This window comes from Saccopteryx bilineata, chromosome 5, assembly GCF_036850765.1.
Source record: "Saccopteryx bilineata isolate mSacBil1 chromosome 5, mSacBil1_pri_phased_curated, whole genome shotgun sequence".
NCBI classification, from domain to species: Eukaryota; Metazoa; Chordata; class Mammalia; order Chiroptera; family Emballonuridae; genus Saccopteryx; species Saccopteryx bilineata.
The window spans coordinates 248,178,978-248,239,925 of record NC_089494.1 but is presented as its reverse complement, the minus strand read 5'-3'; the positions used below and the strand labels follow the sequence as shown (position 1 = coordinate 248,239,925).

Below are 60,948 nucleotides of genomic sequence, written 5' to 3'. Positions count from 1 at the left end.
CAAGGACGTAGAACTCCAAGTCCTTGGTGGGGCCAGGCAGTGGAGACGGAGTCGGGGCTCACTGGCCAGCAGTGAGGGCCTCACCTACAGGGTAAGGGGCAGCCTTCCCTGGGGAACAGGTGAGGTCACCTGCCAGCTACTTTTCTACACAATTTCATTGGCTCTTTCATCTCTGGGAGCTTGAAGGTGTCCCAGTCAGCGTGAGATAAGCCAGTGTTTGAGGGTCACACAGGTGCGCAGGATCTCACAGATGCCAACAGGTAGAACAGAAGGGCCCCGGGATCCCGGTGTTCTCACTCCGGGCAAGGACAAGCCGAAGCAAATAGTGAAAAAATAATAATAATAAATAAGACGGGTTCAAAAGCAAATGTTGACATTAAACTGAAGCCTCCTTTGAACTAACAGGAGAACATGTATCGTCAAACACAAGCCAGGCGCAGCTCAGCGGGGGAGTCCGTGGGGGATCAGCAGTATTGATTGTTCATTTATTTTTTTGAGATAATCAAGTTACAGGTTGATTATAAAATTGCATCTCAGCGGGCCTCCCATCAGCCTGTCTCGGCCAGCCTGGCTGTGACCCTAGAGCAAGCTGGCAGGTGCATGCACCCCAGCACACCTATCTACCTGTGTGGCCTCCCCAGGCCGCCGTGGGCGCGTGAGCCAGGGCCTGTGACAGAAAGAGACACGGCCACGTCTGAGCCTGGAGCCTGGCGCACAGGGAAGCAGGCCCCAGGAAATGAGATTCGACCCCCACTCCCTGCCCAGGCACTTCCTCTCTAAAATTTATATAAATGTCCCAGACTCTCAAAGTGCAAGGGTGTGGCAGAGGGCGCGGGGGCCCAGGGCAGGGAATGGGGACCAGACCTGAAAGGCCAGAGCAGGGCAGCCCTGGGGTAAGAGCTGGGAAGCGGAGGTCTCGGGTCCAGCCACTGAGATGGACCGGGGGCAAGGGCACTTCCATTTTTTTTAAGCATCTGGTATGTTACAAAGTAAAGAAATGGCCCCTAATTCCACCCCCCAAAGAAATTAGAGCATAGGTCTGGACAAAGTGCTCTGGGTGTTTTAAACAGCTGGATTTATAATGTCACCAAACAAGAAGCCCAAATGTTCAACTGATTAACGAGTAAACAAATTGTGGTCTATCTATTGATATATGTAATGGGTTGAATGGTGGCCCCAAAAGTACATCTTCAGATGTGAGAACCTGTGAAGGTGACCTTTCTTGGGAAAAGGGTCTCTGTAGATGTAATTAAGGATCTCAAGCTGAGATCATCTGGGACTTTCCAGGTGGGTTCACAATCTAACGACAAGTCTCCTTGTAAGAGATGCAGAGAGGGAGAAGACGAGAAGAAGGCCAACGCACGAGAGAGGCATGGATTGGAGTGATTCAGCCACAAGCCATATTCGGAAACACTCTGTAGGATAGATTTTCTCCTTTGGCTAGAATTTTTGCTATGCCTGGTGATTGCCAAGAAACTGTAACCATTTGCAAATTAAATGTATTAGATACACATGTAGCTAAATAATTGGAAAGGCAAAATTATAAACATCTTTCCAAAAAAACTTTTTTTACTATAAAACCATGTTTAATGTGGGATGTGGATGTTTTATGTGAGTGGGGGAGTGGCCCCCAAGAAAAACAAGGGCCCAGGGCCTGTGGAGTCTCACAGCCGTCCTGAGTGGGCCAGGGCCTGTGGAGTCTCACAGCCGTCCTGAGTGGGCCAGGGCCTGTGGAGTCTCACAGCCGTCCTGAGTGGGCCAGGGCCGGCAGCAAGTCCATTCTGAGTCTGCTCTGGTCTCACGGCTGCCTTGCTTTTGTGTCTGAAATCTTTCTTGACTCTGTCTGTTGCTGCCCTTCCCAAGCCATCACTCTTGTCCAAACCTCCGTCATCTCGTGCACGGACTTCTCCAGCAGCCTCTTAATGATTCTCTCCTTCTCCACTGTGGTTTTCCAAACCACCTTCTGGACTTTTCAAAATAGAAATGGGATCACATCTCCTTCTGTTAAACCCACTAGCTATTACTGGATTACCCATGTTCTGACCTGAAAAGTAACATTCCCAACAAACCAAATAAAATCCTTCAGGGTCAGGACCTGTTCATCTGTCCTGCGTCACCTCTCTCCCTCCTCCCCACCTCTGCACCGCCCTCCCCACCTCTGCACCGCCCACCTCACCTCTGCACGGCCCTCCGCACCTCTGCGCCACCCTCCCCACCTGTCAATCCCTCCTTAAGCACATTTGCACTGTCTCCTCTTCCTTCTGCTGAATGCCGTTCCCCTCAGCACACTTCACCTTGAACTCTTACTCTGTTCAGCTCAATCCAAATGTCACTTCTGAGAGCTGTTCCTGACAACCTCACCCCCACTGCCACCCTCCGCTACCAGCTCCCTGTCCTCCTGTGGTGATTATTTGGTTAATGTCTAATCATTCAAGAGACTCTCTGCTTCACAGGAGAGTGAGCGGGTGTCTTATGGCACAAAGGGGTGGGGGGAAGGGGAGAAGCTTTGTTCCTCTCTCTTCAAACCCCAGGCACCTGAAAGAGTGACTCGCACTTGGTAATGGCTCAGATAAGTGTCAGTGAAATGAGGGACAAGGGAATGAGTGAGAGTAGTGAAATGAGGGATAAGGGAATGAGTGAGAGTGAGGGATGAATGAGTGCGGTGTGGCTCGCTCACTCCTGGGGGCCCAGCTCAGACCCCAGCACAGAGCATCTTTACAGGAGAAGCAGCACCCACCAGAGTTGCCGATGTCAAGCTTGGGAAGTGCCCACCTGGCCCCCAGCAGACACCTGGCCAGGGGAGGACTAGCTCTGGGACAATGGCTTCCTCTGTCCCCATAGCCCTCAGGGTCTGGAGCACTCACCTGCGTTCTGCCGACAGGTGCCTGCTTAGATCTGTGCGTCTACAGCGTGGGGGACCTGGCAGCCCCCGTCCACTGTTCGCAAGTGGCACAGATGTTGTTTCTGAGGAAATCTTTCCCGGAAGAGCAAATGGGAGAAATATTATCAAGATCACCACTTAGTCACTTCACAAATAGTTACGGAACACCTAGGATGCGTAGGGTTCTGCTTGGCACTGGGTGTCAGCTGCAACATCACCTCCTCACTTGTCCCCCCTCTGGGCTTTGTCAGCAGTTTTTACAATTGCTGTACTCAAGTGTATGGACTTTATAGTTGGGTGCCTGGGTCTGCGTCCTGCTTCTACCCTTTTCTGGCTCCGAACCCTTGGGCGAGTTACTTACACTCTCTGTGCTTCTTCAACCGTGAAGTGGGGACTAAGGTTACAGCGAATCCGCAGGCTTGTCACTGGGACCGCCTGAATACATGTAACGTGCTTAAGATGGTACCCAGGAGACGTCAGCCCTCCATAAATGCTTGTCATTGTCGCTGTCACTCCAGCTCCCTGTCTCTGACGGTACAGACCATTTGTGTTTTCTCTGCAGCATCCCCTCCCCTCTCTCCTCAACAGTATAACAGATCTTTATAGGGGGGACTACCCTGCTTCTCTGCTCATCCTTGTGGTCAGTGTGGGAAAGCATTTCAGCCATTTGGGGTGGAGCACATGACCCAGATATAAGCCAATCAAAACACGGCATTTTCCTACCTACGGAGATTGGCTAAGGGTTGGTAATGCGAGGGAAGCTGGCCCAACCAGAGTGATTCCAGGAACCTGGCCACAGCCCAATTGGCTTTCTCCTCCCCATGCCGGTGAACGTGGGAGGCTGGGTGGGGGCTGAATGGCTGCCGCCCTCTTACCCAAGAGTGAAACACTCACCGGGAAAGCCTGAACCACGGAACGCGGGAGGCCTGGGTCCCGCAGGGGCCCGGCTCCATGGGGTGAGGAACCAGCTCAGGTCCCCAGGCCTTCCATTGCCAGCTCAAGACACTTTGTCCTGACTCAAACCAGCAATGTTCTTGTCCTGGCAACAGAAGATCCCAATAAACACATCACATAATGATGTGACTGACACCTATTTAGTGAGTGCCTGCTGCCTCCTAGGACTGTGCTAGGTGCTGGGGAGGCTAGTGTGTGAGCTGGACTGTGCCACTGACCTCGGAAACCTTGACTTCTAGGAAGGGACAGATGGAAGACCCAGGCACTGCCTCGGGACAGTTGGGGCTCTGTCTGTTTGCCCTGTACAACCCCAGAACCACACCCCTCGTGACCTGCGCTGCCATGTTCTCACCTGCTCAGGGCAGACAAGGATGCCAGGCTCCGGGGGCACTCCACGTCTGCATGGCAGTGACCTGTGGGCCTGCACAAAGCCGGGACTCCACAGAGGGGCGGGTCATTAGGACGCGTGAGTCTGATTTGAGAGGAACTGAAAATGATACTCTTAAGTTTCCCCGTAATCATTCAAGAGAGCACGCACGCAGGTCCCTGGGGACCCACACAGACACACTTTAGGTCCTTGCTTTTCTTCCGTGTCAGCTGGTACACCCTCTTAGGAAAGATTCTCTTCTGCCAGTCTTCCCAATCGGAAGAAAAAGGCACGCTTTATCCACAGATGTTTTAAGTTTCACACGGGCTTAACATTTCAATCTACACAGGTAAAGATAATGCTAAGTGTTGGCCAGTAGGTGGCAGCAAGTTTGAACTTGGCCTGGGAAATAGTTTGGTGTGACAGAGCATCTTTGTAAAATCCATTTACATCTCTGTGCTTTATGGCACTTATTAAGAAATAGAAATTGAACGCCCACTTTGTGCCCAGTGGGGCGTTCACCGCAGACGGGTCTCACCCTTCCCAAGGTATGTTTTAGCATAATTACTTTGGTTACCATCCCAATACAGACCGTCTCTAAGTGATGTTTAAAAGCAGGTGCATTGAGGTGCAAAACAAAGGTATTACAGGGTGCTATGCCAGGCATTCTTATTTCAGCCTGACACCCCCAAATGAGTACATTCACCAGGAATGAAAAGCAGGTTCCACACCTTACTCAAGTGAGTTCTGCACTGAGAAAACAAATTAGTTTCTGGAAGATTTAATTATGTCTTAGAAATGAGAGAAAAAAAAAAAAGCCTCAAAATTTTATGATACCTGGGCTTAGAGTTGCCTAATGAGTCATGAGCCCAGACAGACCCCGGAGCACATCTGATAGGCTAGGAAGGCTCTGTGCTCCCTTGGCCTCTGTCTTCAGGGTTTGTTTATGCGGTTGATGAATCAGAAATGAGGCTGCCTTCCACTGTCGGCCACAGTCCCACTCCATTACATGCCCTTGGGGACAGCAGGGGAGGCAGGAGGATTGCTGAGGAGAGAAGGCACCTCTCACAGGAGCTGTGACGCTCGCTGTTCAGCCAGCCAGCCGGGCTCAGGCTCCTGTTATGCATAATGGTGCTAGAACCTGCCAAGCTTATCTGACCGGTCCAGCACGGACAGCTAGTGGAGTGGTCCATTCACTGGGGGCTACACTAGGAATGGCAGGTGTCTGAGCCACGGCAGCCAGGGGATGGGTTAGCAGCGGTGTTCAGAGGCCCAGGCAGCAAGCACCAGAGGGAGTGGGTTGGGATCCATGCCTCTGGAACAGTCTAAAATAGCTGGCACCTTGGTCTAGAGCAGGGTCAACCTACCTCACTTTTCTCTTTGATGATAAGGATCACTGGGATGGGAGGGAATGCTTATTAAATAACCGGGCCCCTTGTACAGAAATTCTGATCCCATGGAGTGGAGTCAGCCTGAGTTTCTTTATTTCTAACAAGCTCCCATAGGATTTTTTTTTTTTTTTTTTTTCTTAGAGCTCAAGGAGCTCTTTTTTTTCTTTCTTTCTGAAGCTGGAAACAGGGAGAGACAGTCAGACAGACTCCCGCATGCGCCCGACCGGGATCCACTCGGCACGCCCACCAGGGGCGATGCTCTGCCCACCAGGGGGCGGTGCTCTGCCCATCCTGGGCGTCGCCATGTTGCGACCAGAGCCACTCTAGCGCCTGGGACAGAGGCCACAGAGCCATCCCCCAGCGCCCGGGCCATCTTTGCTCCAATGGAGCCTTGGCTGTGGGAGGGGAAGAGAGAGACAGAGAGGAAGGCGCGGCGGAGGGGTGGAGAAGCAAATGGGCGCTTCTCCTGTGTGCCCTGGCCGGGAATCGAACCCGGGTCCTCCGCACGCTAGGCCGACGCTCTACTGCTGAGCCAACCGGCCAGGGCTCTCCCATAGGATATTGATGGGCTAGTCCTTGGACCACACTTCGCGTAGCAAGGGCTTGCAGTTCCTTTAAATTCTAGATTCTACAATGGGTTCATGTCTCTGGAGCAACTCTGGTTTATATGTATTGTAGTAGGGAAAGAAAGTTAGACACCAACATTTCTGTAGGACCTATTCTATGGTGACTGTACTTTTTTACAAAAAGGAATCTCATTTAACTCTTTCAACACCCAACCCTGTGATTGTCTTATTATCCCCACTGTACAGGAAATGAACCTGAGAATCATGGAGGTTTGGTAACTTGCCCAAGGTTGCACAATTAACAGGTGCAAGTTTTGAGATTCAAACCAACATCAGACTGATTCAATGCATATTAATTAGCTAACTAATTCATTAACCCAAAAAAGAAATATTAAGTAGATCTAAGAACTGAGCACTGTATGAGGCATTAGGACATAAGGTGAGCAAAACATAGGAGGTGCTGGTCTTCATGGCACTTATAGTTTAGCAGGAAAAGTGACACTTCAGTGAGAAATAACACCACAGAGTAAAATCAGGTCGCAAAGCTGCCACTTTTGACTGTGTCCATCGCTGCCTCTCTCGTCCACACCTCCCATCTCTCCTGCTTAGAAGATTGCAATGATATTATTGTCACCTATCTGGGACACTTTTGCCCAGCTCTGTACATGACTGGCCCTTTCTTCTTATCAGCGGTCAGCTCCAATGGGACCTGCTCCAGAAGGGCAATATTCTGCCTATCAGATAAGAGTGCAGATTGTGGCACCAACACCTGGGCCTGGGTTCCAGCTCCTCCACCTATCAGCTGTGTGACACAGGGCAAGCTCCTTTACTTCTCTGTGACTTGGTGTCCTTATCTGCATAGGGCGATAGCAGGACCCTCCCTGTGGGATTGCTGCGAGGGTAAATGAGCTACTACGCACACGAAGTACTTCAAAGAGCGCCTCTCACAGGAGAGCAGCATGGGAGCTTGTGCTCTGTCATTCCCTGACCTCCCGCCAGCATTTTGATGTGCCCCCTTTTATTCACAGGTATCACAGCACCCTGTTTTATTGTCTTCAATGTTCTTCTTACCAAACTATTCACGTATTTACTTGTCTGTCTCTCGACTGGTAGAACCTGATCAGAGGACCTGGGCATTATCTGTACCCCATGTGTCCCCAGGTCCCAAAGCTGAGCCTGGCACACAGCAGGTTCTCAACAACTCTTTATCAAGGGAGTGAATGACTAGCCTGCAGCTATGGTTCTGTGGGAGAGCATGGCTGTGTTCTCTAGCCCAGGCCAGGGAGTCGGGAATGGCTGACTTCTGCAGAGAATGATGTTGACCTAACTATGGACCATACCCCAACATGAAAGCCACAGCCTCTGCTATTAAGAACAGATGATGGAAAGAAAAAGATGGGCTTTGTCAGCCTCTGATGACCTCTTCCTGGAGTAGGATGAGCCTTCCCGGAAAATCTTTAGAGGCTTTAAGTCCAGAAGTCAAAATTTGAACATCTAGTTATTGTAGGTTAAAGCCAATAGTCTGTCTTAGACAGTGTTGGTCTGTGTCCTACCTTTGACATTATATTTAAACATGGGTTTTTATATTTAATAAACAAAAGGGCCCTGAGAGATTCTCTGGAGCCTTCTGCTCACGTTAATCATCTTCTTGAACACACACTGCTATTTGGACTGGGGATCTGGCCAAACTTTAAGGGAGGGTTGGGGAGGAGGGGAAGTCCTTACACACCCAGCTAAAATCGCCAAGCCATTCTTCAACATTTTCAGAGCAAAAGGATAGAATGAAATAGATGCATGGCTTTTGCTGGCCCTTCTTCCACAGTCAGTCAGAAATTTGAATCTTCTTGAAAAATCAGTTCTATGTTGGATCTGCCTCACCCTAGGCTTCTAGGAATATGAAATCAAGAGACCCAAAAATGATGTCCCCAGTCTATAAATGCCTTTCTTACCCACTTTCTGATTCCTGAAATTCTAATAGCAACCCCTGCCTTTCTGCAAAGACACAAGTGACTTGAGAAAGCACATATATTTGGGAGGAAAAAGTCCAATTTTGAAATTCAGTCTAAGAGCTAAGAGGTTGACCTCAGACCTTTTAGGTTGAAAGATTTTTTTATTATTAATTTTAATGGGGTAACATTGATAAATCAGGGTACATATGTTCAGAGCAAACATCTCCAGGTTATTTTGACGTTTGATTATGTTGCATACCTATCACCCGAAGTCAAATTGTCTTCCATCATCTTCTATCTGGTTTTCTTTGTGCCCCTCCAAGTTGAAAGATTTTGATAGGAAGAAGGCAGAGGGTAAAGGGTGGGAAACACATTAGAGAGAGGTAATAGGAAGTAAGGAAAAGTGCAGAACATCAGTCAGCTATCACTACAGAAATGCTGCGTAACAAATAATCCCAAACTCATTGACATATATTAAACATTTATTTCCTGCTCAAATGTCTAATGGACAACGTGGGTTCACCTGCTCTATGCTAGGCTCTACTGGTCTTCGGTCTAAGTGGTGGGTAAGCTCCCCAATCTGCTCCTTGTGTCTCATTCTTTCTGAACCAGCTATAAACTGAGGAGTGAATGGAAACATTTAATGCCTCTTCAGACCTAGGTTCAAAACTTGCTCTATATCACGCCCACTCCCACACCCCTCTAAATTCTTTTGGCCAAAGAAGTCACACAGTCAATCCCAATATCTTAGGGGCAGGGGAGCGCATGCGTCCCATGGAGAGGTGCTGGTATCAAGAGGAAGGATGGTTGCTGAACAATAACTAATCTTCCACAGGCAGCCTGGGTATCAGAGGCCACCCTTACCAACCTCACAAGATGCCTCACATGGAACTAATCCCTCTCAGTTTTATTGGGTCCTCACAGAATGAGGCCCATGTATCTCCAATGGGGACCAGGGTTTTTACGGTATGTTAACTTCTCGTGCACCATAGTTTTACTCTGTGAAGGATTTCCTACCACTTGCCCTAAATTTCGGGGCTCTAGGCCCCACTCACTCTACTTCTTTGGGCCAATATTGATCAGATACCACTTCCCTCTCTGGATCTTTATATTCCTGCTTTGAATATTATGGGGCCAACACCACTTTCCCAAATAAAAACCCAGCCATTGGCCAGTATACCTGAACTTCTCACAATTTCCCTTGTAAAAACAAGGGGCAAGGGGGCCAGGAGCTAGAGTTTGAGACACACGGTAATGAGATTATCTTTCCTACAGGAAATTCAATATCAGTGGCTATTTTCATAGTTAATCAGTGTATTTTGTCATAGCAGAGCTAAAAATAAGAAATTGACAGATCAGAACTGACAAGGGCAGACCTAAACACATTTCCCTGTTTGCTCTGCAGCCCACATGCGCACAGCCTCTCACCTTTGGCTTTGATCTTGCAATCTGCAGGCAGCTGGGCACCCACCTAGGTAAACAAAAAAAATGGGGGTAGCAGGGGCTGCAGGACAGCAGGGTCTTTCTTCCTCTGATGGTGCCGGTTCCTGATTGCAGCCGGCAAGAGCCAAGAGCCTGCTGCCTGTCTCAGAGCCAGTGAATCAGCAGGCCCCATTCACCTTCGGAAGGAATCACGTAGGGAAACCTGCCTTGTGAGCCTGCCTGCGCTGGGGCTCGCTCTCTGACCGCCCCCTCTCCCGCGCAGCCGGGCCAGCTGCTGAATGCATCCCCTCGTGCACCCCCACTGCTGGGGATTGGCTGAGAAGGGAGGGTGAGGGCCACCTGTGATTGCCAGTCACTCATTAGGGTGGTGAAGCCCTGGCGATCCACTTTTAAAGGATGAGGGAGGGGTTAGGGAAATGATACAATTGTCCCGCAGGATTCATCTCCATCTGGGCTTTTGTTCATTAAAGCGACTTGGGGGTGGTGGTGGCATTGGGTACCCAGCTTGGGCAAACCCTGGGTGAAGGACCCTGGAGAATATCAAGGGCATTAGGCCTGTCCTCAGGTGCTTTGGATCCAAGGCTGGAGAGAGGAGCAGCACCTGGGCGAGGGCGAGGTTTACAAACACAAAGCAGTGTGGTCAAGCGGTGGAGGGCGCATGCGCCACCAAACCCAACGCCTGTGTACGGAGCCTCCAGTGTGCGCGCTTTCCTCTGGAGGAGCTTGCCAGAAGCAACAGTGATAGTTCCAACCGAGACTCTTGGGTGAACAATTTTGGCTGACACCTTTGAGAGCCTTTGATATGGTTCGTGCTTTTTTTAAAAAGATGACCTCCTTTGTTCTCGGCACTTTCCAATGAGGTGGACACAGAAGGGCTGGAGACAGGCACCATCCCGACAGCCCCCCGTTCGGAGTCAAGTCAAACAATCCCAGTAGTATTTGCTTCTTGTTGCTGAAAACAACCCAAATGTATTATCTTACAGTTCTGCAAGGCAGAACTCTGCAATGGGTCTCCCTGGGCTAAAATCAAGGTGTTAGGAGGACTGCATTCCTTCTGGAAATACTAGGGACAAACCCATTTCTTACCTTTTCCAGTTTCTTGGGGCCTCATGGCCTTTTCATCTTTGAGGACAGCAGTGTAGCGTCTTCAAATCTGTGTCTGCCCCTCCTGCCCTCCGTCTCCCACCCTTTCCCTCTCCCCTCTTCCCCTTCTCCATCTCTGTCTCTCTCTCTCTCTCTCTGCCTCCACCACCCCACCTCCTTCCCTGATTCTGACCCTCCTGTCTCCCTCTTCTAAGGACCATGATCACATTGGTCCACCTGGGTGACAGAGACATGCTCTCAGGTTCTGGGAATTAGGACACGGACATCTCTGTGGGCCATGCTTCCAGCTACCACTGTGTTTCTCTCCTGTGACATCTGCTACCTCGCCAAGGCTGCTCTGAGGGAAAACAGAGTTTGCCCAGGACCCGTGGCCCCTAGAGATACACACACAAGGACAGTGCCGGCAAATCAAGGCGCTGAGTTCCGGGGGCTGAGACTCCCCCCACTTCACAAACAAGAGTGCTGAGGCACAGACAGGTTGTCCAGTTGGCCAGGGGCGCCCAGCTGGCAAGGGGAAAGATCCAAAATGAAGCTGGGTGGTCTTGCTTATGGTTGCTACAGGACACCATGACCCCTTGCTGCTTCTTCCCGCAGGAGTGCGCCCCAGATTAGCTAGGACAGGCTAAATCAGCCAGCGCGGCTCTCCCTGGGAACGCCACAATTCCTTCATCCATTCCGTAACATTGATGGAAAAGTCTTTCCCTGCCCTGGACCACTTTGATCCTTGTTCAGTCCCAGCCTGTGACTCAGTTGCCCCCAGTGGTTCACAGGCAGGCAGCTGAGATAAGATCTGTTGCCCATAAATCCTTGTCTTGGGAAACAAGGAGACAAACCTTCTAAACTACGGAAAGTTCCAGAACAGGGATTCTGAAAGTGTATCCCATGAACCACCTGCGAAAACACCACCTGGGGCCTTTGTTAATAATGCATAGTCCTGCCTGACCTGTGGTGGCGCAGTGGATAAAGCGTCCACCTGGAAATGCTGAGGTTGCCGGTTCGAAACCCTGGGCTTACCTGGTCAAGGCACGTATGAGAGTTGATGCTTCCAGCTCCTCCCGTCTTCTCTCTCTCTGTCTCTTCTCTCTCTCTCTGTCTTTCTCTCTCTCTCCCTCTCCTCTCTAAAATGAATAAATAAAAAAAATAATGCATAGTCCTGTGCCCCATGCCAGACCCTGGGGATGAGGCCTAGGCACCTGAATTTGTTGTATTAAAGTCTTCCCACATTCTCCTGCAAACACGGGTTTGAGAACAAGATTTTGCTTCCTTTTACTTTACCAAGAGGTCCCTATTTTGGGCTGGGGGCGTTGCCTTCTTTAGTTATAAGAACCGACACTTTCAAAGGGCAGAGTGGGGTGGTTGGTATCTGGGAGCTTTGAATGGCAAAGTCCTTGTGTCCGTGTGAGCATGACCTGTGCGCATCCTTTCCTTCCACAGGCACGGGTGTGGCTCCTCCGTCACTGGAAGATGGCCTCCCGCGTGCTCACGCGCCCCGTGTACCAGTGCATGAGCTGTCCCCAGCACTTCTTCACCAGATTTATAGAACTTGCCAGTGGAATCCAGACCCAGGCACCTGCTTGATTTCCCACAGGGGACTCAGTTCCTTGTAGGGGACATTCTGTACTGACCTGTTTCTCTTCTGAAGGGGCCAATGGATACATGCTCCGTTCTCATGAGTGATGTGGCTCTGGGCAGGCCTGTCAGTCTCTCTGAGTCTTGACTATAAAGTGATGTTACTAGAACCCCCTGCAGGAGCTGCTGTGAGAGTGGGGAAGAGACGTGTACGTCTGAGAGCGCATTCAGCCGCAGAGACGGATTTAATGGCAGGTGCCCCGGGCACGTACTCTGGACCCCGACTTCTGAAGGGCCCTGCAAAACCCCAACTTTACACCTTTTTCTAATGACACCAAGTTTGGTTTTCTATGTGCAATTTTAACATTAATACTAATATTTATTTATTTAAAAATATGGTTAACAGTATTTTTATTTTACCTGTCTCTCTCTCTCTTTTTTAAGGGGCCCAATATTTTCTTCTGCCCTCAGGGTCACAACTGACTTTAATCCGCCTCTGTTCCTCTGTGAGCTGAGGACCAGGGGCTTGTGCCAGGCCCAAGGCTACTCCAGAGCTATGACCTTGGGAGGAAGGCCATTGCGCTCTTTCCCCCCAAACCCACTGGACCGTGGTTGCAAGCAGTATTTCCGGGGCGTGTTAGAGATGTCCCCACAGGGTCACCTGAGGAGCATACTCAGGAGAGACGAGCCTGACCGTGTGTTTACTTCAGCATCAGATCTCCATTCTTTCTGCTGGGACCGCTGTCTCCCTGCAGCCCTGCCCGTTCGTGCCTGAGTCTCAGCCCCCGGAACTCAGCGCCTTGATTTGCCGGCACTGTCCTTGTGTGTGTATCTCTAGGGGCCACGGGTCCTGGGCAAACTCTGGTTTTCCCTCAGAGCAGCCTTGGCAAGGTAGCAGATGTCACAGGAGAGAAACACAGTGGTAGCTGGAAGCATGGCCCACAGAGATGTCCGTGTCCTAATTCCCAGAACCTGAGAGCATGTCTCTGCCATCCAGGTGGACCAATGTGATCATGGTCCTTAGAAGAGGGAGACAGGAGGGTCAGAATCAGGGAAGGAGGTGGGGTGGTGGAGGCAGAGAGAGAGAGAGAGAGAGAGACAGAGATGGAGAAGGGGAAGAGGGGAGAGGGAAAGGGTGGGAGATGGAGGGCAGGAGGGGCAGACACAGATTTGAAGACGCTACACTGCTGTTCTCAAAGATGAAAAGGCCATGAGGCCCCAAGAAACTGGAAAAGGTAAGAAATGGGTTTGTCCCTAGTATTTCCAGAAGGAATGCAGTCCTCCTAACACCTTGATTTTAGCCCAGGGAGACCCATTGCAGAGTTCTGACTTGCAGAACTATAAGATAATACATTTGGGTTGTTTTCAGCAACAGGAAGCAAATACTTCTGGGATTGTTTGACTTGACTCCGAACGGGGGGCTGTCGGGATGGTGCCTGTCTCCAGCCCCTCTGTGCCGGCCTGAGACACATCACCCAGAAGCAGCCCTTTCCTTCTTCCTAACTGGGCTTAGCATCTGCCACGTGCCAGGCCCGCGTGTCCTGTGTGTGCTGCTCTTGATCATATCCGTTCTCTTACCTCTTGGTCCATTTCCTGGCCTTTCTTCTCCATTCCCTACACCTGCCCCACTCAGACCCTGGATGCAGTTGTCAGGTATAGCAAATAAAGTACAACAGTACACAGGGTATGTTCTGCAAAAACATTATTCATTTCTTATCTGATATACAAATTTGAATGGCCTCTTATATTTTATCTGGCACCCCTACACCTGGAAGACGCCCAGGAGAGCACCTGCAGAATTAGGCCCCGGCATCCGCTGGCCCCACTCCGGGGAATGCTTGAGCTGAACCCTCTTAGTTGCCAGGTGTTCTCACCTGCCTGTCTCATTTATCCGCTCCCTGACTGCTTGTTTTCTTAGTGCAGCTGCTGCTCTGGGCTGGAGGGATGACATTAGGGACAGAGAGGAAAGACAAAAGCAGTGGAGGGAGAGAGATGTAGGAACGAGGGGAGAACCTGGCTTGTGTTCTCAGGGTTCCTGCGAGCACCACGGAAGGGACATTTCTGAGGCTCTGTCTTCTCTGACCAGTGCGGGCTGGTTTTGGGTCTTAGGAATGACAGTGGTTCTCAGAGCCCTGTACTCTTCAAGAGGGGAGGAGTCAGCCAGGGCCGCATAACAAAACACCACAGACTAGGGGCTTACACAACCCATCTGTTTTTATGCAGTTCTGTAGGCTGCAGGTCCGGGACCAGGGCGCCGGCCGGGCTGGCTTCCTCCGAGGCCACCCTCTCACCACCTGTGCACACAGTCAACCCTCTGTGCTTGCACATCCCAGGTCCCCTCTGTGCGTCCAGTTTCCTCTTCTCCAAAGCATCCCTGTCATGTTGGATTAGGCCCCACCTGAATGGCCTCACTTTAATTTGATCACCTCTTTAAGAACCCATCTCCACCCTGGCCGGTTGGCAGTGGTAGAGCATGGCTTGGCGTGCAGGGGTCCCGGGTTCGATTCCCGGCCAGGGCACACAGGAGAGGCGCCCATCTGCCTCTCCACCCCTCCCCCTCTCCTTCCTCTCTGTCTCTCTCTTCCCCTCCCGCAGCAGAGGCTCCCTTGGAGCAGGGATGGCCCGGGCGCTGGGGATGGCTCCTTGGCCTCTGCCCCAGGCGCTAGAGTGGCTCTGGTCGTAGCAGAGCGGCGCCCCGGAGGGGCAGAGCGTCCCCCCTGGTGGGCAGAGCGTCGCCCCCTGGTGGGCGTGCCGGGTGGATCCCAGTCGGGCGCATGCGGGAGTCCGTCTGACTGTCTCTCCCCGTTCCCACCTTCAGAAAAATAAATAAATAAATAAATAAATAAATAAATAAATAAAATAAAAAGAACCCATCTCCACATACAGTCACATTCTGTGGGACTAGGGGTTAGAATTCCCACATAGGAACTTCAGGGAGGCACAATTTGTAACACGAGACATGTTGGACCTACTGTCTCAGGGTCTCCTCGCCCTGGGTGCTGTGGTTTCTGGAGAAGTTTCATATATTCCTCCCCAGACCTCAGGGCCCCCTCCCCGCCATGCGATAAATGTGAGCTGTGTTAACTAAGCTGTATAAACTGAGGCCCCAGCTGCACAGAAGGGAAAGGCACTCTGGTTGTTGCTGATAGACTGAGCTGACGTCATCCGTCCGTGGGCGGGGCCTCGTAGAGGCTTCCACCAGGGCCCAGGGGTCCAGATGGTGGGAGTAGGGGATCGACCTCCGCTTAGAGGTGGCCCTTCCTCCCAGGGGAGATTTGGAACGTAGGCAATCACAGGCCTTTTGTGCCGGGGAAGAGTCCGACTGGGGCCTTGATTTTTTTCAGTTGGAAAGATTGGAAAACTCCAGCCATTGCAGATCGTTTTTGGATTCCTGCCGTGACTGCTTGGACAGGCCAGTGTGGAGAAGGCTGATTCTTAGGATGGGGCAAGGAGCTGCTCTGGTTGTAGGAGAGACAACCCCCCCCCACACACACTCCGGGCTGGGCCAGCTGGCAGGAACCCCCCGGGAGAGTCTGCTAGGATGCGCCTGAATGATGCATGAGGCGCTTGTAATTGAGAGCCTAATGGAAAGTGATCCGCTTGCTCCTCAGAACCAAGGGCACAGCACGTCTGGAAACGAAGGTTCTGGACTTGGGAGGCCGAGCCTAATTGAAGTTATTGGTGGGTTGTGATGGAAAACAGGCCGCAGCGGCAGGCCCGGGATCACAGCTGATTGGTGCCAGGACGGAGTGAAGCGGTTTCTAAGCGTGTTCTGCAGAGCCCCAGGGACTCCACAGAGATACCAAGGAATTGTCTCAAAGCCACATTCCTTCAACCCCAACAACTGTGCTGTCCACTCTCTCCTGTCCTGGGCTTTCACACAGAATTGCACAGCAGGGGTGGGCAAGGGAGGGGGAGATGGAAAAGGAGGTTTCTCTGCGTTAACATGTGAAAACCACTTAATCTAGTCCAGATACTTGATTTTATAAGTGATAGATTCATTTATCAAACATGCTTTGAAAACCATGTATGATCTCTGTGCTAGATTTTTAGGATTGTCTGATATTGAAGGCAAAAAAACTGACCCAGAAACCCCTGAGTGGGCTTCTTATATTTCATTGGTGTCTTGGTCAATTTGAGCTGCTAGGTGGGTTAAACAATAAATATTTATTTCTCACAGTTCTGGAGGCTGAGAAGTCCAGGATCAAGGCACCAGCAGATCTGGTGTCTGGTCAGAACTGCTTCCTGGTTCATCATAATTGGCTGTCTTCTCATTGCTGCCTCCTCGCATGGCCGGGGGCAGGGGGGAAGCTCTCTGGGGTCTCTTATACAAGGGCACTAATCCCATGTATGAGGGCTCTGCTCTCATAACCCAGTCACCCTCCAAAGACCCACCTGCAGCTATCACGTTGGGTGTTAGATGTCAGCATATGAATTCTGAGGGAAGCACAAACGTGCTGTCTACAGCGATTGACTAGACCCAGTGGGGTAGTGTGTTAGCGTTGGCTTTTATTGGCGTGCAAGAGCCAATTGTTAAATTTTCAAGGAACATGGTAATAAATACTTAAATGCATCACTTCTTATTTATTTTATTATATCTGGCTATTGTTTACGCTCTCGGTGTTATTTGCGTTCATTGTATCAGCACAGAGGAAACACTGCACATAAAACAGTGTGCTGACTGCCCACATCCCGCTGGTAACTTAAAATTGGCCATGGAATAATTACACCATGGAATTCAGCAAACTTTTATGAAGTAAAGCTTTAAAAGAAAATGGAGGATGTACGGTTAAACATCACTGGCTAGAACTGGGACACAAACTTACTCCCAATCCGGAAACTGAAAAGGGAATGAGATTGTTATGTCTAGCACAGAGTCACCGTATGAAGTCCTCGGATCCGCACTCCCCCTACCCCTTCCTAAACGTAATGCCTTCAGTGCCTCGCATGATGCAAACAATGGAAAGTTGGGTTGGGGAACAGCTTCTGTTGGACAACAGGAAGTATACAGAGGGAGTGTTATGCAAGCTCTGAGAAGGGAGAAGTCCTCTTGGGAGATTTTTATGGAGAAGATAGATAATGCATGAGCTGAGCCATGAAGAAAGAGGAGGTTTTATTAGGGCGAGTTAACCCTTCGAGTAGTACAATCGTTCATGTACATCCTCATGCCTCCTGACCATCTAGAGTACAATTATACAAAAATTTTTATTTTAAAAATGTGTAAGGCAACATTAAAAAAAGGCAAATGTGGCCCTGGCCAGTTGGCTCAGCAGTAGAGTGTCAGCCAGGCATGTGAAGTCCCAGGTTGGATTCCCCGTCGGGGCACACAGGAGAAGCGCCCATCTGCTTCTCCACCCCTCCCCCTCTCCTTCCTCTCTGTCTCTCTCTTCCCCTCCCGCAGCCGAGGCTCCATTGGAGCAAAGTTGGCCCAGGCACTCAGGATGGCTCCATGGCCTCCACCTCGGGCACTAGAATGGCTCCGGCCACAACCAAGCAACACCCCAGATGGGCAGAGCATCGCCTCCTGGTGGGCGTGCCGGGTGGATCCCGGTCCGGCGCAGGTGGGAGTCTGTCTGACTGCCTCCCTGCTTCTAACTTAGGAAAAATACAAAAAAAAAAAAAAAAAAGGCAAATGTATGTTCTTCTTGTTTCCATAAATTGGTTATCAAACAAACATGACTTTAATAAAACTGTAACTAAAACTAATTTCATTTTTTGAAAAAAAAAGCAAAAACAAAAAACTCACTCTGGGGGTCAGCGAGCATGAGAAAAACTCACTGCTCAAAGGGTTTGTGTGGCCAGGGGCTGGGGCCGCCATTGTGGCCATTCACATGCAGGTTCCCATGGATTCAGGCAGATGGTAAAGAAATGGCGGAGTCGGAGGATGGTGGGCCATCCTCTTTATTGGTGTCTCACCAAGACAGGCAAGCCACAAGAGAAGACAAGGGAAAAGTAGAAAACCTGCTTTTCCCATGGAGGGTAAGGGATCAGGGAGGCCCCTGCAATGGTGCTAGCAGGAACCAAGAGAGCGAGTCCCTGGTCTGTCCCCATTTTATAGAGTAGAAATCAAAACCTTTAATCCAATATACAAATAAGGAAGTCTCTGATACAAAGTCACTTATCTGAGGCATAAATGGGATTCCTCATGAGATCTCACCACCCCACATCATGCAACAGTCAAGGGTGTGGGGAAAAGCTTAGTTTTAAAACTAAGCCTTAGGCTATAATGACTTTGCCAGCTTACAGCCTGTCCCCCACACCCAAAGTGAGCAAACATATATGCCATATTTAAAAACTTATTTGACCAACAGGGTTAAAGAACAATTAGGGTGTAGCTTTACTTTTCTCCTGCCTCTGTCTTCCATTCCCGGATAATGGATTATTCCTCGCCCCCCCCCCCCCCCCACCATGACGCCTACGGCAGATCCCATGGCTTCCCCCATCTCCAGCAGAACACCAGCTCTCCGGGTGTTTAGTACGATACAAAGCAAACCTTTTATCTCACACCCAGTTTGGAACTTCTGCAGTTACAATAGAGGAAAAGCAGTCTGGGCTGCTCTCTCTCTCTCTCTGTCTGTCTGTCTCTCCGCCTCTGTCTCTCCCTTGCTGCATTCCGTCTCGGGACAGCAGAGGGCTAAGCTGTTAAAAGGACAGAAGTGATGTTGTCTGTGCTTCTTCAGTGGTCAGTGCCAGATGTACAAACCGAGGGGGGTCGGTTTTGTAGGTGTTTCGGAGACCTCCACCCCACCCACGCACACATATTGTGTGTGGGCCTCCGATAGTGCGTGAGTTTCCGCTGCCGCGATGCGTTCTCCCGTGGCTCCTGCCCCCGCGGCTCCTGCTCCCGCGGCACGGCTCACCACCCTTCTCCACAGACCCAGACCAAATCTGGAAAAGTAAGTCCCCTTTAATATCCTCTTAAATATCACTTAGAATTTAATGTTATTACTACCCCTCACTACTGTTTAATATAGTTTACTTTTCACTAGAACCCCGTGAGATGAGTAGGGCAGGTGAGGACTCTGAACCAGGGGCTGAGTGACAGCCGCCAGCCCATAGCCGCGGAGCCATGGGCTGGGATATGACCCAAGTCTTTCAGATTCCAGAGTGAGCATCCTCCATCGGTGCCTGATCCCGCCCTTTCAAATGAGCCAGATGATAAACCTGACAATCTGAGGACAGGAGGAGGGGCACTAGCAGGCAGACAGAAGCAAGAGAAGTGATGTGGGACATGATGGACAGCTTCTTCTCAGGTCTGATGAGTTTGGGGTTTGGGGGGATATCAGGGCATCCCCCCGGGGGTGAGGTGGGAGGGGGACTCGATGAAAAGGTAACAGGTGGGAGGGCAGACACCTCAGGCTGATGGGTAAGCTGGCCTGCATTGGTCTCCTCTCTGGTGATTCTGAGAAAATAGATCTACTTTAATGATGTTGACAATCTGCCAAAGAGGTGGAAACTTGTTGACTGATGGTATCTCCTGGCTTCCCAGTGAGGTGGCAAAGTGTTTGTTATCTTCCTTCTAAAAATAAACAGGCACAGAAGCATCCAGGGCACAAGTGCAGAAAGCCGGCTTTGAAATCCTCCACAGTCAAGGAGCTCGGGTGGGGACCAGATGTCCTTGGGGGCGGGGGTGGGGGTGGACACAGAGACAGATTTCTCTTCCTCAAGGATGAGGAAATGTGAAGCATTGTAGGAAGGGATATCGCCAGCTATTGATCACTTAGGTCACTAAATGCCACCTCATCCTGCCGGCAGCCTGCTGGCATTGGACCAAGGTCGATCCTGTCTGTCATTTACTAGCTAGCTGACCTTGGACACATTCCCAGCTCCTCTAAGCCTTAATTACTTTACCTGTAAGATGTGGAAAATGATGTCTCATTTTGAGAACTAAATCAGAAGCCATATATAGTAGACATTCATTCATTCCTTCTGTGCGTGTTTGTGTTTTTTTTTTTGTTTTTTTTTTTTTTTGTTTTAGATTTTATTTATTCATTATAGAGAGGAGAGAGAGAGAGAGAGAAGGGGGGAGGAGCAGGAAGCATCAACTCCCATATGTGCCTTGACCAGGCAAGCCCAGGGTTTTGAACCGGCAACCTCAGTGTTTCCAGGTTAACGCTTTATCCACTGCGCCACCACAGGTCAGGCAGTGTGCGTGTTTGTTGTCACCTGCTGTCACTAGTGATTTACACAGTGCATGAAACAGTCTTTAATGAATGTTGATACCCCCTCGCCTAGGCCAGAGTTGCTGTGGGAGTGAGCTTCTATGCCTACATTGCAGCAGGAAAGCAGCTGGTGTTCAGAAATGAGCCCCGGGAAGTTGCTGTGGGCAGCTGTGAGCTAGAGGGGCTGAGAGCTCTGAAGTTCCTCTGTGGGCCCTGGCAGGGCCTTTTCTTGCCCTGGAAGCCTTTCTCGGGGGTGTCCTGAGAGTCAAGTTGTCCTTAGAGATGCTTATGTGCTTGGGTGTCGGGGGGCTTCTCTGACTGCAGAGTTGATGGGAAGCCAATGGAATTAAGGGAGGGTATGGAATAATCAAAGGATATAGTAAATTCTGAACCACTGATGACACAATATCAGAAATGAAGCAATAACCCTCATTCTGCACAAGCAAACAGACACCCAGAGATGGTGTGTGACTTGCCTGGAGCCACACAGCAAGTTAGTGACAGGGTTAAGATTGGGACCGAGAGCCCCGGACTTTCAGTCCAGAGTACATCCTCCTTCCTCTCACAGGAGACGTTTAAGGTCAGTGAACTTGAAAGCAGGCTTTGCTGGACTTCACACACAGCGTGGAGAATTGGAAACAACGTGGCTTCCCGGTCAGCCCCACCCCTTGTCAAGCACCACTGCTCACTCCACGAAAGATACCTCTGGCTGGGATGGCGGGCCCTCCCCAAAGGCACCAGGAAAGGACTGACCTCGAGGAGAACTCCGTTCAAATGCATTCCTTCATTCCCTCACTCCCACACCCCAAACATTTACCGAGTCCCTGTTATGCGCTATGATCAGTGCTAGGTGCTCAACATTTTATACTTGTCTGCCCTCTCTTCCTGGGCAAGAAGGAGGACCTGAGAGTCCTCCCAGGCTGGGCTTCGACGAGCGGGGGTGGATTGTGGACTTGTAGGACTGGCCTGCAGCTGTGGGAGCTGGTTTAGGACATCTGTAATCTATGTTTCACATGAGTGGTGGTCAGGAACGGAGGGCCAGCGACATACCATCCGAGGAAGCAGAGGGTCACCCCCACAGATGGAGATGAGAGGCTCCCAGAGGGCTCCTACAAGGTAGCGATGGAAGGCGGGACAGCCAAGGGCCAAGTGGGCTTTGGTACTACTTATCAGCACTCATGAGTGAGTGGGGCGCTTCAGCGTGGATTGGGGATGTCACTGTGTTTCACTGTTGTCCTAAAGGGAAGAGGGCAGGGAGGGGCGAAGCAGAGGGAGACTATAGGCCGTGGTTCCCAACCCCCAAGCCCTTTTTAAAAAAATTGTTAAAAACCCATAATATAACAATTTGCCATCTTAACCATTTTTAAGTGTGTAGTTTAGCAGTGTTACGTACCTTCGCATTGTTGTGCAACAGGTCTCCAGCATCTTCTCATCTTGCAATACTGAAGCTCTACACTCGCTAAGTACTGATTCCCCCTCCTCCCGCCTCCAGACCTCAGCCACCACCTTTCCACTGGGTTTTGATGATTTTAATGACTTCCGACATTAAATGGAATCATATAGTATTTGTCCTTTCCTCAACGCTTTTCCTATCTGTGTATTACACTGTTCAGAGGCACAACAGCCTCCCATGAGTAACACTCCAGTTACACACGTACACACGCACACACACGAGGGGAAAAGGGGGAGGGAGCGACAGCTGTAAATGCTCCCACCGCTGAATCTTGGGTGGGGACACACACAGGGTTGGAAAAAGCCATCTAGAGCTCCCGATACTGTCCCGCTCCACCAAGAACACACCCTCCTTGCTGAGAATCACCACTGTGGATGGAAAGAGGGCCCACTGAAAGCACAGGAGGCAGAGCAGGAGGCAGGCACAAGATTTATTAAGCACGCACTGTGAGCAGAGTACTGGGCAGAGCACTGGAAGGAAATACAGTGGAGGTGTAATAGCTACTGTCACCTGCCACATAAAGACCACATTTTAACTGCATAGAAGGGACGCCTGTTAAGCACACACAGACATGCGTAACCAAGAACACGGATACATTGCACTGCATCACTACAGGTTATAGTGAGAGACGACTGCCTTGAGAAGCCACTGGGATACGTGGTTTAAAGAGATCAAAGATACGCTCAGGTTGTAACTTACCACTCTAGTAATGAGTGGGAGCTACCAGAAGACACTAGAAAATGCCAGAAATTTGGTGAAGCTATTTTCTTAACTCTACTGGTCACTTTATTTCAAATTCTGATTGGTAATCCACTTTGGCATGAAACAAAGACAGTTGACTCAACAAGATACTAGATTTATCTTTTTAAAAAAATGTTTTTAAGGGTAAAATCAGCCTGTTGATAATACCATTCCCAAAGGTCAGGCGCAGATTAGAAAGTTAATAGCATTTTTCCTTTCTCTCTATATATTTTTTAAGCTTCTATTATGTGAGAGACCTTCAAAAAAATTTAGTGAAGAGATATTTCATTGGCTTATATCTGGGAAATCTTATTTTTATATGACTCAAAAATTATTTCATAAAAATGTATTTTAGTGCATGGGACATATTCATACTAAAAAATATTTGTCTGTCTGAAATTAGAATTTAATCAGACATCCTATATTTTTATTTGCGAAATCTGGCAACCTATTTTTAGGTTATCACACCTTTGGTATTTCCAGAGGTTCCCAAGAATCGGGGGGCCTAATTTCTGTGCTAACACTGTTATATGCTAACACTGTCGGAGGGGAACGCTTATCCTTCTAGCAGGAAAATTGTATATTTTGTAGGATTTACTCAAATATTGGAGACACTTTCAATTTATTACACCTTTTATCATTACCATTTTAAGCAGTGTGCACTTTAATCAGTTGAATTTTTACTTTGAAATCTTTGAGGCACTGGTTATAAATATTAACTTTATATCACAGTCTGAGGAATAGAAAAACTAACATCTGACTTGAAAAAGTCTCCCATAAATAATCATGTCCCAAACTGCTCATCTTTTGGTATGTGACCACCCTCCCAGCCCCCAAAACAAATGGTGACACTCGTTCTTAAATTATACAACGTCTCTTCCCCCATTCATGATCACTTCTTGCCATTCTCCTCCCCTTTCTTTTACATTGATTTTTTTCCCCAATAATTAAAACGACTGGCCCTTATGTGCTACAATGAGTGTCAGGCCTGTATTGATGGACAGTCATGGCCCCATGAAAGTAAGAGGAAGAAGAGCTCACTTGTTAGATGCTTGGAGCCCTGGAAGCGATAGCTTATTTTGTGGGGATTTTTTTTGGAGGGGGGTTGTTTTGTTTTGTTTCACTTCCTACACTAGCATGTAAACTTGTTTAAGTCCAAAGTGTCTTTGTTAATATATTTAAGCACACAGCACAATGTTGACCTCCCCACCGCCCCAAAGAAAGAAGTACTGGTAGACTGGATGGACACATTTCTGTGCTAGGAATGCATTTCTTGTTGTCTAAATATATCGCTCACATCTTACTTTACTCTGAGATTTCTAAGTTGGAGGAGAAAGATTTCAACACTGATTTTGCAAAGAAAAGAAGTTCACATGAAACTCCAACTGCTGTAAAAATGCATAAAATTATAACACTTGCTGAATTCCAACATCCATTCATTTTCCTTTTTTAAAAAACATACCAAAGAATGTACTTATATGTTAAGAACATATGTTCAGTTTACACATATACACAAAACCAATATAATTATTAGCAAATACATAGGTTGTATTTAAAGGCATAGACAGCTCTGATGTTCAAATGCTTTTTTGTTAATTGAGTCCAAGTGTGCCTGTTTTTATTCTGGGCCTGACTACCTGCGTCTCCACCCTCGGCCAGGTACATGTAGGTTAACACTCTCCTTTGTACCCAGAACCTCTCTGGAAAAGAGAAAGTGCCAGATGAGTATGAAAAATTAATCTGAAGCCAAGAAGCCTTGGAGGTTAATATCACCATATAAGAGTGGAGTTAAGCAATAGATATCATTAAAGTAGAAAACCATTTCTATGTGCCTTCTGGCACTTAATTTTCCTTAGAGTAGAATACCAGGCAATCCAGCTATTAACCTTGTATTTTCTGTTATTTTTAGAAATGTAAATTCTGAATTCCATCTTTGAGAGTCTCTCATGCTATTCTGATGATGATATACACTATGTCTCTGCATGCCCTTGACCAGCCTCAAGAAGACAAGGTCAAGCTGTTCTCTTACTACAGACAAGAGTCAGAAGGGGGTTTGCTTCCTCCTACCTTGCGGTCATGATGAGAGGGTGACCACAGAATGTACATGAGTGACAGACTGCCCAGGGCCAGGCAGTGGCCAGCATTCTGCATCAGCACTATGGACTGAGAGCCCATCTTGGATAGTCCAGAGCCTGCTAAAGCTCAGTAGGGTCCACGTCCCCAGTGGGACGTGTGCTCGGCATTGACATGTGCAGCGTGAACCCTGTTGGACTCCAGTTACTGGCCTGCTGAGGTTCTTCTGATGGTGGAAGTTACTGAAACTTTCCTGCCTTGAACTGCCCAGAAGCCAAGTCCTGGCCGCGTCCCAGCAGCGCTTCCTGGAACCCGGATGAAGGATGCAAGGCAGACACTGAATGGTTCCCACTGGAAATGGGGCCTTTCTTCTCCCTCCCTTCCTGCCTCCTGCTTTCTCCTTCCTTCTTTCCTCAGTGCCCCCTCCTTCCTTCTGCCCCGGAGGGCGGGCCCGGCTCAGGGGGCGGGGGCAGAGGCACTCATGTGGCTGTAGGAGTACCTGGACAGGGAGGCCCCCGTGGTCCTGCCCTCCTCCTCCTCCCCGGCCTCTCCTCTGGCCCCCGGGAGGCCAGGGCGGGGGCAGCAGGGGAAGGTGGCCATGAAGCCGAGGCGGAACCGCTTGTTCATGAAGCAGTAGATGATGGGGTTGACGCAGGAGGAGGTGTAGGAGAGCAGGAGGATGAAGGAGATGGGGGTCCCCGACAGGTGGCGCTCGGCGGAGGCGGTGTCGTAGGCCCGCCAGGCGTTGGCGCTGAAGATGGGCATCCAGCACAGGAAGAAGAGGACCACGATGACCATGAGCATGCGGATCACCCGCTTCTTGGCCATCAGGTTGGCGGCGGAGCTGCTGCTTCGGATGCGGCTGACCTTGCCGCTGCCGCCGGTGGACAGCCGCTGGAGCTCCAGCTTCCGCGGGTGCCCGGCCCTCTGCAGGTAACACCCATCACTGTCCTCGTATCTGCCGCTGCCGGTGCTCAGTTTCCTTTCTGGGGGGGGGGGGATGACATCACTGGTCGTTCAGGATGGGCCCTGCCTGACAGAAGGTGCGGAGCACCACCTGCTCCATCAAGGGGGCCCATCCAAACTTGAACTGAAGGATTGGGCAGGCAACCTGGGGCCTGCAGCGTGGGTAAGTGTTGATCTATACTACTTTTCCCTACAAATGAAAAGCTACTTAAAACTAATAAAGTGTGACGCCTGACCAGGCGGTGGCACAGTGGATAGAGCGTCGGACTGAGATGCAGAGGACCCAGGTTCGGGACCCCAAGGTCGCCAGCTTGAGCGTGGGCTCATCTGGTTTGAGCAAAAGCCCACCAGCTTGAACCCAAGGTCGCTGGCTCCAGCAAGGGGCTACTCAGTCTGCTGAAGGCTCGTGGTCAAGGCACATATGAGAAAGCAATCAATGAACAACTAAGGTGTTGCAACACGCAATGAAAAACTAATGATTGATGCTTCTCATCTCTCTCCGTTCCTGTCTGTCTGTCCTTGTCTATCCCTCTCTCTGACTCACTCTCTCTTTAAAAAATAAAAAATAAATTAAAAAAAAACTAATAAAGTGTGCCTGGCCTGTGGTGGCGCAGTGGATAGGGTGCCCATCTGGAATGCTGAGGTCGCAGGTTCAGAACCCTGGGCTTGCCGGGTCAAGGCTTATACAACAAGCAATCAATGAACAGCTAGAATGAAGCAACTACTTCTCCTTTCCTGCCCCAGCCCCATAAAATCAAATAAAATCTTATAAAGAAAAAGAACAAATAAAATAATGTATACTATATGGCACACATAATATAATATATAAAAAATAACATTTTGTATATATAGATTATAAAGATTAAAAACTGATTAAAAAATGAATATTCACACTCTTTCCTTCCTTCCCCGGCTCTCCAGTGGAAAGGTTCCTGCCTGCTTGGCAAGCCTCCAGACTGCTTTTACCATGAGGAATTGAGAAAATGAGTAAAACCCAGCAAAACCCCGAAGAAGCTGGAGAGACTAAGTTCTATGTGTGGTAGAGAACGCAGTGAAGGAGTGGGGTGACAGGGAAACAGTTCTGTCGGCAGAGGGGTGCGGGCAAAGGTCAGTGGGTAGTAGATTGTAATGAATGGGGACAGGTGAGGCTTGGTGACAACTGCTATGTGACAGTGAAGGGAGGAGGCAAGTGAAGGGGGGACTGGAGTTACAATTAGCTTTGGTTGCTGAGGGGGTCCATGTGAATACACCATTACGGGAAGCCTGGGGCAGGGGGGCCCTCAGCTTCCGGTTGGGGTGTCTTATCTCTTTGATTCTGCTCAGCCCCCTCTTTGAGAGGAGTGATTTCTCCACCGCACAGGTACGGTACTTGGTATGGTACGGCACGGTACTTGGTCTCACGACTGCGCCTTATGACACAATCTGATAATGCTTCTGACGATCTCCAGTATACTGTGGGTTTATCTAGTGAAATGACAGAAAACAAGCTGCTTGGTCTTTTGGCATAAACATACAGCTAAAAGATAGTTACCTCGAGCAGACTTCTTCTGGCTAGCATCAAATTTTATTCCTTGGTAAAGTTCCAAAGAGATTAATCCATATGCCACCATCATCACAATTCCAGGAATAAGAAAGAGGATGAGTAACAGGAACGTGTGCCTAATACAATAAAAGGAAATCCAATAACCAGCAATCCAGTATTTCAAACTCAGATGGGATGGAATAAACAGAGTTCATCTCCATTGAAACCGGCCTGCGCAAACAGTCAACACTAACATGTAATATCCTCGGAAAGTCCACGTCCGCAGGTTCAGTCATTAGAACTTACTTACCCCTCTTTCTTCTTATTTTATTTTTCTAGATAAAGTCTCTTATGAAGGACTGGTTAAGTTGGAAAAGTCTGGTATGATTCTGTGCCTGAAAACAACTCTACATATAAAACTAATACGAGCTTAAAAAAAAGAAGAAAAGAATAATGTGAATTTTATCTTAATAAAGCTGTTACCAAAACAAGAGTTTATATTCACTGAGAACTTACTAAATGTGTTACACATTAGGAAAAGCATTTCATATAGATATTACTATATGTAACTCCCATAATGATCTTTGAGGTAGGGACTATCCCCATAATGGCTAACTCTCCAGAAAAGGAAAGTGAGACCTAAAGGAACTGAAATAATTTGAACAAAGTCACACAGTGGGTGGCAAAGGTGGGATTCGAACCCAAGCAATGTGATTCTAGAACCTGTGCTCTTAAGCATATCCATGTGCCATTTGTTGACTTTGTGACAACTGAATAATCAAAAGCACAGGCAGGAACGAAGGCAGGCCTCCCTGGGTTTGCAAAATGTGGCATCCTGGCTGTTTTTGATGCACCGGCATGGTGGCCTGCTCACTCTGGTGCCTGGCCGGGTAGAGCTATGCTTTCTCTAAACACATTTGATTCCTGACACATCACAGCTCCGCTTTTATGAGTCCGGTCCCTAAATCAGTTTTGTGGTCTGGCATGTGTAAGGTTACACAATTAGGCCATAAAATTGTCAGAGGCTCATGGTGGCTGGGCCATTTCTCATTTCAATTGGACATGTTTGGATAAGATTCCTTTTCAAGTCTCTCTCATGTGCAGTGTAATTCTTTGCGTGTGTGTGTGTGTGTGTGTGTGTGCGCGCGTGTGCGTGCGTGCGCGTGCGCGCGTGTTACCAGGTTGAAATGAAAAAAAAAGTAAAGCAAAGAAAAGGGATTATCTCAGTTTTAAGCCATTTTGAAATGTCTCGTTCCCTGCTTCTAAAGCATGCTTGGAATTAATAAACATAATACCCTGTATTTGTGTAGCCTTTTAAAAGATATGAAATGACATTTTTATACACACACTCTCACTTGAATCTTACAGCCACCCAATGAGGTAGATTATTAAACCCTTGTATAAAGAACCTCTTCCTCAGAGAGCTTATGTGACCTCGTCCAACATCACCCAGCTAAGAAACAGGTATTAGAATTTCACCTTTTTATTTCCAGCCAAGTTCTCTGTGCAGGTACCCTTGCTGCCGCTCTAGAGTGAGGCATGATCCTCACTCTACCCTCAATTCCTAAGACGATCCTAGTCCTCCACATCATCTAGTCCAAGCCCCCGCTAGTCCGTCTGGAAACGCACTGAGTAGTGGTTAAGCACAGAGGTCCTGTCTCTTCTGGGTTTGTGACTAAACAATTTACTTCACCTCTCTGTGTCCCAGTTTCCTCATCTGTAAAGTGGGGACAGTAATATATGTATGCTTTGAGAGGATTAATTGAATTAACATCTGTATGGCATTTCAAACACAGCACTCAGAGTGTGTGGTGTTACTATTAGAAAGAGGTTAAAATGATTCTTCTCCAGACATAATAGTGAAACTAAGAGACATTGATAAGAGTGTGGTGGTTACGGGGGGGAGGGGGAATGGGAGAGGGATAGGGGGTGGGAGGGGCACAAAGAAAACAAGATAGAAGGTGACAGAGGACAATCTGACTTTCGGTGGTGGGTATGCAACATAATTGAACGACAAGATAACCTGGACTTGTTATCTTTGAATATATGTATCCTGATTTATTGATGTCACCCCATTAAAAAAATAAAATTATAAAAAAAAAAAAAAAAAAAAAAAAAAAAAAAAAAGATTCTTCTCCAAATGTTTTCAGGAAACTGATCCCGCAGCCAATCTGGACCATGCATGAGAGTTTTTATGAAAACTTCAAACTTTACTCCCAATTATTTCAAGTGGTAGCAAACAAAGGAGCACCAGGCAGCCTTACCAGGACTGCTGCATCACGTTGCTGGGCAGCAGGAAGCGGCACATGTTCGCAGTCTGGTTGTTGTTCTTGGTAAAAGGCACCAAGTTGCTATAAATTGGGTACGGAGTCATGATGGTAAAGGAGAGGCACCAGGTAGCGGCGATCACCTTCAAGGCGTGGGACTTGGTCTGCCAGACCCGAGACTGTAAGGGTTTGCAAATCGCACCGTATCTCTCCAGAGATATGGCCACCAGATTAAAAGTGGATACACTCACAGAGGTGCCTGGGAAGGAACAAAGAGGTCGGTTTTGTCGGCTCTGAAATCCACAGTTTATTTGCACATTACTTTAAGCATATCTGATCTGCACAGGTTTGATATCAAAGGGAATTGCTCAGAGGATAAAGCGATCTCATGTATGTTTATTTCTTTAAAATTATTTATTCCAAGCTTTGTTCCAAAAAGGATTTAAGAGAGCAGTTAAAGAAATGTATTTGCAAATACATCTCATTGCCAATTTTCAGATAAGTATATTGAACTTTGATTATGACCTAACTTCTTCGTAGGCTGGCTGTGCTCATTAATTAATAACTAAGTGGATGAAATATGTTCCTACTATACAGAGGAGATGTTGGAGTAACCCACAGAAAAGCTCTAATTTTGAGCATAATCTGCATAGTTAAGTTGACCGATCACCCAGATTCTCAAGGACTGTGACCCCAGAAGGTCACTGGGGTCTGAGCTAAGGGTATTAGAACTCTTCCTGAAAATTTCTAGTAAAGGCTGTCTATAAGAGTGAAACATTCTAAGTTTCAAAATGTAGTTTGTTGAAAAAAAAATAAAAATAAAAAAGGATGAAGAGGAAAAGCCACATACTGTGACTAAAGGTTTCTCTGGATGGAGGTCCGTGTTTTGTAGAATGCGTGTGCATCAGCGAAGAGAGAGGCATCAGAACATCTCATTTAAAACGGTGTACTGAGGTATGATCAAAAAAGCTTGATTTCCCTTTTGTGTTTTGTGTGCATACGCTTATTACAATGTCTTATCCCCTTAAAATTCTCTCTAATTCTTCATCCCTGAATTCTGTCAGCTCTTCCAATTAGATGTTATGATGATATTTAAGCCTGACTTCATTCGAGTTTTGGAGCAGAAGTTCTTAGCTTGAGACCTTTTGTGGATATAAATTAATTCTCTGAGACTGTGTCTAAAAATGTTCTGTATTTACAAAAGAATATCCATAGTATTTCTTAGAGACTTAAAGAAAACTGTAAGCCCCAAAGCATTAGATAGAACTTCATGTTCTGACCCAGGATTTGCTGTGTTTTTTTCCCGGACCTCAGGAGGTGATGATGTTCAGATCAGAGACTATAGTCCCAGAGTCAGGTCTGCGTGATGGGTCCACAGTAATGATAGACCCACCATCGGGTAAGCACTCCTTTTCTGACTACCTATTAGGAGTGTGATGAATGATAACTATTAGCAATAGCATTAAAGAGAACTCAAAGTTCGGGGAAGAACTAAAATCCTTGGAATCAGCAAACAAAACCATTACAACATTGTAAGCACCTCAGAATCATCTTGCTTTTCATTTTAGCTATTTTTAAAAACATTTTCTATAGAGGTGAAATTCACATAACAAAATTATCCATTTCAATGTGAACAATTGTATGGCATTTAGCAAATTTTAAGTTTTCACTACATAATCTGGCATAAGATTCTTAAATAATATTATCATACCGTTTATATGGACCGCCCTCAAGGCCTACAGTGCTATGAAATGCTAGTTATTATCGTTGCTTCATTAACAACAGTCCTTTTCCTCTGTAACCTGTTTTTACTTTCAGGGGACTTGGACACAGAGTGACACTTTCTTGGTTTTTTGTCCGAGGCATGCAGGTCAGGAATTCATTGTCATTTAGTTAGTGCTGGATCCTGCTTCCTCAATGGGGAGAGATTGAGACTTTTCAAGCTTTCTGGTCACTGAAGACTGCCCCTAACCCAGCTCAGTTCTGCATATTCCACAAGGCTTAGGTCAGAACAAAAACCTGCTCCCTTCCTTTCCCCGCCTCTCCACCTTCTTCCAAGAAGTTCTCTGAGCAGGCAGGCACAAGGCAGCTTAGCCGACAGAGAGGACCGAGATGCTGTCTTTGCTCAGCTTCAGGAGAGCCATAGCGGCTGGCAAATGGGCAGTGTACTCATTCGCCACTGCGCTGCCTACTGCTCTGGGTTCGAATCCCAGCTTGGTGGCTTACCACCTGTGTGTCCCTGGGCACATTATTAACCTCTCTGTGTCTCTGTTCCCGACCCAGAGAGACAGGGATAAATAACTGTACTAAAGGTGTTTGGTTTATAAAATGAGGTCATGGAAGTAAAAGCACTTAGCAGAACACTAGGTGAATAACATATACTCAAAAGTATTGGCTCTTGTGATTTTTATCATCATCATCATCATCATCATCATCATTTTGATTTGCATGGGCAGAGAGCTGCATACCTCAGCCAATCAGGGTCCTCTTAGTGACCCGTTCAGCCCCCATGAGCAAATTCAACTCCTCACGTAGGGGCAGAGGGCTCTCTCTCTATGGGGGAACAGACTGGGAAGTGTATCCTGAGCAGGGAGTCTAGAGCTGTGGTGACAGTAGTCTATCAGACTGCGCGACAACAGAAAGAACCCTCCTCCACCCCCTCGCCACCCCAGAAGCCATGACTCGTGTTGGGTCCAGTGCAGGACACAATCAACAGCTTCCAGAGAGTGGCAGAGCGCCTGGCATCTGGTTACTCACAGACACCAGCCAAAGGAACCTCTTCTCGGTTTCTTATCCACTTATTCCACTCTGAGAAACTGACCTCTGCACCGTCCCACTGGGCTCTGGCTTTCGGGGCAGTCACGAGGACTGCGCTACCGTACAGCCAGCACCTGTGTCCTTGCACCCAGCTCCGCACAGCCAGATGTTTCTCCTTTTACACTCAGCAGGGCTCCTCCGCTGAGGCTGTCAGGGGTTTGGGAAGGGCTGGGGCTGAGTGGGGTCTGGGGCGAGCTCCAGAAAGGGTCCCCCACAGCAACTCACCCATGAAAAAGGTGGTGGTCTTGCAGACAGCGCTGCCAAAGATAAAATCCTTGAGCAGGTTGGGGATGAGGTTGAACGGCATGCAGAAGAGGCAGAGCATGAGGTCGCTGACGGCCAGGGACAGCAGGAAGATGTTGGTGACAGTCCTCATCCTCTTATTGCGAATCAGGACCGTGATGACCAGCGCATTCCCCAGCACACTGAGCAGGAATATCAAGGAATACAAGAGGATCTGCACAGCCGGCTGCCACTCTGCTAGGAGCAGTTAAGGACAAGACGGAGAGACAGGTTGAGAGAGCAGAGTGTTAAAACCTTAGCACATGAAGCCAACGGTTACTTCCTCCTGATCCCCCCCTTCCCCTGCAGGGGTATAATCATGGACCCAACTCTTCCTGGTCTGAGAATCTTCTGCAGAGACAAACTGGGGGAGGGGGCGGAGGGGAGAGCAGAGTGATTCTGTCGCTTCTAAAAGGTTGGTTTGTTAAAGGATCACTCGGAAAATCACTTTTTTCCTTAAGAACAAAGCTTCGCCAGTGAATAGAGATTCCTGTCTTTCCTAGCTGCTAAGCGTTACTTAATCACTTCTTTTACGCCGGATTTGTTCCCAAGAAAAGGCAACAGCTAGATTGTGACAGCACCTTCTCTGTAATGCCTGTAAGTTGAAGCTTCGACACTTGCCCGTACTGCCTTCTTGCTACACTTCAGAGTGCTTGCTCTCTCCCACGCCTTTTGTTCCCCTGCGTCCGGTGCATTAGTCCCCACTCCCCCAAAGGGAACACTGAGACTGTGTGACTCCATTCTGCCCTCTGATCTCTTATCCAAACTTCTGAACGGACGACTTTCTCCAGCCCTGTCTCTGGAGGACTTGGTTATATTTTCCCTGTATCAGCCTTGCCTGTGCTCATTTCCCCCTCAACTTGATAGTTCTCCCAATGAAAAGAACAGCCTCTGACGCCTACCTTTGGACGGGTGGGGCCGATCCAAGCAGAAAAGCGTCTCATTCTCGATGCCCAGCTCACAGGGAGGAGTGATGTTGCTTCCATTCACAAGAAGGCTGTCAACCACATCCATCCTCGCCTGCTGCTTTCCACCCAGTGCCGGCGAGCTGGTGAATTGCTCACTGTCACTCACTCCTCTAATGACCGGAGCGTCTCCCAGATGCGACCTGCCATGGAGGGGCCGGCGGGGAGGGATCTCCAGGTGTGGGCTTTTACAGCCATTCCTAAAGGAGACTGGAGCTCAGTACACTCAGCCCAGCTGGGCAAGCATTTGCACTCCTGTCTTGGAAAAGGCAGCCAGTGCACGCCAAGCCCGCTCCACCTTCCAGGCCCACCCCTCCCACTCCTGGGCCAGCCACAGGGCCCTGAGCGTGGCCTGACTGGGAGTTAACCCTTCCCAAAGTGCAGCTGCTTTTACACACGCATGCCTACACGTGTGCACACACACAGGCACGGACACAAGCACACACACTCCCCTAGTCCTTCTTTGCGTGGGAACCTGTCACCATCCCAGACATAGGCAGAATGAGGCCCCAAACTGGCAGTGTGAGACAGGAACAATTAACATGGTAACAGATATGATAATGCAGACCATCAGGACTAAAGGACACAGAGGGACTGCATTTCTACCTCCTTATATAAAAGCAATTAGTGCCTTTTTAGCTTTGGAGCCATGCCCAGCAATGTGTGTGCATATAACTGCCTGCTGGTTGTTAAGTTGTCACCAACCACAGTGTTATTGCTTGCGGTCTCTGCCCTTGTTAACTGAAAGGAGGGGGCACTTCTGAATATGGGTTCCTGGGTCCTTATTACAAAAAAGTTTGCAAGAATTTCCATTCATTTATTCATGTATTTATTGGTTCATTCATTCAGCACATATTTATCAAGAGTCAACCATTTGCCAGATACTTTCCTAGGCACATAAGCAAATAATCAACAAGATTATTTCCGACAGGTTAAGCACCACAAAGGAAGGAGAGCAGGAAGCTGTGATGGAGAGGAATGGATTGGGGTGCTAATGTAGAGGGCGTGGTCAGGAAAGGCCTCCCAGAGGAGGGGACCATGATCTGAGACCTGGGAGATGAGAAGGAGGAAGCTTGTGAAGATCTGGAGAAAGTGTCTTCTAGGTTGAAGGAACATTATTTTTGGCAGAGGTCACAGCAAGTGCAAAGGCCCTGAGGTGGGGATGAGCTTGGCCTATTTGAGGAAGGGATAGAAGTAGGAGTGAATGAGGGGCAAACGGTGGGAGGTGAGGTTAGAGAGGGGGATGGGCCTGGGGATCTGGGTGTTTGGAAGCCCCTTAGTGCCTATTAGATGAAGGGACTCCTCAGTTCAGACCTTTGGAGAAGCAGGCGGCAGGAGAACCCCCATTTTGGACATCTGCTTGGCTGGCTGAAACTTGGTCTAGTTGCTAGATGCCTCTGAGACTCCTCCTGAACCGGCAGCTCTCGCCCTTGACAGAACTGTGTACTGTATCTTTGCTGAGTCCTGCTGGACACAGGTGAACTGACATTTTTACCATCAAGGCTCAGATGTGGGGCCGGGAAAGCAGAGTGGTACCTCTTTTCTTCGAAACCATGAACATCTCAGGTTTGAGGCACTTAATCATGGACACCAGAAGTTGAGGGAACATTGGAGAAGGAATTAGTAGTTATTAAGAGGACAGGCTTTGGTATTAGACAGATCTGTGATCAAATCCTAGTCTCACTGGTTACCTGCTGGGAACTACTAGGTAAGCTTCTTAACCTATCTAATACTCATTTCCTCTGTCAAATGGGAACAAAAATAACTTCATAGATATTTGTCATGGAGATTGATTGCCTCAGGCAGTGCCTGGCACACAAAACACCACAGATAATATTAATAGCTGTCTAATAATTATTGTTATTTATTTTATGCATGAGGAAACTGAGACTCAGAGTGGCCACGTGATTTGCTTGTGAGAGCCAGTGATGGATACCCACCCCCGTGTGTACCCGGCAAGCCCATCCTCACACCGCTTCCTGCTGCACGGGGCTTTCTGCATTATTCTAGTCGCGTGTAGCCCGTTTGGAGCCAGGATTCCTGTCTCTGCGCCTCCTTCCAGCCATTTGTCCTGTTGGCTGACTCTCCCCAGTGCGCGAACGGATATGGACCCCACCCACTCGGAGGGGACGCCGTGCAGTGCTGTCCTGATTTGGAAAGGGATAAACTTTCAGATACAGCTACATTTCACCCCACTGCTGAACCCAGCGGCTGGCTGCTTCCGGTGCTTCTACTGGACAGCCATCACCCTCCATGAAGGGTGTCTTCTGCGGAGGGACATCTGCCATCCGCAGCTGCGGGGAGCCTGCTGCTGCGGGTCCAAGTGCAGAACTTGCAGAAGGCTCAGAGCCAACCCGCCCTGAACTGAAATAGAGCTCAGATTGGGACAAGTTTCTTCCTTCCCTTCTTCGCTCCCTTCATCCCTTCCTTCCTCCACATTCCTATTCCATGCTGTTTATTGGTGGGCAGAGATGGAGGGCGGGACGTAGGAGGGTGGTACTGGAGGTTTTGTGAACTCCCAAGGACTGAGTGTGGCACATGGGGTGCTGTGCCTTGCACACTTCAGTACACGGCCGAGTCACCCAGGTTAGTGGTTGAAGAACACAGATTTCCAGGGTCTCCACCTAGCGGCCTGGGGCTCTGCATTTTTATCCTGCATCCCTGGTGATTCAGAGGCCAGTGATCCCAAGGTCACGCTGGAGGTCATTTGGAGTGTGAGCACAGGTGTCAGACTGCAGGAACCTAAGCCTGGCCTTCACCATCAGCTAGGTGAGTCTCAGCTTGTTCATCTGCAACATGGGCACAGCATAACTCAGCGCTGCCTGTAAACATAGGGAAAGCACTTAGAGCAGTGCCTGGAACACAGCGCTGGACTCTAACGGCTCTGACTAGTGGATTAAGATGAATTCTAAGGATGCTCTATTTATCCCCTTGGTCACCGCCAGGGTCAGGGTTTGTCTGCAGCACCCTCGCAGTGTCCGACCTCTAGTGTGTGTTTGGGAAATACAGATGAATGAAGAGCATGAAAGTAGGACAGCCAATATTTCATTGCTTGTCATACGCTTTCATAGCTCTATTGTGTTGGTTCTTTTCCTGGCCAACTCTGGATTTTTCACTCTGAGTTTCTGAGCCAGGGGTGCCATAGATTTAAACTGAAAACGAGAGGATTCCAAGGAGAGATGTGAGGGCTTTCAAGGGAAGATGCGAGCCTTTCCGGTTCCTCAGCACACATGTTTCGAATGCCTTCTAAGTGCCACGCACTACGCCAGGTGCTGAGGATCAGCTGTGAGCAAGCCGACCAAAACGCTGCCCCCAAGAAATTCTCAGGGCACGGCAGGAGACCGGCCGTAACTGGACTGGGCAGAACGGAAGTGCCCCTCTCGCCACGGAGCCTGAGCCTCTGATCCGGCACCGTTCTAGGCAAATCAATAAAAAGTTATTAAAAGGTGGAAGTGCCGCCTCTTTCTCTCAGACACACAGCACTGGTCTGAGCACAAACCCAGGTGCCCACTCCAGCCCACAGAGCCCGCTGGCTGTTGGGGACGGGACTCTCCTCTGGCAAGGACTGCCCCAGAAGGCCACACACAGCGCGAGCACTCTCAGTGGGATCCTGGCTGAGGACATTTGTAGCTGCTCCCCCAGACCATTGTCCACCTTAAGAAACAAGTCTTCCAAAATGACTAAGAGATCGATCCGTATACATATTTTCCTTATGCTAACATGAATCACATGCTCTCTGCAAATTTTTTTTGAAATGAAGAACAGTATATAGGTGTCAACATAACACAGATTTCAAGTGTAAATATAAATATAACACTGCCTTATTTTTAAAAATTTTCATTTTCAATGACAGTTTACGTTCGATACTATTTTGAAATAGTCTCAGGTGTACAGCCCAGTGGTTAGACAATCATACACCTTACAGAGTTCTCCTCCGATATTTCCAGGACCCACCCGGCACCACACACAGTTATTTCAATAGTATTGACTGTATTCCCTGTGCTGTACTTTACATCCCGTGACAATTTGTTATGACCAACTTGTACTTCTTAATCCCTTCACCTTTTCACCCGGTCTCCCAACCCCCTCCCCTCTGGCAGCTGTCAGTCTGTGCTCTGTGTCGATTTTTGTTCTTTGGATTCCACATATAAGTGAGATCATACGGTATTTGTCTTTCTCTGACTTATTTCACTCAGTATAATAATACCCTCCAGGCACGTCTGTGCTGCATGTGACTTATTTTCAATGTGATGCCACTTTCAAAGAAACACAGTCCAGAAGCCAGAGGCAGTTAACAGGTAATTGCATGTGGTAGGGTGATCTGACATTAAAAAAATTCTTTTTGGCAATTTTTCTCCTTTCTGTAGCTCAGAATGTCACTGAGTTCCTTATTCCTCAGTCTCTTCCCAAACTCACCCAGACTATGGCTTGCTAGCATTTTCCTCTTTTTCTTCGTTTATCCATCTCAGACTTCTGGAAGTGACCGACTAGACTCCCCCCGCCCCCAGCCTGTGCCTGCCATGCTGGGTCACTCTGGAGGGGGGCAGGCTGAAATTCTAGGGTGCCCCTGATCCCCACAGAGGACTGTGTGCATAGCCCCCTGCAGTTCCTCTCCCACAGGCTGCCCTTTCTGGAGAAATTATAATGGATTGTTTCTGATGAATAAAAAACACGGAGGAAGTCAGGTTCCATGTCTGTCTGATGAGGTTGTCACTTAGCAAGCCACTGCTGAGTTCCAGCAAGTAGCTTTGCCTCTCTCAGTCTCCATGTCCTCACCTGAAAAATGGGTCAACAGAGGTAACACCTACATCAGAGGGCTACTGGGACATTACATGTCACCACGTGTGTAGAGTCCCAGCAGAGGATTTTGCATGTCACAAGGACTCAATAAATGATAGCGATAATGATAATAATAATTGACCACATTTCAGGTTGATGGGAACACTACTGCTTCAGCCTGACCAGGCAGTGGCACAGTGGATAGAGCGTCAGACTGGGATGCAGAAGACCCAGGTTCGAATCCCTGAGGTTGCCTGTTGAGCACAGGCTCATCCAGCTTGAGTGCGAACTCACCAGTTTGAGCATGGGGTAGCTCATTTGAGCGTGGGATCATAGACATGACCCCATGGTCGTTGGCTTGAGCTCAAGGTCGCTGGCTTGAGCAAGGGGTCACTCGCTCTGTTGGAGCCACCCTGGTCAAGGCACATATGAGAAAGCAATCAATGAGCAATCGAGGTGCCACCATGAAGAGTTGATGCTTCTCATCTCTTTCCCTTCCTGCTTATCTGTCCCTTTCTCTGTCTCTCTCTTTGTCCCTGTCTCTCTCGCTAAAAAAACAAAAAACAAAAACCTCACTACTGCTTCAAAATTACATTTATGAATGGCTTGTTGACTATTCTTCCAGCCTTTTCCTCTAAACACATTTTTTTAAAAAAAAGCAAATTTAGGATTCATTTTAGAACTTTTTGAAATATATATATATTTACAGAGACAGAGTGAGAGTCAGAGAGAGGGATAGATAGGTACAGACAGACAGGAACAGAGAGAGATGAGAAGCATCAATCATCAGTTTTTCATTGCAACACCTTAGTTCATTGATTGCTTTCTCATATGTGCCTTGACCACAGGCCTTCAACAGACCGAGTAGCCCCTTGCTCAAGCCAGCAACCTTGGGTCCAAGCTGGTGCGCTTTGCTCACACCAGATGTGCCTGCGCTCAAGCTGGTGACCTCAGGGTCTTGAACCTGGGTCCTCTGTATCCCAGTCCAACGCTCTATCCACTGTGCCACCACCTGGTCAGGCAAAAAAATATTTTTAAGGTAAATTTTCCCTCAAACTGTATAGCCTTAGTAACATTCTAAATATTTTTTTAGAACTTAGAAGGAAGTAAAAAAATATCTATAACCCCATCATCCAGAGAATTTAAAATGTGTCTGACATGTGTACTCCTTTGTATACTCATTTTTTCACTTAGCATTATTTCATCATCATGTTTCAGTACTTTTCTATCCCGTTAGTGATGTCTATTATTCCAATGAGTGTGTACTTCTAATTTACTAACAGACTTTCATACAGTTGGATATTTAGTAATAATTTTTAGCCTTCGGCTTTTATAAGTGACACTGTACTGAATATGTGGACATTTAAAAATATTTTTTAGTTTTCAATTACAATTTATATACAATATTATATCAGTTTCAGGTGTACAGCCCTGTGACCAGACATTTATAAATTTACGAAGTGATCACCCTGATAAATCTAGTCCACGTCTGACACCATATATAGTTATTACAGTATTATTGACTATATTTTCTATGCTGGACTTTACACCTCATGACTATTCTGTATCTACCAATGTGTACTTTGTAATGTCTTCACCTCTTTCACTGATCCATCCACCCCCCTGCCACCCAATCTGGCAGCCATCAAAATGTTCTCTGTATCTATGAGTCTGTTTCTGTTCTGCTTGCTTATTTTCTTTAGATTCTACATCTAAGTGAAATCCTATGGCATTTGTCTTTCTCCGACTTATTTCATTTAGCATAATACCTTCTAGGTCCACCCATGTTGTTGCAGATGGCAGGATTTCATTCCTCTCTATGGCTGAATCATATACCATTGTATTTGTGCAACACTTCTTCTTTATCCATTCATCTATTGATGGACACTTAGGTAGCTTCCATATTTTGGCTATTGTGTATATGCTGCAGTAAATGTATGGATATGTAAATCTTTTGATTTAGTGTTTGGGTTTCTTCCGATAAATACCCAGGAGTGGAACTACTTACTGAGTCTTTTATGTCTCTTGTTATAGCCTTAGTTTTAAAATCTTTTTTTTTTTCTGAAGTGAGAAGTGGAGAGGCAGAGAGACAGACTCTTGCATGTACCCAACTGGGGTCCAGCCGGCATGCCCACTAGGGGGCAATGCTCGGCCCATCTGGAGCATTGCTCTGTTTGAACCGGAGCCATTCTAGCACCTGAGGCAGAGGCCATGGAGCCATCCACAGTGCCCGGGCCAACCTTTGCTCCAATGGAGACTTGGCTGCAGGAGAGGAAGAGAGAGAGAGGAAGGAGAGGGGGAAGGACGAAGAAGCAGATGGGTGCTTCTCCTGTGTGTCCTGACTGGGAATTGAATCTGGGACATCCACACTCCGGGCCGACACTCTATTGCTGAGCCAACTGGCGAGGGCCTTAAAATCTATTTTTTCTGCTATCAGTATTGCTACTTCGATTTTTTTTAATTTCCATTTTAATGAAATACTTTTTTCCATTCCTTTACTTTCAGCCTGTGTGTATCGTTCCATCTGAAGCGAGTCTCTTGTAGATAGCATGTGTAAGGCAGTGGCGCAGCGAACATAGCTGGCGCCCCCCTCCCCTTCTACTACGCTTTTCTTATTTGTCTTGGAGACCATTTGGCGTCCCTCTGCGAGTGGCGCCCGGGGCATGATAGACCCCCTTGCCCCCCTCCCTACGCTACTGGTGTAAGGGTCCTGTTTGTTTGTTTGTTTTTCAGAGACAGAGACAGAGTCAGAGAGAGGGATAGACAGGGACAGACAAACAGGAATGGAGAGATGAGAAGCATCAATCATTAGTTTTTCGTTGCACGTTGCAACACTTTAGTTGTTCATTGATTGCTTTCTCATATGTGCCTTGACTGCGGGCCTTCAGCAGACCGAGTAACCCGTTGCTTGAGCCAGTGACCTTGGGTCCAAGCTGGTGAGCTTTGCTCAAACCAGATGAGTCCACGCTCAAGCTGGCGACCTCGGGGAGGGATCTTGTTTTGTTATCCATTCAGCCATCATATGTCTTTTGATTGGAGCACTTAACCATTTGCATTTCAATTGTTTCTATGTATTAGTAGAGCTGCTCTGTCTGCCAGTCTTGGTAGACTGGCCTTATGTAGCATGTGTCCTGTAGGGTCTGGTGGCACAGACTTCCTGGTCACTCGAGTTGGGCACTCAAGGTGTGGGCCGTGTGCACCTGCCTGCTGTAGCTGAGCCTAGATTCCTGTTGGTACATCGGTGGGAGAGAGTTAGCCCCCAGCTGATAGGCTGGGAGGACTGGCCACGACCACCCACCGTGGAGGAACTGCTGTGCACAGCTCACTCCACCAAATAGAACTCACTCCTGTGGGGCTCGGGTACGTACCGAGCTCACCCTTTGAGTGGGTCACTTGTGGAAGTGATTGGATGGTGCTTCAGAGTGGTCTGAAGCTGTCCACTGGGTGCACTGGCTTTGGGGCCTCCTGGGAGGTGCAGGCCAAGGTCAGCCTCCACCTGCACCCTGCCTGGGGCCACCCAGCATGAGCTACAAACTAATCTATAGATGGCTGCTGCTTGTGCTGGGCTTGGAGGTGCCTGGGAGAGGCCAACCTGTGAAGCAAGCCCAGCTGCTGCTCGTGCCAGGCCTGGGGCCAGGTAGGGAGAGGTGTGGGGCACGAGGCCAGATGCTGCTTGTTTGAGAGACTTCAGGAAAGTCTGAGGCCTGAGCCTAGACAGGCTGTTTGTATGGGAAAACCACTGGAAATGGCGTGTGTGGGCCTTAAAGTTGAGTGGGGTGGGGCCTCAGGGAATCTCCAGGGTGAAGCAGATGATGCAAGCCAGGTTGATGGAGACTCAGAGTTGGCGCCTCCAGCCGGCTGGCGCTGTTGGAGGAGTCTCAGCAGAGGAACAGTAGCCTCTGCCAGCACCTCTGTCTGGAAGAAAGCTGCCCCTTCAGCCCCTGAGCTGCTACCAGACAATTTAGGTCCTCCTTGTGTGTCCCTGGAACCTTTCAAGCTGCTGCCCCAGTGCTCGGGCTCAGAACAAGTGAGTCCAGGTTAAGTCTGCGCATGGGCCCTTTAAGAGCAGCAGCCTCTGTCTCAGCCCCAATCCTTCTGGTTTTTACAGCCAGAAGTTATGGGGGAGTCTCCTCCTGGCATCTCTGGGCTGGGGGGCCTGCTCCTCAGGGGAAACCTCCGCAGATGAACTATCGCTCCTGGTTTTTATCCTCCACACTGGGTGTGGGACCAGCCCCTTCCGTGCCTCTGCCCCGCCTACCAGTCTCAGTGTGGCTTTGTCTTTATATCATTAGTTAATAGGGTTTCTGTCCAGCTGGATTTCGGGAAGTTCTGAATGATAGCTGTCATTTTGCCATGGCCAGCGGGAGGGTCTGAGCACCGTGTTGTCCTGCGCCGCCTTCTTGCCCGGAGCTCCCTCTGCACGTGTTTTTGTGGCGTCTGATGCTCCTCGGTGTCACCAGGGCGGCCATCAGCGCAACCCCAAGGTCAGCGTTCACAGCCCATGACCAGTGTTCACAGCTACTAAGCGGCACAGACGGATGTCTTGGTTTTTCTTGGGATGAAGATAAATATCTCCAATTTTTCTACTTCATCTCCACTGCTGTACCCTTAATCCACTCGACCCCCACCTATCACATGGAGGAAAGTTGTCGCCCCCTTAACTGATCTCTGTCTTTCCCTTCCGACTCCTCCAGTCTATTCTCCATGCGGTGGTCTAAGTGGTGTTTTTATAACGTAGACCAGGACGTCGTTGCCTTCCTGAAACTCTCCAGCCGAAGCCCTCTCTCCCCCACCCCCATTCTGGGTGTCACAGACATCCTTTCTCCTCCCTCCTGGGCCCTGCTCCTGGCCTGACCCCTTTCCCAACCCCCAGAGTCATTGAATAGTCATGGGCTGTTCTGTTTGCTTCCTCCTCTCATTAACCCCTGCCCACTGATGCCGCCTTCTCAAGGAACTCTGCCCTTGGACCCAGACTAGAACGTGTTTCCCTGTTGGATGTTCACCTGGCTACCAGTCCTCTCCTTTCACCGACTCAGCACTTAATAGCGCTTACTGTGGTTTGTAATGTGACATTTATGTGATTGCTGCGTCACCGCCTGTCTCCTCACTAGCCTGAAGCTTCCGGAAAACAAGAGCTCTGTCCAATTTGCATATCACTGTAGTAACTCCTCAATGGAAACAGCCAGCGCCATTCCCTTAAAACCTCTGTGTTTATAGTGATTTATTATTATAAATTCTTTTTGTGGCTAAGGAAGGTGAGTCTTTTTTTTTTTTTTTTTTTTTTTTTTTTTTTGACAGAGACAGAGAATCAGAGAGAGGGACAGATAGGGACAGACAGCCAGGAAAGGAAACAGATGAGAAGCATCAATTCTTCATTGCAGCTCCTTAGTTGTTCATTGACTGCTTTCTCATATGCGCCTTGATGGGAAGGGGAGATGCTACAGCAGAGCGAGTGACCCCTTGCTCAAGCCATTGACCTTGGGCTTCAAGTCAGCAACCTTTGGGTTCAAGCCAGCGACCATGGGGTCATGTCTATGATCCCACGCTCAAGCCAGTGACTCTGTGCTCAAGCTGGTGAGCCCGCGCTCAAGCAGGCGACCTTAGGGCTTCGAACCTGGGTCCTCCGTGTCCCAATCTGATGCTCTATCCCCTGCAACACTGAAGGTGAGTCTTAAGGAAATTGCAAATGTAGCATTTGTATTTAGACCCAAGTCAGATTGTTACCAACATCTGTGCTTACTTCGTTACATGCTGCAGCATAATACCACCATAACTATTCCTAGAGGCTGATGGGAACCAACAACTAACTTACTCCCACTCTTATATCGTCCTAAGCACAGTATACAGGTTTGTGAGCCTTTAGACCCAAGGGCGTGGATCTTTGGCTGGAATTTGATAACGTATGACGGACACTGGGGGAAACGTTTGGGGGCAGAGGCTCTAGTGACTTGAGAGTCAGCAGAATTAGCTTGGGATTGTCCCACTCTTCCTCAGCGTCTCCAAGGACCCACAGTGCAGAACACCAAGAGGCCATTGCTATGAGGTTAACACTCAAAGAGTACTCTAGTGTGTGTCGTTTTGTGCCATCTTCATGATCTGATCTGACCTTGAGCTTTATCCCTCTGACTTTCCAGTACCTCATTTATAAAGTACAGATCATCATACAAACCTCGGAGGGCCATGTAATGGGGTACACGTGTGAAAGCTCTGTCTGAACCCTGGAGAGATGTGGTAGGGATAAAACCACCCTTTATTGAGCACAAACACTCCCTTAGGTGCTTTATTCTGCTATTTCTATTCCTCACACAACCTTGTGAGGTGACTTCCATGATCCCGCTGTACCCATGAGGAAACTAACAGCCCCACGAATTAGATCTGCTGCCCCACCATGGAGCATCCTCGGTTCCACGTGAGAGTGCTCCAAGCAGGTTCAGGGGCACCTACAAGCCATTCTCTTAGCTCCAGTTCCCTCGCAACACTCATCCCTTTATCTCCTGCCCCGGATCCCACCGTGGACATATGTTACCCTTGCAACCACTGGAAACCCATCATGAGAAGATCACAGTCCACGGAAAAGACACTGTGTCCGTGTATCACCACAATGGCCAGTTTGGAGGCACCACGTGCAGTGGTGGGGACTGAGCACCCAGGTTGGCTCCACTTGGGCCAGAACCTCAGAAAGCCTCCCATAAAGACAATTTTATCAGCTCTGGTCCTCAAACCCCATTTAAAGGCCCACCTGGCTCTCCCTCTCCCTGCTGTCCTGCTGTGCACCCCTGTCCAATGCCTTTCTCCTAAGTTAAGAGACAATTTCCAGGAACAACAGTGGATGCAGAGAGCTGGATGTGCTGCTCGAGGGGTGGTGAAGAGGTCTGGGTCTCACCTCTGCCAGCCAGATGCTCTATAACATCATCATTATTATCATCATTCACTAATGTGTTCCAATTAGGCCAGGATGAGGCTCCTGTACACTGCGAGGTCACTAAAAACCCAAGGTTCACATGCCTGGAGGTGTGGAGCCTGCAACATTGCTCTTACGGGAAACTTTTAGAGAGTTGTGCCTGGCTGGCATCTGAACCACCCATGTGTCCACTTGCTATTTTGGGATAGTAACAGCTAACGAATCCATTAACTGGACTAAAAGTGAAAGCAATTGGAAGCACAAGTGCCTTGAAATGTTTATGCACCATAATGAATGCCGATCTGGACTAATTACAGCGGAAAGTAGGGTTAGAAGGAAACTCTTGATCTCAGCCCCTTCGTGGCCCAAAAAATGGAAGGAGAAATGTCAGATTTGAGGATTAAAAATGATCATTTCTATGCCTGTCCATAATAAAACCTTTGATTTGAAATTCAGTTATCTTAGAAAAGCACAGAGTAATTATAGCACCTACGCCACAGTCTCAGAGCTTACTATGCGGTGATGTAATTCGCAATCGGTCAGTTTCCACAGTGACCATGAATTCCTGAAGGGCAGGGCGCTGTCAACCATGTACGCTGCAACTGTATCTCCACCTGTTCCTACAACATCTAGTGCTTTCTCAAGAGTTTTGTAACACATTGACTCACGTAACCCTCACATCAACCCCATGAAGTAAAACTACTATGACCCCCATTTTCCAGTGAGGCTGAATAACTTTCCCAAGGCCACTACAGAACTCATGTTCCACTAACGTTGTTCTTGGCCTTCTTTGAGTCTTGAATCCCTCTTAGGAATCTGATCTTATGGGTCTCCATCTAGGAATAAATGGACATTCCTCAAAACACACACAATTGTGCACACAGTTTCAGGAAGATCATGAACTTGCTAAAATCTAACCACAAATCCTAGGTTAGGAACCGATGTGACAATGTCCTGAGGCTCTGGAGTCAGACACACTTGGTTTCTTTCTCTTTTCAAAAAGTATTAGTTGTTAAGTAATAAGGGAGCACATGTTCTTTAGCGAAAATCCAAAGAGTAGAGGTACTGTCTAAATTCCCTTTGACCAGTAAATTCCAAGACCCCTCCTAGAAGTAACCAATATTATCAGTTTATTATAATATACGTTTTTCTATACATTAAATACCTATGTACCCATGGAAATTACTTGGTATGGCTGTGTTTACACAAATGATATTATATTGCAACGTGCTTTTTTTTTTCTGCAATGTGCTCTTTTTCCACTGAAGAATCATGTTGGAGGGTTTTCAACCCATACAGATCAGTCGTATCCTTGTAAACTACTGTGTAGTACTCCACATCATGGATATGCCAATCGATGACATTTTTTTTTCTTTTTTTTTTTTTTTTTTTTTTTTTTTTTTTTATTTTTTATTTATTAATTCATTTTAGAGAGGAGAGAGAGTGAGACAGAGAGAAAGAGAGAGAGAGGAAGGGGGGAGGAGCTGGAAGCATCAACTCCCATATGTGCCTTGACCAGGCAAGCCCAGGGTTTTGAACTGGCAACCTCAGCATTTCCAGGTCGACGCTTTATCCACTGCGCCACCACAGGTCAGGCTCGATGACATTTTTTTACTAAGTGATCAGGTTGTTGTTAGATTTTTGCTCTGGCAGACAAAACCACAGTGACTACTCACCTACACTCCTCAAGCACATGAGTGGGTGTTTGTCCAAAACGCCAAACCTCTGGGATTGCTGGGTCATAGAATATGTGCATTTTTAAAAAATATATAAAAGATACCACCAAATTTTCCTGAAAAATAGAAGTGCCAATTTTTTCCCTCCTGCAATGTACAAGATCCATATTTACCCACACCCAACCATAATTTTCATCAGTCTTTTCAATTTTTTTCTAATCCAATGGATTAAAAATTATCTTGTTTTATTTTGCATTTTTGATTACTAGTCATATTGAGCATCTTTTTGTATTTTATTATTTATTTGTGTCTTTCCTTTTATGAATAACACACTCATTTCTTTTGCTCATTTTTCCATGCATTTTCCTTTTGTCATTGACTTATGAGCTCTCTGTTGTATTCTGACACTAAATATTTATTAACTACATTAAATATATTTTTCTCTCAATATACCTCTTATAATTTACACACCTGGATGGGAACTCTGGCACTAACACTGACTTTCTGGAAGATTTAAATAAATATTTACCCTTCTGGACTTTAGAATCCTCATCTGCAAAATGGGAGTAAGCATTTATCTTCATGGTTGTTGATAGAATTAAATGAAATAATGACTATAAAATGCTTGGCCCAGTGCCTGGCATATAATAAGTGTTCAAAAAGTAATTATTAATATTATTCATTCTAACGAATTTAAAAGATTCATCCATGTGTGAGCCAGAGTAATGTCTATCTTCGACTTCTACCCAGTGGTTATAGATCTACTTCCTTCAGGAAAACAAAAATAAAAGTCTGAAAGATCTTTGAGGATGAATAGTAAAAAAAAAGCACATTTTATTTCAGTTTATAATTTGTACAATAGGTCTATTTTATTTTCACTTCTAGCCAGTTTTGTTGAAGTCAAATTGTTAGCACAGCAGGGAAAACCTGAATAGAATTAAATTCAGTTTTCATTGAAAAAACATTTAAAGCAAATTTATGAAAACATTTTTCATGACAGCCTGGGAAAGGTGCAGAGACATCTTGCCTTCTTCTTCCCCCTGAGACATTACCTACAAAATCTTTGTTCTTAAACCCACCCATTTTTCCTGAGAGGCCAGCCAGCTCCTTCTGAATCTGAATGACGTTAACACTCTCTGTATGACCGTGCTCTGCAGGTCACAGACCTTTTCAGGAACTTGATTCCTCTCCAAACCCTCTAAAATAGTTGGGGCAGGATTACTGTTTCCTCCAAATGAGGAAACAGAGGCTCTGAGGGAGAAGCCACCTGGGATCTTTCCAGTCTGACTTGAGGTTTCCTCCTTGGCGCTTCCGTCCCACTATGCACATACCCCTATCAAACCATGTTCAAATCATGCCTGTAAGTCTTAGTTTTCTCCACTAGATGAGTTCCTTGTGAGCAGGAATCTGCCTTCTGTATGTGCATCCTTCATAACTGCCTGGCATGAAAGATGGAGGGAGGAAGGGAGAGAGGGAGGGAGCGAGGGAGGGAGGGAGGGAGGAATGTATGTATGTATGTATGTATGTATGTATGTTATGCCTGCTAAGAAGTGGTACTCAGGTCTCTATAAACCACATCCAGCCTTCTTTATTTAGATTTATTTAAAAAAATTTTTAAATGTCTTAAATGATCACACAGTACAATTGACTTTTGGGGGTGTGTACATAGAGTTCTATGACTTGGGGACATGTTTAGATTTGCATCCTTGCTGCCCCAATCAAGTGATAGAGCTCTTTTAGTACCACAAAAAGGAAAAAAAAAGCAAAACTCCCTCATGTTGCCCTTTATGGTCGAAGCCTCCCCTCCCCCAGCCCTTGGCAGCCACTGGTCCGCTCTGCCCCGCCCTCATTTAATCTTTTGAGATGTCACGTAACTGGAATCACACTGTAGGTACGTTCTGAGAATGGTTTCTTCCACTGAGTATAGTGCATTGGAGGTCCACTTAAATTGTTGTGTGTATCAATAGTATTTTTTTATTATTATTATTATTATTATTATTGCTGAGCAGAATTCCTTTGAGCAGCGGCTGTGCCCCAGAGCGTTCATCCATTCACCACCAGGAGACAATTTAGGTCGTTTTCAGTTTGGGGCCATTATAAGTAAAGCCGCTCTCAACACTCACGTACAGGATTTTCTGTGAACCTAAGTGTTAATTTCTCTAGGGGTCATTCTCAAGAATGATATTGCTGAGTTTTATGGTCAACATATGTTTAACTTTTAAAGAAACTGCCGAACTCTTTTTCAGCGGGGTTATATTAAGCATCCTCACCTTGCTACTATGCAACTTTTAAAAAACAAACAGACAACTGCTCCTTTATTTCTTCTCTTGCAATAGGATACTCTCCCCAGGCTTCTGTTCCTCCGATCCCCTCCCTGCACCTGCAGAAGGCCAGGCGCCTCCCTGGACTCCAGGGCCCAGGGGCAACCATCCATTGGGTGGCTGGCAGTAGGGGGCACTGGAGGGCGCCCCCTCTCTAGGCCTCTCCCGCTTGGCTTCTGAATGCCAGCACCGGAGTCTATCTTTCATCCTTGTTAGAAAGCAGATGGTCAGGATTGGGACCGCACTGTGCTCTGATCAGTCACATTCTCCTTAGCACAGACCTCATTCAGGGTTTTCCCGAATATGGAATTGGTCCTGGAAATAGAGCAACCGGGAGGGGTTGACCTTTGGAGGACTGAGGGAGAGGCAGAGAGTTTCCAACCCTGCTGTCTGTCACAGGGCAGCTTTGCTTACTTCCACACTGATGCTGGGTACTGGGCCGGGGTGAGACACACACCCCCCTTCTTATTCCTGTACCCGTCTATTAGTTCTCCTCTTTTACTTTGCTACAACGAGCACGGCATCACTGGTTTCTTTCACTCAACCTTTCGTATCCTTGTGATTCATTCGCACCGAGAACCAATCTAAAAGAGACCCTTAGATTAACTGATTATAAAGCCCCCAAGACAATGGCTTTATAATCTCACATCCTGACTTCTTCTTTTGGGTCTAATAACTCGTCCCTCCTAATTCAACACCAAGGTGGGGTTGGGGGCAGGGGACCTCTGATATAACACAGGCTATGAGATGCAAGATGGTCCTTCCTCCTAAAACTTCAGAAGAGGCACCACCACCGCCTGAAATAACCTATGTGTAATATTTCAAGTCTCATGCTCTTTACTTTATCTGTGATTTAAACACAACCCTGACAATGTAGTAGGATGATGCCAGGCCTCACAGCTACAAATCATGATGTTATTTGAGTTGCCTCAGCCTTGACAAAGTTCACAAACACAGGGGATGAAAAGAAGAGTCTCTTTTTGTCTTTCTCTCTTTGTGAAATTGCAACACAAGGCAGACCCTCATTCTTCTAGCAGGCCTTGGGCCAGCCCCTGGGTGGTACGCCCATGGAAGTGTTCGTCTCTCTGAAGCTGGGAGAGCCACGTGGGCCTGACCTGCTGGTGCTTGCCCAGGGGAGGTGGTGTGTCAGGTAGACCCAAGCACCTATCTCTGACTCTGTTCCCTAATGGGCCTGCTGGCATTTACTCATTTCAAGAAGCAAATTCTTCACAGGATTCACAGCTCAGAGCGTGTCCTCCACTGACTGGGTGACAGGCACCACCAGAAACTCTGTGCGGCCCAGCTCGGCCTCAGCACCTTGCCTTTGGGGCTTCTACACTAGAGAGCAGTGGAGAGGAGGACCATGGCGTGGGAGAGGGTATTTTTAGGGATGGTGAGTCTGGTGGGGTCACAACACAAAAACCCCATCACGGGAGGGTGGATAGAATGGGCATGGGGGATACAGAATCTACTGCATGCTTTTCTGAATGACCTCAACAAAGACATGGCCCCTGCCTCTCTCTGCTGGGCCTTTCCTGATTCAGTGACGCTAGCTGCCGACCCGGGCAAAGGTGACACGAAAATGTGTTCTCCAAACAATGAGCTAAAGCACGGATCAGGAAACCTTTTCAGTGAAGGAGAACATAGTGAACATTTTTTGGCTTTGCCGGCCCTGTGTTCTCTGTCACTATTCAACTCGACCTGGAGCATGAAGGAAGCCAAGGCAATATGTAAACGCCTGGGCATGGCTGTGTGCCAATAAAACTTTATTGACTAAAATAGACAGTGGACCAAAGTTTGCTGACCTTTGCTCCTAGGGGATGGCAGATAAGCCAAAGAAGATTCCAGATCCCTCTTATACCAGCTCTGAGTTACTTATATTTGGTCTCGTAGTCAAAAGAGAAGTAGATATCAGTCTTGTTTAGGAAGCTCTGTTGTGGGGTCCGTTTGTCATAGCAGCCTGTCCTGTCCTAGCTTCGCTCACGCCCTTAATTTATTTAAAACTTGTACTTAAATGACACTTTATCAGAAAGAAAATGCCACCACCTCATCTGAAATAGCACCTTAAACGGAGCCTATTACTGTATAATATTAAATATTTAAAATAATTTTTTACTGTCTATATCTCTTAGTAAGATCGACAGGGGCAGGAAACTTTCCATCTTAATGCTGTATTCCCACGCCTGGAACAGGTGTAGCCCACAGTAGACACTCAATGAATATCTGCTGAGCGAGGGATTGAAAAACGAATAACCTTAAAGGACCTGGAAAGTTCAAAACCTGAGAGATTAACACTGGTGTCCAGACTTTTTTCACCATCCCTCCCATCAGCCAAACATTTTTGTGCATGTCCCCATAGGTCTACTATGTAGGAATTTTTAAAGGATAAGATGAAAAAAAAGAAATACCATAGAACTTCCTATTCATCAGTGAATTTTCACATACCCACTTCGGAGTCCACTGAGCTAGAGACGGGGGTAAGAGAAGGCCTGGGTAGAAGTTGACGTTGGGGACGGACAGACAATCTGGGCTCCGGCGCAATCCAGCCGTGATTTGTTGACTCACCCGAAGGTCTCTGAGAGCGCTGTCTCCCCTCAAATCTTTGCTGATGCCTTCCACACAGTTGAATGGGTCGAGGAGCCTGCTCTTCTGAACAACCCGTGTAGAAGCTGGAGGACGAGCTCAGCCACGAACAACCAGCTCGTATGCACAGGCGTCCAGACCAGCTGGAAATTTTGGTGCTTTTCTGTCATGGACAAGCTTGGAGTGGGGGTGGCCTCTTCTTTCCTCTAATTTCCAAATTGTCTAGAGCGTAAATGCTACTTTTATTTTAAATTAACGAGCTGTCATTCATTTCTTAAACACAGCCCAGATGCCAGGCCCTGTGCTAAGCTGATTCAAGGGGTTGAATTAAAACAACAACAAAAACAAACAAACAAAAAACCCAGGCTCTCAAAACCTAGGAACAACACTACCTCCCTTTTAAATGAGAAAAAATCTGGAGGAGGAGGAAAGCACAGATATGGAATGATCCTTGGCGCTTGCAGGGCACGGAGATCACCCTGCAGGGCCCTGGCTGTTCTGGGGCCGGACCGGGCGTTGCTAGCACTGCGGGAGTGGTTTGGGAGCAGCTGCGCCCGTGAGGGTTTGCCTGGGCAGCCCCGTGGCCTCCTCTCGCTCATCTGATTGGCAATTTGCTGCCCTCGCAGGAACCGACTACTCCGACCATCGCGCCTGCCCTTGCCTCTGGCTGCGCTGAGAGGAGCTTGCTTTGTGATGAACATTTTCTACACTGTGTCCACGCTCTGGGTGTCTTTCATCTTTGCTCTATTAAAACTGCGTGTGCAAAATAGTGGTTGTTTTCCTCTTTATGAAACTTTTCAAAATGTATTTAAAAAACAGCTTGTTATTATAAGTCTTTTTTCCTAGGACGCCGGTGTGAGTCCCGGGGGCCCGGGTCAGAAAGCAGGCTGGAAATGACTGTGGGATCTCAGGCTGGGCTTCAGCTCTTTCTCCATCTAACCCTGCGGAGCCAGGATCACAGCTGCGTACTTGACTCGAGTGTTTTGCTGGGAGGGCTCTCGGTTCCTTGTGCAAACAGGGTCTTGATGCGATTCTCCCCACTAGTCTTCCTGACACATCTGGATCCCAGAGTCAACGCCCATGGGTATCTCCCCAAACTAACTTGCACACACAGAGTGTACACAGCTTGGCTGAAGTAGCGCCGTCTTTACAGTCAGCAAGATCTTGAGCAGAAAGGGATTTCATCATGTGTGAGTGTGTGACCTTGGCCAAGTTACTCAATCTTTCTGAGCCTTGCGTCCCTTATCTTCATGTGACAGAGAAAGAAGAAAAGCTATTAGATTATGAATATTTGCACTTGCCTACACACACACACACACACACACACACACACACCACAACACAGTACACCTGAAATGAGCAAGGATTCTTTGCCTGCTGAATCAGTCATGGCACTTTGGATAGGCTCCATCAAGGTTAAGAGGTGGAGAGGGGAATTAAAGAAACCAACAGAGGCTGATTGCATTATTTAAGAAAAATACTGAAGGGCAGTGGTGAGCCAGAAGGGAGCCAATGGGAGTCCTGTTCATGGCTCAAGACAAGGACACGGGGGCTTTGGAGCAGGGCCTCAGATGTATTATTTTCTATCTTCTGAGAAGCAGGTGCCAAGATCGACTTCGAAGTCCAGAGATTTGTTGAGGGCAAGGCCTGCCGGATAAAAGAGAGAAGAGTCGGGAGGAGAGGAGGGAAGTCTGACACCTGTGAAGGAAGAGCGGGGAGGAAGGGGAGGTGAATAAAAAGATTATCTGTCTGTAGCACAGCCCTGAGGAGGTCTCGGCCAGGCCCGTGAGGAACCCAGATCCAGGATTTCCCCTTAGAGGAGTCCCCTGTTGGGTAGAAGTGGTCAGGCTCTGGTACCTCCACCATCCTCACTGGTTGGGGGTAGTCCAGGGAGAGAGCACCTTGCTTTGTAGATTCTGTGACGAATCCCAAAGAAGCTCCAGCTCCTGGCTGCCAGCTACTGCACTCCTCACCGCAGCGTCTCGCTTGAGGGGAGATTAGAGAGGCGTGCCCCCACGCCTGCCACAGAATCTGAATGACGGCTCTACCCTACATTCCACCATGGCTGCCTATGTAAACTAATCGCTTAAAACAACACCAATTTTTTATCTTCCAGTTCTGGAGGTTAGAAGTCTGACCAGTGCCTTTGTAGGCTACAGGCAGATGTCACAGGGCTGTGCTGCCTTCTGGAAGCTCTGGGAGAGTCTGTTTCTTTGTCTTTCTCAGGTTCTGGAGGCTTATGGCTCCCTTCTTCCATCTTCAAAGCCAGCAGTGGCATCCTCTTACCCCCCATCACTGATCTTTCTTCTGTAGTCACATCTCCCTCCCTCTCTCCTCTCTCCCGCCTCCCCTCTCCACTTTAAGGAACCTCATGATCACATTGAGACTGTTGGGCAGATAAAATATATTATGCTCACTTTGTTAAAGATGGCGCTGCCCACGTGGAAGCCCGTCACCCAGGTGATTGCTTGGGATGGGCGTGATTGTATTAATGTGTGTTGGGGGAGGGCTTTCGCACCAAAAGGTTTTAAAAGGAAGAGAAATCACGTCGTTCTGGGAGAAGAGAGATTACATTCTAGGAGGAGCCCATGCTGTAGAAGAGCAGAGAAAGGCCACGTGGAGGAGAGGAGAGGCAGCCAAGATGGAGGAATGCTGAAGAAGCCAGCTTGTGCAAAGAGAAGGAGATGGGGAACAGAGGTGAATAAGGCTAGAACCTTTGATTCTAGGAAACTCGGATAAGTCAGTAGCTTTGTGAGCGCTGAATGAGTGGGTTTTGGAGCCCAGTGTGTGTTTTTACTTGCCTGTCAGTTGCAAGCTAAAATTAAAGGTAATGGCCCACCAGTTTTTGGCTCCGTTGTTTCATTACCATCTGTCCGAATCTAATGCAAACCTGCATAGGCCAGGCAGCTGTGATGGTGGCCGCGGCTACTGGCCATACAGAGACCACTTGGATAAATTGGGATCCTCTTCATTTGCAAGGTCCTTAATCTAGTCACACCTGCAAAGTCCCGTTTGCTGTGGAAAGTAGCATATTCACAGGGACCAGGGATGAGGACATGGACATCTTTGGGGAGCCATTGTTTACTCATTGGTGGCTGTGAGTTTTCAGTGCTGATTATGTGTCCCATCAGAGATGCATCCCACCACGCCAGCTATCGATACAGAGAAGAAGCAGTCTGGTTGTGCAAAGAGGGGAACTTCAAGGTTGGAATTTTATCAAGAATTACACAGGAAGATAATGATAGGAAAATCTTACTAGCTATATTCGAAAGATATTTTGTTCAAGCAAAAATGGGAAGGGGATGATCAATTTTAGGACAAAGGTAGCTACAACAAAATTCTTTCTGTGAAAAAATATCACAAATGTAACAAGTTTAGGGGATGTTTTAGTCGGAAGTTAGTTTTTATCTGTTGTCGGTTTTGTTCAACAGCCTTTTCCCACAAAGAGAATGCATCAATATCACCCACATGATCAAAATTTCAAAAAACCATATTTATGGTAAAGCATATAACTGCTTGTAAAAGAAGGAAAGAATCTTGACATGTAGTAGCTTTGAAAACAACTTAATTCTTCTGCTTAAGAGCAGTAATTTTATTCTGTGAGGAAATTTGTTGAGAATAAGGATTGTGGGATGGCCTTCTTCAAGGTTCAAAGTTTTATCAACGTCACAAAATTTGTAATGGAATAAGATCCATGCATATAATAAATGGAGGGAGGTCTTTCACCATGGCTTTCTTCTTACTCAACGTCAAGGAGCATGGGCTGCAGAAAGGATGCTGTGGAGATAGCAGCTGCAGAAGGCTGTGTTAGCCAAGGTTCAAGGTTCACTCTGTCGGAGAATTCACATAGTGGAAAAGCCTATGAATGTAATGAGTATAGGGCTTTTAGCAAATGCTCAGACCTTAGTAAGCACAGAGGAATTTAATCATGGACGTGAAAACTATGAATAGAATGATTGTGAGAAGGCCAGGCTTTCAGCCACCACTCTCGCCTTGCCTAAGGTGAGAGAATTTGTATTGGAGAAAAGCCCCTTGGATGTAATGATTGTAGGAAGTCTTTTAGGCAGAGTTCAGACAACTATTGGCATGACAAAATTCACACTGGGGAAGAAGCCCGTGTAAGTAATGCTGGTCAAGAAGCCTTTGATAGACACTTGGCAATTCATACACTGAATAAACCCTTGAAGTGCAGAGAATGAGAAACACCTTCAGCCCATATTACCCCTTACTCATCTCAGAGAATCCACACTGGAGAATAAAAGTGGAATTTATCGTAGTCATCAGTGTCACTGATTGAACATCAGAAAATTGACTCCAGTGGGAAACCTCTGAATTTGGCGATGTCTTTTGTTGTAGCTCAAATTGATTGATACACAGAGAATTCTTACTGAGGGGAAATCCAAGTCATCGGGCAAGTGAGTGACTTAAATACACAGGGGACAGAGCATGGGAGATGTGAATCAACCCATTTATCTATGCAAATATGTGGTTTTCATGACCCCCATTCACAGAAAATACTGGTAAATAAAGCCCAACAGGGAGGGATTGTAAAGCCAGTAGCTGCGGCCACCATCACAGCTGCCTGGCCCATGCAGGTTCACATTAGATTCGGACAGACAGTAATAAAACAATGGAGCCAAAAACTGATGGGCCATTACCTTTAATCCTAGCTTGCACCCGACGGGCAAGTAAAAACACACAATGGGCTCCAAAACCCACTCATTCAGCGCTCACAAAGCTACTGACTTATCCGAGTTTCCTAGAATCAAAGGTCTAGCTCACCAGACTTATTCACCTCTGTTTCTCATCTCCTTCTTTCTGCACAAACTGGCTTCTTCAGCCTTCCTCCATCTTGGCTGCCTCTCCTCTCCTCCACGTGGCCTTTCTCTGCTCTTCTACAGCATGGGCTCCTCCTAGAATGTCATCCCCCCCCTCCCCCCCCCGCCCAACAACGTGATCTCTCTTCCTTTTAAAACCTTTTGGTGCGAAAGCCCTCCCCCAACACACATTAATACAATCACGCCCATCCCAAGCAATCACCTGGGTGACGGACTTCCACGTGGGCAGCGCCATCTTTAACAAAGTGAGCATAATATATTTTATCTGCCCAACAGGGATCTTGAGGATTTTTGTCTTGGAGTTGAAATTAGTTGAGCCCGTGGTTAAAAATAGGCCTCAGCTTCTGCTGCAAAAAGCACAGAGCCAACTGTTGTGTTAGAAGGGAACCTTATTACGGTTACTTGTAAGGACTTGTCTTTTAATAATGTGTATGATAGGAATCATAAATGAGTTCCTTTTTAATGGAGAAAGTTATGAATCTATTCTAAATGGTCTGAGGAGACACTGAAAATCAAATTGCTCTGAAATTAAAAGTTTCCAGCTGACTGTGGCTCTGGTACCCAGCCAGGGGCCACTGGTCGCTGATGAGGGGAGCCAACAGGAAGCCGGGGGAGAAGGTGGCAAGGACGACCTGGCCTTTTAGAACAGGCAGTGGAGTCATGGTGGTGAGGAGAATGGACCCTGGGGAGAAAAAAATCAGGACAAGGGTCAAGATGAGGATTTGTGGACTCGAAGAAAAATGTGTCCTTGGGTGTCAGAAACCATGCAAAGGACCAAGAATGGCCAAGGCAATTTGGAAGGGAGGGGCGCTGTCCTCTGGGAAGACTGTGCAGAACTGATATTGAATTCAAAAAGAACATAAGAATTTGGGATTATGTTATTGTTTCACTTGATACTAATTTAATATATTGTATAAAGAAAAATATTGGGGGGGGTTCAACATAAGAAACTTCCAAACCTGTAAGAAATTTTTATGAGTTTATTTGAGCCAAACTGTTGACAACTGCCGTGAAGCAAAGTCTTAACAGATTGAGAAAATACTTCAGAAAGCGATTTCACCACTTATTTTCTACATCAGAATCAAAGCAGAAGACATAAGGGGTTTGAAATGAACTGGTGACAGATTAGGGAGGCAGGAGAAAGCAAAGTGGGAAATCTCTGGGACTGGATGAAAAGTAATAATGTACATACCATACTCCTTTACATAGGCAGGAATTAGATACTTAACAGTTAATTAACACTATAATAATAATGAGGAGGGAGTTTTGGTTCTTGTTCTGGTGGGATGCCTGCCCCGAGGGGGCAGGAAAAGGAGATGACCTTTACATTTCAAAGGCTTGTTAGCAGGTATGTTATTGTAGATACAAAAGACAACAGACAGGCCCGTAAGGAAAGCATTGACCCTTGTTGGAGAGAAATGCCTCTATAGGACAAGACTACCCGCCATGAACTGCTTTTAGTTCGAAAGTTTTCATTTCAGACCCTCCTGTGTGGTCTGCAAGGCCACCCTGCTGGGCTCCCCTGAGCTTGTCGGGGTCAGCAGGTAGCCCCTTCTTCATCCACGGGAGGGGGTGGGGGAAGGAAAATGATATTGGATGACCACAGGGAGAAGAGATTTAAAAGTGGAGAAGAGACGCTGGCTGCAATGGAGCAAGGGCCCCAGCTGCACAGAGCATCGCCCCTTAGTGGACTTGCCAGGTGGATCCCAGTCGGGGTGCATGTGGAGTCGGTCTCTGCCTCCCCTCCTCTCACTTAAAGAAATGTGGAGAAGAGAGAGGGCTGAGAGAGTTTGTTGTGGAGGGAAGATGGGAGATGGGCAGCTCCTGGGTAGGTGGAGTTTCAGTTCTGGAAGGAGGGTCTGCAGTGGTTGTGCAATGTGGTTTCCTCTCTACCATCACGTGTTTCCCCATTCACTCCCATCCCAGGATAGCCTTCACATTTACGTTGCTTTCATCACCAGCAGGTTAGGTTTGTGCTTCCTTCAAGGTGGTCTTGTTTTATTCGGGTTATGTGTAAAATGGTGAGTAACATCTACCCTTTTTTCCCTTCTTTTTCATGTGAGAGGAGGGGAGATAGAGAGACTGACTCTCCCGCATATGCCCCAAGCAGGATCCACCCGGCAACCCCCATCTAGGACTGACGCTCTGCCCATCTGGGGCCATCCTCATAACTGAGCTATTTTTAGCACCTGAAGTGGAGGCTCCATGGAGCCAACCTCAACTCCTGGGACCATGGGCTTAAACCTATTGAGCCATGGCTGCACGAGGTGAAGGGAAAGAGAAGGGGGAGGGGGTGGGGTGGAGAAGCAGATGGTCACTTCTCCTGTGTGCCCTGACCAGGAATCAAACCCAGGACATCCACATACTGGGTGATGCTTCACCACTAAGCCAACTGACCAGGGCCAGCATCTTCCTTTTAATACCAGGAATAAATAAATAAATTCATGTGGAATTGTTTGACGCACAATATCCTGAGCACCTAATATGTACCTGTCACTATCCCATGTGGTAGGAATGAAGCAATAAACAGGACAGATAAGTCCTACACCTAGGGACCTGAACAAGTGGCTTTCTTATCTTCCTTTTCTTCATCTCAGGGGCCACGTCCGATGAGGAGGTAATGTAGCCAAAAGGAAGTTTTTGATTTCCTTGCAATCCTAGTTTCACACCTGCAGAGATGAGCAGTCCCCTTAATTGATAGGTTGGCTAGTTATGATAATAATCACTTCGGCTCATGTTCGTTCTCTGCACTTTCAGAGTTTTCACGTGTTAATGCTTTGAATCCTTACATCAGATGGATCTAGCCGGTATCTGTATTAGCCCCATTCTACAACAAGGAAAACGGAGCACAGAAGTTTTGGAAGCTCTTAACAAGGTTTTGGCAGAGGTGAGATTTAAACCAGATGTTGGCCTGCAAAGCTGCTATTCCACGGAGGCACCATGCTCCCACTGGAGCGAAAAGGCCTATTCCCTCCAGAAAAATAAGCATTATCTAATGACCCTGCCCACGCAACCCTTACGAAGTTAAATGTTGGACAAATGTTTGCTTTTCATAAAACAAACCTTAATGCCTTTATCTTTACAAATGTGTGTAGTGCCGACCCAAGGCCGTCCAGGGAGCCAGGGAACGGAGGCAGGCCGGGCGAGCCTGTATTTACATTTTGAGAGGAGAGCTCAGTATTTTCTTGTCTACAGAAGAACGCTAACGTCTGTCTGGAGCTCCTTTTCAGTTCCCACTGCTGCTTGCTACTGCCGCTCCCAGGCCCTGGCGGCCAAGACTGCACGTTCCCCTTCATCCTCCGGATGCTCAGACTCTCCTTGCTCCCAGTTCCAGAATTTCCTCTGCCAATGTCAGGAATCATCCTTCTGCAAATTTCCAGGTTACTCCTTTATTTTTAAGGCTGTGGCCTAGGTTAATTTTCTCTGCTGCCATCTTCTTTTCTCTTGTGAGTGACACACCTTTTAATGAATTCATCTCTCTACCTTTTTTTCTTTGCTCATTTAGTTTTTTTTTTTTCTGTTACTCAAGGACATTAGTGGTATTCATGCCCTATATTTGAATTGTGCTCTCTAAAGTACAAGTGCTTTGGTTTACATTACTTTAATCTTTTCAATAGTTTCGTGAGATGAGTATTTTACACCCATTGTACAGATGAGGAAACTGAGACTCTGGTATTTTTGGTGCTCTGTCCAATGTGATGGTAGGATATTTACTGTTCACACAGCATCCATTCCTCCTTTTCTAATACCCTCCCAGTTTTTATTGGAGTCAACTTTCCCATCTCAGGGTGTGAGGTCCTTAGGAAGCTGAGCCACCCAATGGTTCTACAACTGGCCATGAGAATAACATTGAAAACTGGTGAGTCAGCCCTGGCCGGTTGGCTCAGTGGTAGAGCGTTGGCCTGGTGTGCAGGGGTCCTGGGTTCGATTCCTGGCCAGGGCACACAGGAGAGGCGCCCATCTGCTTCTCCACCCCTCCCCCTCTCCTTCCTCTCTGTCTCTCTCTTTCCCTCCTGCAGCCAAGGCTCCATTGGAGCAAAGTTGGCCCAGGCACTGAGGATGGCTCCCTAGCCTCTGCCTCAGGTGCTAGAATGGCTCTGGTTGCAACAGAGTGACGTCCCAGATGGACACAGCATCACCCCCTGGTGGGCATGCCGGGTGGATCCCGGTCGGGCACATGCAGGAGTCTGTCTGACTGCCTCCCCATTTCCAACTTCAGAAAAATACAAAAAACAAAACAAAAACAAAAACAGAAAAACTGGTGAGTCACCTCCTCAGAGCTGACCCAAGCTCATCCTGACAGTGACTTGAAGAAGAGCCTTCTTTCTACTGGATATAAAGCTTGAGGGGAGGGGGAAGCCCAGGAGAAAAGAAAGTA

The 60,948-nt window shown here is 47.6% G+C and overlaps 1 protein-coding gene across 3 annotated transcripts; it reads right to left on the bottom strand.

Annotated features, from left to right (window-relative positions):
- Positions 1-24,959: 24,959 nt before the first annotated feature.
- CCKAR (cholecystokinin A receptor) lies at positions 24,960-51,923 on the bottom strand. 3 transcript variants are annotated; one of them, XM_066232455.1, is made up of 6 exons: positions 51,715-51,923; positions 33,410-33,672; positions 32,451-32,705; positions 29,406-29,667; positions 27,151-27,278; positions 24,960-25,639 (listed from the first exon to the last, which is right to left on the bottom strand). In XM_066232455.1, the coding sequence occupies exons 2-6, from the start codon at positions 33,519-33,521 to the stop codon at positions 25,110-25,112; spliced, it is 1,287 nt and encodes a 428-aa protein (XP_066088552.1). In that variant the 5' UTR covers positions 33,522-33,672; positions 51,715-51,923; the 3' UTR covers positions 24,960-25,109. The 3 variants fall into 3 exon arrangements, with proteins under 3 accessions (XP_066088552.1, XP_066088551.1, XP_066088553.1); XM_066232454.1 differs by lacking the exon at positions 51,715-51,923 and having other exon boundaries at positions 33,410-33,745; XM_066232456.1 differs by lacking the exon at positions 51,715-51,923 and having other exon boundaries at positions 32,451-32,702; positions 33,410-33,745.
- Positions 51,924-60,948: the final 9,025 nt, after the last annotated feature.

Excerpts from the sequence above, each read along its gene's own strand:
- CCKAR (XM_066232455.1), bottom strand. The coding sequence starts at position 33,521 with ATGGATGTGGTTGACAGCCTTCTTGTGAATGGAAGCAACATCACTCCT. Across the intron at positions 27,279-29,405 it reads AACGTGATGCAGCAGTCCTG|GCACACGTTCCTGTTACTCA; the intron begins GTAAGGCTGCCT and ends TTATTGTATTAG. Across the intron at positions 25,640-27,150 it reads CCAGAAGAAGTCTGCTCGAG|AAAGGAAACTGAGCACCGGC; the intron begins GTAACTATCTTT and ends CCCCCCCCCCAG.